General features: G+C 35.4%; 1 protein-coding gene and 3 long non-coding RNA genes across 4 annotated transcripts; 1 reads left to right on the top strand and 3 right to left on the bottom strand.

The window, feature by feature from the left end:
- Positions 1-21318: 21318 nt before the first annotated feature.
- LOC127864451 (uncharacterized) lies at positions 21319-23322 on the top strand. The gene is made up of 2 exons (XM_052404073.1): positions 21319-21411; positions 22408-23322. Exons 1-2 carry the CDS (start codon positions 21327-21329, stop codon positions 22959-22961), a joined length of 639 nt encoding a protein of 212 aa, XP_052260033.1. The 5' UTR covers positions 21319-21326; the 3' UTR covers positions 22962-23322.
- Positions 23323-34595: 11273 nt separating this feature from the next.
- On the bottom strand, positions 34596-46215 carry LOC127864445 (uncharacterized). Its single transcript, XR_008041991.1, has 9 exons — positions 46060-46215; positions 44315-44461; positions 43198-43307; positions 40408-40553; positions 36808-37017; positions 36676-36763; positions 36544-36631; positions 36412-36499; positions 34596-36367 (listed from the first exon to the last, which is right to left on the bottom strand). It is a non-coding gene; the product is annotated as an uncharacterized LOC127864445 (long non-coding RNA).
- Position 46216: 1 nt separating this feature from the next.
- Positions 46217-53790, bottom strand: LOC127864448 (uncharacterized). The gene is made up of 4 exons (XR_008041994.1): positions 53585-53790; positions 52867-52939; positions 47947-48112; positions 46217-46288 (listed from the first exon to the last, which is right to left on the bottom strand). It is a non-coding gene; the product is annotated as an uncharacterized LOC127864448 (long non-coding RNA).
- A 2891-nt stretch (positions 53791-56681) lies between these two features.
- On the bottom strand, positions 56682-68185 carry LOC127864446 (uncharacterized). Its single transcript, XR_008041992.1, has 4 exons — positions 68170-68185; positions 67492-67557; positions 58325-58471; positions 56682-57304 (listed from the first exon to the last, which is right to left on the bottom strand). It is a non-coding gene; the product is annotated as an uncharacterized LOC127864446 (long non-coding RNA).
- Between the last annotated feature and the right edge of the window lie 3904 nt (positions 68186-72089).

Below are 72089 nucleotides of genomic sequence, written 5' to 3'. Positions count from 1 at the left end.
GTTTTACCTGAGATACCACCTCTGCATGTATTTTTCTCAAAGGGTTATAAAAGCCAGTTTCATTTAACACACTGTTTTGCCAACAATCCCAGCTTTATACCTATAACGTTTTCATAAATACTTAATACTATAGGTGGGATATAGCCTAGACAAAACATCAGCATGATAATGAACTCAATCAATTACTGTGGAATTATGAAAGCAAGGGTTATGGTTCTTATGCCAGTCTTTCCGAAATACCGGCTGTCCTCGGATTTTTCCGATAATAATTTGGAAAATCAGGAAATGATTCTTATATTGCGGGACCTTGTGTCCGGTTATAAAATTATGGCGAATTTTGGAGTTCCAGTACCGAGTTATTTATGAATACTCCAATCATGTAGAACATTTTTCCATTGGTTTCATTTCTTGTATGACGTAAGTGCATATACGGTATCCGAAGATTATTGCTATGTTGCCAATGCAAATTACACACTACGTCATCACTATACGAGTACATTCGCAAAGGGAGACAATCGATACCATTTAAATTTGGTTCTCGCAGGTATGTGTATTAGTGTTAATACACATAATGCAGGGTTGTCATTATTAACCGATTGCCGATCGAATTCATCGGTTAAAATCGCCAGAAAATCGGTTGTTTTTCCCGAATATTTAAAATTGCGATCGGAAGTTTTGATCATGCAAACCGACAATAATTGATGAGGAATAACTGTACTATAGTAGACGACGCCCGGTCATTCAGTCAGTCCATTAACTCCTCCTAAGAGCTACTGTTTTCAATGAATTTCTCAGCGAGTGGCCAATATTGATTTTTCCAGCTGTCAATCAAATTCTTCTTGGTAAGCACGTCAACCAATCAGCGCTTGGGCAGCCGAATACACGCCGACCCCACATGAAATTGTATCAAATAGCTGTATATTTCACAGATTATTACTGACCGTATCTCAACGAATGTAGCACTGTAGAGCGTAATTAACTAGTTTTTTTAGTTAGAGAAAAAGTTTCCACATATTAAAAAATGCTCTTCGATTTTCTACCAAAATAAAAGATATTAGCGACCTCTGCGCTACGAAGTTGTTATTCAGCATCTAAATATTAAAGTCTGCGCTTTCCCCGAGGTAGAGTGACGTGATGTTATACATGAAGTCTAATTTTGGCATGATTTTTATCTGCACATGAAAATCACGAGATATATGTGTCTCTGTTGCTAGAATTTTCTTAATTTTCCGTGAATAATGAAATCTGAAAATGATTTCGGATAACACATTTAATTATACGCATTTGAAAATACTTCAATTAAATAATTCATTTTGTTATACAAATGGTCATAACACATAATGTAATAAGTAGGTAAATAACGTGTTTTGGGATTGCTAAACTATGCATACATATAGGTTTACATGTATGAATGACCTGACAAGTTATATCACGATCCGGAATGAAAAGTAGATCTACTCTGTAAAATTTAAAGAAAGATGCGTTTTTATTCTCAGATATACACTTACACTTTCGCAAACTTTTCTGAAAGGAGGTACATGTAACAGTTTAGATCGAGTCGTTGATTTGTCGTAATGACTAAATATAAACGGTTCTCAATACTCTCAAATCCACAGGCAGCAGTATCATAAATTTTATATATACACATGGTATCAAACGCACTATATGCCTATTGCTGAAAGATTGTGGAACACTGGACGTGACCTTTTTCCTCGAAAACACACATGTTCCCATGCAGCTGCCGACAACATGCAACTGCAGTCGTTAAAAGACAGTAAATGCAACGTGATTACACAACTAACCGTTCTCCTGGTTGGCTCCTGGGGGGGGGGGGGGGCAAATTTATCATACTACTGCCTGTGCTCAAATCGCGTCATGTGATTTACACATGTTCAATGGGAATTCCCCAATCCAACAATTCAATTCGTATATGCACTTGCGTTAAATGGCAGACGACATTCATCGTCATTATTGGCCGTAATTTGGTTTTGAAAAAAAAGAAATCTTAATAATACTGGATTATCGGGTAATGGATAGAATCGGAACATGCAAAGATCTATCAATATAATATGTTTTTACATACATTGTACAGTATACTAAAAATGTGAAAATCTTAAAATTTTCTATTCTTTTTAGACCTCATTTGAACTTTTTATGCTCTGAGAATAGCAGTAGTTTGTCCCTAAGATGTCTAGAATTCGTTTTCAGTCGGGGCGGGGGGGGGGGGGGGGGGGGGGGGGGGGGGGGGGCGGCGGGGGACAGGAGGGGGGGGGGGGCTTTGCACCCCTCCCCTGAACCCCGTACCAGGGCTTTTACCTGGACCTACAAGGAGGCCTATGCGGCCCCCATGACTCCCGGCCGAATCGGTTGCTATTCCAAAATGATCCTTTGTTTACAATCATAATGACAACCCTGAGTCATACCTGGTTCTTGTTATGTCCGATTAATTCGTAAGCAAGCCGGATATTAACACAGGTAATTGTGATCTTCCCGCGATCTGTCAACAGCTACACCAGAGTTTGAAGCGATCTGTCAATATCTATAATGGGGTTCGAAGGAAAACAGAGTATCCAGATATATAACTGGTGATTTCGTTTTCATTTTATTTTTTAATGGCTTTAAATGTTTCCATTAAAATTTGGTGAAGGAGCCAAACCAAACTCTCTCATGATGATCAAACTCAGCACTGCAGATGTTACAGCTTATGACCATTCAGCAGCTGTAGACAAGTGGCTGGTTAGATTTGATGGTTTTATGTAAAATTAAATATTGAATGAGGTTGTTAAGTAACAAACTCAAACCCACATACAGGACCAACAAAGTTTAATCCCTTAATTTAAAAAAATCATCCGATATTTTCAGTCTCAAAAGCATTGGGATTGACTTTAAGACTGGTATAATATTATAAGGTATGCTAGCCTACAACAGCTTAGCAAAATGAATTGTATTTTAGGCTCATGATACGGAGTGATTGTCTTCATTGACTAAATAATTATCAGCGTCCACCCAAGTCTATGTCTGATGGTTATCCTACGAAAGAAGATGAGTCAGAGGATGTGTCTTCAGACAAGGATTCAGACATTCAGGATGAAGAGACACATGCTAAAGAAGTCTTGGCAATGCATAATTAAAACATGCATTATTTGCATATTAATATGATAATATTAAAATATTGTTAAAAATCTCATCTTTGTTTTTCGTCGTCATTTTTCCTTTTTGGACCTAAAATGATTCAGTCCGAGCCAGAATGGCTGCATGATTAAAGGACCTCATGTAGCTTAAATTGGATATGCTGGTTTCACAATATGGTCACCTACCAGTGAAACTCCACCATTTCCAGTATATTTTGTTTAATTTGTTGCCATCGCAACCATAATTTTAGACGTAGGGACAAAACGAATTGACGTACATAATCTCCATATTGCCATCTGTCCATGTTTCAAGTTTCATGAAAAAATATGAAGAACTTTTAAAATTATCGCAGGATCCAGAAAAGTGTGACGGACTGACAGACAGGCTTACGCACAGAGCAAAAAACATAGGTCCCCTCCGGTTTCACTCAGGTAGGGGACAACAAAGGAAATTACTCTCAAAATATGGAGGATAGAGTTATAACTTTTGTGAACTTCACATCTGTGTTGAGGTCTACCACCTATTAAGTTTCAAGTTGTTACCTCGTTTAGTTTTCAAGATATTCTCTGTGCAAAATTGAAATAGACAAACAAACACAGGGCAATAACTTTTTAAAATAGTGGAGGAAGAGTAATGGATCAAGTGCACTGCATATTCACCATATATAAACCTATCTTTCAAGTTAAAACCTTTTAATTTTTAAGACATGCTCCGCACAAAATTTAAGTACCTACAGTTTAAATTTGATCCCTCTCAAAACATTTTGAGACAAGAAATCCTATATTGTTTGCTTTGTTTAGCTTTTTTCTTGAAATAATTTTATTTAACACCAAACTTAGTTTACACAGTACAAAACAAATAGTATCGGAGTACTTGTTATACATACAGTGTTCCCTAACATTTATTTATAAATTATTTCTTAAGCAATTAACAAACTTAAACAAACTTTAATTATCACAATATTTACAATGTAACTTAACACTAATAAAATAGTTCTTGTATTCAATAATCAATAGGTATGAGTGAATGTTCCACACATGCAAACCAAACAAAGGGCAATTACTCTGTAAATACAGAAGACTCTGCCAATACCGGACTCTCTGAATACCGGAACTCTCCCGATTCCGGATGGTCGGGCCAGTCCCGTATTTTCTCCTTCTATTTCTTTATTAAAATATGTTGAATAAACCGAACTCTCTGAAAACCGGAAACCGGACGGGTATCTCTGTAAATTTGGTCATTTTCAACGTAAAATACATTGAGTATACCGGACGGTCTAAAGTCTCAAGATGCCCGAGGCGTGAAAATAACAATACCTAGTCAGCACAGCTAGTGCGGTGTCACACATTTTGCTCGCGCAATTATCGATAATCGGATTAAACATCCCATAAAGGTGTCAAGTCGTTACCGCGCTATGGGAGTCCGATTAAGTAATGTAAAACAAAATGTGAATGTCTATAATAGACGTGCGGTAACACCAAAAAGTGATTGACTCGATCGTTTTAATAATTATTTATTATCGCCTATGATAAGCAATTTAATTAAAAAATTAATGCATGCCGTTGCGACGATCACTTTCTTGTGATCTTCTCGGGTATTTTAAAAGATCTTATAACCATGTTTTGAACGCTGAAATGGTTGTTTGTTTGTTTGTCAGATAAACTGTTAGAAATATGACTGTTAGTTAGTTTAAACCTATTTATTTTAGCTCGATTGCGTCGAAAGCCTTAGGCTTATATAAACGCTCTCGAGTCCGTTTCCTGGGCCAAGAACAAGTACTTGGTGTCTTTGGGGGAGATCTAAAGAACGCTCCCACGGTGGGGATCGAACCCGTGACCTCCCGGTCGCAAGGCGAACACCATATCCATTACACCACGGCGACCTTGAATATGACTGTTAAATATCCATCCATCTGTATGCAAATTCATTCATTGCCGTTTACTAATTTCGAAGGCATCTAAAATGTCGCAGCCTCAAGCTAAAAGCATACGCGTAGAGCTTACGTTAGAGACCCTCCTTAACACTGCAGAAAATAAAATTGTAAAGGAGAAATGTGCTTTCAAGCAGAGAGTGATCTTAAACTTTTTCGTGAAATCGTAAATTTCAAGAATTAGTAGGTTTTGAGATTATGAATATCTTAAAAAATAATTATGACGCTGTTTTTTGCTTGTGTGTATGTTTTATGAAATGTGGTACATGTATGTATTGAATAATAAATTGTGTATCTACAACAATCTTATTTGTGTCGTCACTCGCCTAAATGACAAATTCCACGTACGTACATGTATAAGGCACCACCCTAACTTTGGGAGTAATCAAAACAAGTCGGTATGGAATTTTTTTTGCTTTTAATCGATTAAAAACACATTTTTTAAGAATGCAATTAACATCATCAGTACCTGCATACAGTTATCACATGGTACATGTAAATGTATATGGTTTGTTTTATTTTTATGTGATTCTGTACACAATGCATACCATGTATATTTCGGCAATATGCATACTCTTGGTAAACCGGAACTCTCTGAAAACCGGACGATCAGGCCGGTTCCGAGACCGTCCGGTTTACAGAGTCTACTGTACTTATGAAATAGTTATGTTCCTCGTTCTCTACATTTTTTATAAAAACAATCGTTCATTATATGAAGTTTTATTTGAATGCCTTCAAAACTTAAGCAGATTTGTTCTCCACACAAGAAACAAACCATACAAACAAGGACAATGGAAATTACTCCAACAATACTGCCGTTTTTTAGGCTGTACCACGTCATATATCTAATGACAAAAAGTTTATATTTTTCCCAAGTTCAGTCCAAATTTTCTCAAATAAAGGTTAAAATAGACATAAACATTTAACTGATATGTTAATGTTTGGAACTTACAGCTTTATATAAGTTAAATCATCAACAGTTGTAAAATGTTTACGACAAGCAATTAGAAAAATATACAAATTATTAGTAAATTGACACTAACATTCCCAATATGTGAGGTATATATCACCTTAATGATGAGACAACTCCATGAACTGACAACAGAGTTCTGCTTATTGTACTTTGCACTTCATTTCAATGTACAATTATAGGTTTATTTAAATACCTTCATACTGATTGAGTTATGCCAGGCACAAGCAAACTGAGTTAATTTCTCTCACTGCACATATAAACTTGATAGCAGCTTACTGGCTGAACAGATTTAATTTGTTACTTTATTTGTGCAAAAAATTATGGTCAGGGTGATTCAATATTCAGACAAGTGACTTAAAACAGCTACACAAACACACACACAGACCCAAGAAACAAAGTTGCCCAAAAAGTAAGTACTTTAAATTTAAAACATTCATTACAAGTAGAATTTAGCAAATAATTATTTGTTTCCAGATAAATGACTATTAATTAAAAAAATGTAACATTAGAGCAATTTACAATTGTTTTTTCTGATTGTCAGTTCTAAATATTAAAATAACAAGAGCACACTCGGCTGCGGGTGCAGTTTTGAATAAATGAAAGTGTCAGAATTTATTTTTTTTGAGGTCACAGTGACCTTGACCTTTGACCTAGTGACCCAAAAGTGGGTTGTAGAACTCATCAAGGTGTAGCTACATATGAAGTTTCAAAGGTGTAGGTTGAAGCACTTTGATTCGAGAGCCAATTTTCAAAACTTTAACAAAATGTTTAGGTTTTAGCATGACGCGGACGGGGGACAACAAGCTGGCTATGACAATACCACAGGTTTTCTACCGAAACAGCCGAGCTAAAAATTGATATGCAATATACCCCACAATAAGCTCCTTCCACATGTTTTTTTAAGTGTAGTTGTTCGTATGGAACTGTCCTCATCGATGCCTGAACAAAATATGATTTGGCACGGGGTTCACTTCCAGAAATTGATAACAGCGGTGCTTCATTTAGATTTTGATTGTTTTTTAGTTGGTTATACTGGGTTTAAATATATGTATTGAATCTTTTAAGCACGATTGTCGCTTCATATGCTATTGCCGCTTCATATTACCAGGACAATATGCTAAATAGATTGTACATGCGAACGACAAAGGCTTTATGAAAATAGTGATTAAATATGGGGATCAAAATTACAAAAATACAAGCATTTTTTATATTGTACAAGCAATATTGTCTATTTTTGCCATTAAATTAGTTTTTAGCATAATAAAAATAATCTTATTTAGCAATTGCACCAAAGTATTGGATAAATTGTGTATAGCAAAGTAAGATATAAACTGTAATCATGCTTTTTAACAAATCTATTATTCCCTTTTGTTTTTAAATTCCGCAAAGGATGGGCCCCACACCTTTCTCCAAAAGGTAAAACAAGAAATTTAATAGATTTAAAAAGATATATGGCATTGATTGTGGTTGGTGTTGATGAACAATTAAACGATATATCTATCAAAACAAAGATAGTGAATGCTTTTTTTTCTGCACAGTTCTTAGCTGCATGATCAACGCAAATCAATCACGGAGTTTTTCGCCAGATTTGGTGGCTTATTTTGCTTTATTAGATATAGATATCTATAGTTACAGAATAGAACAACACAGAAGAATGGAAATAAATGAAAACATATAGGCCAGCCGGCAACGCACAAATCATCCATACATATTTGAAATATTTATAGGCGTCAGAAAGACCTGTTTTTGTAGTTTGTTGGACATTGTTATTTGATTCCACTATTAATAGTAACTATAGTGAATCATTGCACTCATGCTTAATTAATGGGTCTATATGGTTGAATATTTCTAATTAAATTAATCAAAACTGATACTTATGAGGCAATTGTTGAAAACATATTAAGAATCTATGATTGACATAGCATGATAATATCACCAAATATCTTTATTTAATATTTTTCTGATCAAAATAAACTTCAAGTGCACATACTTAAAGCAATAGAGTTTATATAGCAATTTCTGTAACTGACTGCAAACTGACCTTGATCCCTTGTGGGTTGGAATGCAATGCATTAAAGTGAGGTAACGATTCCACTGCTGGAACGACGGCTGGATTAAAGCTTTATACATGTACATTTACATGTTTAACAGTCAATTTCGATTTTTTTTAAATATATTATTGTAAAAAAGCGTCTATTAACTTATATGATCTAACATTTATTAGTGCACAGCATGCAATATTGTAGTTATTACCAAATAAAAGAACACAGCCTTTAAGTATTAACGCTCTGGCGCTGACAATCTTCTAAATATATAGGGGCACACTCAAACTGTTTTGCTGTTGAGAGTTGAGTGTGAAACTGCTCTATCTCTCAAGCCTTATCATTCGGGATCAAATTGTTTCATGCTGAATACGCAGTTAACATCGTTGCTAAACAAGCTGTAGTATCCCTTTTCATAACCAATAATTGAGTGATATTTTTACCTGCGAGTCCTGCGTCCAGGACGCTCAAAAACCTATGGGGATGCAAAGTTTCCAATTATATGAGTTCCAAAACTGCATTGAACTTTCTTAAAAAATAATATTGTTTAATATTTGGACTCATTCTTTAAATTCGGGGACTCATAGATTTGCAAGTTATCGAGTTCCAGGACTCAGATGAGAAAATTTGAAAAAATAGAACTGATAATTACCAAAATTAAAAAGTTTGTTTAGAGGTCACAGTGACCTTGACCTTTGACCTAGTGACCCAAACTCATCCGTGTATAACTAATCAAGGTGCATGTATATATATGAAGTTTCAAAGTTGTAGGTGGAAGCACTTTGATTTTAGAGCCTATGTTAAAGTTTCATATTAGAGGTGACCTTGAGCTTTGACCTAGTTTGACCTAAACATGAGTGTGGCGTGTAGAACTCATCAAGGTGCATCTACATATGAAGTTTCAAAGTTGTAGGTGGAAGCACTATATTGATTTTAGAGCCAATGTTAAGGTTTTAGCATGGCGAACAGCGGACGACGAGCTGGCTATGACAATACCTTGGATTTTCTCCAAAAACAGCCGAGCAAAAATCAGAGAATTGATTTATTGAACATCGAATTGAAGCAAAAAGGTGCAATATTGTTTCTACTCTAAAATCTTGTATCAATCGAATTTAATAATTGTTGTTCAAGTTGGATCAAGTTTGGATTTGACTAAGACTGATTCCACAAAAATATGGTGTGGGTTATTTTGTTATTATAACAAAATGCCACCAGTGTTGATCTTTTGAATGCCACTTATTAGTGTAACTATTATAAGATTTGATACAATAACTGTCCAGAGCGGTGGTATTCCTACTGAACACGCGCATATCAATGTATGTGCACTGCTTAGGCTAGAATCCATGATGATTTCATGCAACATTTTAAAATCCAGATAAAGTAAAAGTATTTTTAAAGTGTTCTTTTACCACTACAGAAGTGCAGTTGACAGCTTCACTTAGAAATTATGTGGACATTTTAATTGAGAGGACTAATAAAGGCATGGAATATGGATACATTCGGGTTATTCTAGTCCATACAGGAATTTGAGTTGAAACCTATGTAACTATTTTTTATACCACAAAATGGGTATATTAAGTATGCTAGTCTGATCAGGATATACAACTGTAGATTAATCCATCTCATGGCATATTTGCATTTTTCAGGGATTGGTTAACAAAATGGAAGTGACATATACATGTGTACGAGTAATGCCAGTCCAAGGGAGACCACTCAAAATTAAAATGTACCAAACTTCTCTATTTGTCCAGGAATTATAAGTTACATTGTAAATTGAGATTTACCATTCACTTCATGAAATTTAAGAAGTTCTTAATGTTTTTATAAAACTAAATACAAACTGCATATAATTTTAGACATGAACTAAAGAAATGAACATGTCTTAAACATGCTTTATTGTTGGTGGTAAATTTATGGATTTAGTGAAATACTCATTCAAAATAATTTAACCCAGTTAATACAGGTGATAAATAACAGGCTTGATAAGGACCAACTTGCAACTAACAACATTGCAATGAATAATTTTCTATAATTACAATGTTCAACCCAAATTAACAACACACAGTATCCAATATGGATCCATTCTCAATTGGGGTAAAACTGTTAACACATGTCCAGTTTTTAAAACGTTTTTTTTGTGTTACCAAAACATGACAGGCAACACACATTTGACAGCAGACAATGACTGATCACAATAGCACACATCTAAGAACTTCACCTCAGTTGAGCATGCAATCTGTGATTGGGCTGCATGTCACTGAGGCTGCAGCTGTTATTGATAAGAATGTAATCTTACCTGACACGACATGGCTTTTAATTCTTGAGGTTAGTGTGGGGTCAAGAGTTTGGTTTCCGTTACATTTCTGCTGCTTACTGTACTACTGTTCCAACAACAAACACATCCACCTAGGCAGGATAGAGGTCATTTCAGGTCCAGTGTTTGCTTGGATTCCGTTTCTGCCGCTCACTAAAAAGCTATCCCAACCACTGTCACTTCCACCTAAATAGGAGGGGGCCGTTATAGTGTAAAGTGTTTGGCTTGAGTAACATTTCTGCTGGTCACTATACATGTATAACTGTTCTAACAACAGCCACTTCCACCTAGACAGTAGGGAGGTCCATAAATGTTCAGCATCTGGCTCAGGTTCTATTTCTCTTGCCTTCAATGCTTGCGCCCCTTGCTTGCCAAAGTGTCCTCTGTACATCAACTGAGTATTAGAAACAGAAAAAATAATTAGCTCTGAATGAATTATTTCCCAAAAGGTAAACACAACTCTGTGAATACATATACTATGAATGCGTTAATACCTGTTCAGCCATAAAACACCTTATCAGGTGCTCAAAGTATGTCTACAAAAATCATCTAATTGAAATCAACTAACCAACATTGCTAACTGATTTTGTTCGGGAGGGTGCGAGGAGTGCTTTTATCATAAAATAGTGAAAAAATATTTTATTTCCATTGATATAAAAGTAAAAAACATAATAAGAAATGATTATTAAAAGAAACAAATAATTGAAAAGAAGAGTCTAGAGTAGACCCTCAATTGGAAAACATTTTTGTTGTCAAAATCAAGAACTTCTCTGAGCATTCATAATTCATTAGAATTGAAAAAAAGTTCAATCAACCAGAAAAATCCAATTGACCAACTTTGACTAATTTGCAAAATTTTGAGATATTGGCCTACAAATTGCATGAATAGGTATAAAATATTGGGTATTAATAGCTTAAGACATTATTGGCAACATGTCTGTTTAATTTATATTATCAATATTGTTTAATTAGGCATGGAATATTTATCAAAATTGGGGGTAAAGTTCAATCGACCAGTATTGACCAGTAATGACCACTTTGGGAGTAATGACCGGGGCAGTTTTAACCGGTAAAAACTGCCGGTTAAAACCGGGGGCGGTCGCTTGGTGCCAACCCTGATTGAATATAACTGATTTAAAATGAACGTTTTCAAACTATTATTAAACCTTTATCCCAGAATATGCTGTCCTATTTATAGCTGAGCTCAGAGCTCCAGATAAGAAGCGTATCTGCGTATTTACGCATTGAAAAAATAAACAAACGCATTCAAAATCGGCTCAGTACGTAACAAAACACTTTACAAATCTTGGTACATATTTTAAATCGATTAAAGTGCGTAACCGGTTTAACCAATAATCCAATTAAGTTTTTAATGTCAGTTTACCTTTGAATCAAAGGTAAGTCAATCAAAATAAGCTTATAATAAAAATGGCTGCCTATCATGTTTGTGGATCAAAAAGGGACGTTTTAAGCAACTTGCAGGAATATCTTTTAAAGAAAGTTTGTTCATGTCGTCATGTTCTGTTTGAATTTAATACTACAAATAACAAATGATAATACTATTTCTAGATTAAACACGCCTTTTACTTTTTCCGTTTTCTATGGAAATGTTAAATACCCCCAAATATTCCTTACCCTTTATGGCTGAAACAAAGGAGTAAAATACGCATTGACAATTATATCAGGGGTTGAAATACCCTTTAGAGTAAATCTTATCTGGAGCTCTGGTTGAGCTTCCTATACCTTTATCAATGATAATCAGCGAGGTATGCCGATTAGAACAATCGAGCTATCTCAATCGGACTGGCTCGGTCTTTTACATAGGTCGCCATTGCGAAGAATTTGTTCATTGTATGATAACTTAGACGATGCTTCTCAGCATCGTCAAAAACAGTTAACATAATCTCTGAACTAATCCACACATATCAACATTAAACGATTAACCTTCAAGGAGCTATTTAATTGCCATAAAATATATGTCAAATTTCTTAAATTGCACACTGTTTTGCCATGCAAGAGCTTCTAGTGCATGTAAACAGAAGTAGCATAAACAATTTGCATGGGCAACATAGGGTTAGGGTTATCACAACAAAGGGAGATGATTCCATTGCCATTGGCAATACAATTGCTGTGTTTACACTAAAGTGCAGTTTTCTGCTTTGCTTTGCAATTTTTGTGGGAATTTGTTCAAGGGACCATTTCATAGCCGCTTCATGCAAAATGGGTCTTATGGCATTTTGGCCGCCCTAGCAAAGTATCGGTCAACACAGCCATCTTTATGACTACTTAATTCATGAGTAAAAAGTATTGCTCGCGGATTTATTTTTCATTTATTTTCATCAATAATCTTTTTGTATAATTTGAAATAGTTTATGGTATCAAAAAGATAACAGTTTTCTAAAGGGAGTATCTATCATGAAATTCTTAGTGTTATTGGTGTCATCAATATTCCAACAATTTTCATATAATAACCTTCTTTCCTATCTATTCTTCCAACCCTATAATTTTGGCCACCCCCTTATTTTGGTAATTATGACATATTTCTGATAAAACTTTTGTTAGTTATGCTTATTTAAAAATATTTATAACATAGACATTGTATTTTGGTTAAAAACATGTGAATTTTATATTTTTTAAGGGAAAAATTAAATTTAGGTAAAAATTAAGTAAACATGGCTACACATGCTGCGTAAACACCAATAATTCTGAAAATATTCATTTTGAAACAGTATTTTTGTGTTTTTTAGTCTTTAAGCATATTTATTTAATGATTAATATCCAAAATACTTTAAAAGTGTTATGTTTTCCTACAAAAATGATGACTAAACAGATAGATAGGAAAGATACCAACAAATCAGGGTGCCAGGGTGCCCACCTAGAATCGGCCTGTTACTAAGGAAATATGTGCGATGTAAATTATTTTGCCATACTTTTGTGAAGAAGATATTAAATGTTTAATTGAATGTCTCACTTGTGCTGAAAATCTTTTCTTTCAGTAGAAAAAGTCAATTTCACTCTTAAGTGGCCGAATATACAGGAAAAGAGGCTATAATGGTGATTGCAAATTTTCTTTGATTATAACCTAATTCTAATTATATACAGTTTTTATAATATTTTCTATGCTTTCAGAACGTTTAAAATCGACATTTTGTTTTATTTTGTGTTTAAGTTATCTCTATAACTTAATTAGGGTGATTAACAGTGCACATACATCTTGACCATTCATAAAGACACACTTGTTCTAAATGTGAATGGGTTGTGTTTATTTCAATCTTGCATTTAAAAAAGCAATAACCTAATTTTGAAAAATGGGTTGCGTCTAAGATAATGCAATGGCAAACAACTTCGTTGCCTTCATCGCATTGCACATGATTAATGTAAACAAAATCATCGATATAAGGCACATTTCTGCACTTGGTCACATAACGATATTAGTGTTTTTCCCAGGCCATTTTAGCGTGGCGAAAAGCCACGCCGCCCTCCCGGATCGCCACGCTGCCCTTTTCAAAGGCAAATTTCGCCACGCGCCCTTTTTTCAAAGGCAAATTTCGCCAAGCACCCTTATCGATAACATCTTTATTGCTTCCTTGATTGTCTGTGACGCTCCGACTGTGCTTGATTTATCGAGAGACGTCACGTCTAATCGACTATATTAATTGAGCAGATTTAATCTCTAACAGTGCTCGATTTATAGGTAGGTCTTACTGACTGCTCCAAAGCTGTGAATTAGTCATGCATGAATAACCCCGTGTCAGTATCAATCGATAATGCTGGAGGCTATGTTATACCAAGCGCACTTTTCGCTCGGCAATGTGTACTACTTTACGATAAAATCATTACTTCGGAGACTTTTGATGAAAAACTCGATGTTATTCTCGTGGCAATTGTGAATTGCATGCATTATTCAGTTATATCAAAACTTATTTTTTTACGCATTATTACATTTAAAATCACAAACAAATTTATTCTTTATTGTTTTCATCTTTAAGATAAATAGATCTAATTATTGAAATAATTACTGAGACTTATACTTATTAACAAAATGCGAATCGCGTATACGATTTTACGTTGCTATGCGCACCTGTCGCTTACATCATTTGACATTTTATCAACATGGCGGACTATACAGAATTAAATTGTGACTTGGCAAAAATGGCAAATAACGTCGTAAACGATCGAATTAACGATGGAGATTATACATTAAGAAGGAATACATAAAATGTCTGTGATAATCAACGATACATAAAAAGTTTTAGATAGCAACAATAATATTTATTTATTTGTCATCTACTCGCTGGATGTATGTCACAGAAACGAGTGTTTGCATACTGTTAGCGATCAATTTACTCGCAATGTTATTTAAACATATGTCGAGATTATTGTTAGAAAATGGGATAAGACAAACATGGTTTCATTTATATGTTAGTGGATCTGTGTATAATCAGATTCATATGCATATATATTGCTTTGTTATGTTTGTCGTGCTGTACAGTTTATTGAAACAGCATGGAACTTAAATGTACATTGCAAGGTAAATATATTAATATAAATCATAGTAAGTGAAATACATCTATTACCATTAAATGTGCTTGTTTATATGTTATTTTTTCCACAACTGCTTCTGATGCGATTACATGTTTCCCCGTAATTCAGGTATTCAGGGAACGTTTTTGCCCTTGTTTGCCTAAACTGCGCGCTACAATGCCCTTTTTGAAAGTAATGCGCCATGCCCCTTTGCCCTCCTGGGAAAAACACTAGATATTTAAAGAAAAGGGGAGCAACTCATTCATCTTTCTTGAAAAAATGTACAGTTTACTATTCATTTGTTTGAGAAATTGACATTGTAGGAATAAGACCATCGTAAATTTATAGTAATTGAATATAAATACATGTAAGAAACACATATTTACCTTTTTCATTGCATTATAGAAGTTATATTCGTTACTAAAATGCATGTTTCATGTGCGTTCACAAAATGCGTTGTCAAACGCCGCCATCTTAGGTTGCATTCAACTAAAACATCGAGTATCCCTCTGTAGTGCGTAATTTCTAAAGAGTTCTTTTACTCTTCTTGCATAACAGCCATTTAACAATATGAGACTTGTATTATGCGGCTATTTCTTACATCCTATATGTGTATTGAGTATTTTGATGACGTCAATTGCATTCTAAGTTAGAAAAAAATGAACAAGAAATGTTTTAATTTGCGTTTTCTGTTGTATGGGGCTTTTGTCGAAAAATGCTTTGTCGAAATATGGCTGCCAAAACGATGTTTGTACTGGGGTCTGCATTCGTATGACGTGCCCTTTTATTGAAATTAATGAAAACAACATATCGATCTTTAGAATTATACCAGGCTTGCAATAGGAGAAAGAAAGGCTTGAAAATTGCTATAAAAGTTTGCAGTATTATAATGCGATCCTTTCGGAATTGGATTAAGTGTAATTTTAATGGTAAAAGCACATATACTGGAATGTTAATGTTGCAGAAATGCATCTAAAAAAATAATGTTCAATGATTGTTCGACAATTGGAGTGCTAGACAATATGAGAGATGTGAATATTAGGTCCAAAATGAGTGGGCATGTAAGGTATGGGAAGTGCATTCGGCTGGGAAGGATAAGTGTTAAATTTCCGAATTACCTTACTAGCAAATACGATGATCTTCATATATTTAAATTTCAGATGGAGAACAAGATTACAAAAATACACAATGACACGCATGTATTCCATTCACGCCATTGTCTCTTGTTTCGTAGGCTTGATCTTTTATCCATTAAGCCACATATTTAAGCCGCATATTGCGTTACAATCAGTGGCAGTCTTGCTATATGCTGGAAGGATGTTAGCACACCGTTCAGAACTTGATTTGTTCAAATATCTCAAGTTATTGAAATATGGAATTCAGAATTTGTAAATATAGATTAAAAAAAGGTATATACACTGGTGTTCAATTTAACTAGGGATACATATATTAGATGATTGCAGTGTAGAATTATCCACAGAATCTTGGGAACAAAATCTATTAGATTCAAGATGAACATTGTTGCCAATAATCTATGTACATTCTGTAATAATTAAATAAAAAAACATAACACACTTGTTCTGGTACTGCCCCTTTACCCAAGAAATTGTTAAATTTGCTGTTGAAATCATCAAGAGAAGTAGACCTAGCTTACTTACTCAGCTGAAATGTCAGGATCTAATACTTGGGATTACAAATTCCAAACTGACTGATATTAACATTGTATGCCTAATTGATATTAAACGGTACATTTTCGATTGTCAAAAGAAAAATAGAAACCCCTCAAAATTTGGATTTGTAAATAGCATGTAACAAACATTCGAAATATACAAAACTACAATAAAAACAGAAGAAAAACCGAATAACTGGTCATTAGTCAAAACTTTTTCAGACATCCCCTGCAACTACCTTATTAATCATAACACCATATATATGTATAGTTCATCACATCTGCAGTTTGTTAAATCTGCACCTTAAATTTAATACACATAATGCAACTCAGCAATTCATCTTCCTTATGTGCATATTACTTTATAAATAGAAAAAAAATATACACACATACATGTGTTACTCTACTTTTATGTTACTTTACTTTTGTAAGTTAACCAATGTTGTTACTTTTACTTTTATAAGTAACCAAAATTGTTGTTTTTTCTTTGTTTTTTTTTGTTGCTTAAAAAATGAAAGACAAATATATGTTTATAGTTAAACAGGAATGGGATATGATCGAAACTATGTTAATATCCATTAATGTGAATCTTCAATCTATGAAGTATATACATAATTTTTCTTTTCTTTCATTTTCCCGAATTTGAATTTGAAACATGTGATGTATGTAAATTTTGGATTACTACTCCCATGGCTATACACACCCTACATGTACGTGTTTATTATTTGCTATGTATGTTGCACGATTTTACATGAATTGTATATGAATGTATGTATTACTATATGGCAAAAATAAAATGTATGCACAAAAAAAAGAAAAAAAAGAAATATATGCGAAAAAATCTTTAGTGCATAAAAGACAAATGTTATTGCAGTCATTGCAGTTTGTGCCGATGCATCCTTTAATACGTCTGAACACGGAGCGTATATTGAGTCATCTAGAGTCCGTGGTCTGAAATCGGTGACAAAATTTCACGTTGCGTTAAGCATATCAGTGCATAACCGTGCAGTACACAATGCATTTTTAAACAAAAACACATACTTTTTAAATAAAGTAATAATGATTTATTTCACACTGCAATAAGCAGTATTTAAATCTGTTTTTATGAATTCGTTGAAATTCTTTAGAAAAATTGATTTATAAAGGTTATTTTTTAAAATGCACCGATTACCGGCGTGTTTACATCCATAAACGTTTAATTGGGAACCCAACAAAGCCTCGTGATCCTGCATCCTTGTATTGATGAAACACTCAATGTTGCAAGTACTTCACTAGTGCATGTCGGTAGTTATTGTTTGCTTTTGTTTTCGTAAATTTTCAGGAAAGTTCCAATAAGTTCAACAATTCGTTAATCTGTGAATATTTCATTCGAATGAATGTATAAACTGTAAATGAGTTTTAAGAATGGTCAGGGCATCGTTAACAAAATAAATAACATAACATTTGTACACTTGTGTTTGTGTTGTTGTGGGTGGTGGTCCGGTGTCGGTTGTGGTGGTGATGGTTAAGGTGGTTCTAATTGTATTGCCAAATTGATAAACTTTATTATAGTTTTTATATAATTGCATGTACATGTATACATAAAAGTTACAACATGTATTGACATGTTCTTGTAATTCAAATGCAGACGAAGGTCTTCATTCTGTGCCGTTTCATAGAATTGCTAGGGGGGCATCTTAATCGTACGATGCCACGTATTGTATTTAAACATTTTTATTATGTTTCTCCATTGCATCAATAGCCTATTGCTTATTGAGACATTCTAGAGTTCGTTTCTTATGTAGAGCCAGTTATTGGTGTGTTTAGACGTCTTTCAAACTATTCAAGGTACACTACAGACTTTCAAGCATCCGCTTATATGTCAAGCAGTGAAAACTAAGTTTGACGGAGACAGCGCGAAATTAAAGCAAATATTAATACATACGAAAACTGTCCGTTAAAAAGATCCACAAAATACCAAACTTCTATCAGTGGTTACATCCATATTGGCGAAAGAGACGAAGAGAAACATATTTTTACAATCTTCACGAAGAGTGGTCGTTCCTTGCTCTCACATACAATCTCTGCCATCACAAGAACATCCTACCAGATTTGGAAGGATTATTTGTATGATTCTATATGAAAAGTAGTATAATTTTATTTTGTATTTAAAAAATAGTTTATAATTAGTTAAGGTTCATAAAAAATACCTAAATAAAAAAACACGTACAAATTACAACGGGTAAACTATTGTGCCACGTCGCTCGGCTATATCAAGTGGTTATTTATGGAGGCAGGACTTCGATCCAGCTATGCTGATTCCAGTAAAATCTCTGCGCGGAGGTTGTAGTTTTTGTTGTTGCAAATGTCGTTGAATGATTTTATCGAAAAAACTGTCATGTGGGTAGTACTCTGCAATAATTATAATGTCAAGTATAATAGCTTTCCGTAGGATTCAAACCCGGGAACTCTGCGAGTCAAATATAACGCGCTTCCTCTGTGTCTGTCCAGCTTTGATACTCTTCAGCCTATTTAAAACGCCTTGTAAGAAATAGACGTACGCTCCAAATTAGATTATTCCAATCCAGATTCTTTGCAGACGCATAACTATATTTATATATGTATGTCCTTTACTGCCCAACCGATTTCTTCAACACAGTATATGTTCCAGATCTGAACGGTTACTGTCATACATGATTGAATTAATACCTTTATAATATGGGTAGTAAATATTTCAGTTTTTTTCAGTTATTCATTTTACATCTCCAGATTAATCCGGAAGTTACAGTAGGTCCAGCTGTTGAATCGTCATACTAGTATTCAACAACTGACCTGTAAGTGTGATTAAGATTTTTTAGTTATGCATACATGCCTTGCACTTGACAACACCGTCTCCGAATAGTAATCATTTCGGGCTTTTTAGTTAAAATGTGCATCGATGATGAAGTTACAATATGGACAAGATCTGACAGACGCAATTAACTGAATCGCCATTGTGACGGTTGTTTTATCGAAAATTATGTTATTAACGGTATATGGTTATTAAAATGTATTTATCAAATTACAACATTCTTGTTCGGTGTAATAATAACGAAATCAAAGAGAAAATAATGCCCCTCTCTCGGAAGAGTAGTTCCATTGCTTCGTTTATCATCGGTTATCATCGGTTACCTTTGGTTATCATCGGTTTCCTTCAGTTATCATCGGTTAACTTCAGTTATCCTCGGTTATCATCAGTTACCATCAGTTATAATCACTCTCATCGCATCATCATTAAATATACCACTTTACATAATTCTTTAGTAATATAATAACGATTATTTAATAAAATATACATCGGTAATTCACATTTATATTCAACAATGTTTAATAAATACAAACATCAGGCATTAAGCGAACACAAAACGCACTGAATGTTTGTTCATGACAATTGATGAATCTTTGGGCAAATATGAACCTCCTGGGAAAACATGACTTAATGCACGTGCGAAAAGTGTCGTTCCAGATTAGCCTGTGCCGGACAAGCGTACATACGCAGTTTGCTGTTTTATATGGAGTTGTACGACGCAAATTTCTTCCTACACGGACTAATGATGAATAGCGTTCCACTCTACACTTGCTTAAGGTGATACGCTTTCACACGTTTTAAGGTGATACGCTTTCTAAAGACTGTTTTTATCTTGTCGCACTTGTGTGTTCATTTTCATTGTCAAATCTTAGTTCATATTATTTTATGGCAGCTTTTACAACCTTTTGAGTGGTTGTAGTGGTAGCAGTAGCAGTAGTTACTGTAGCAGTAGTTGTTGTAGTGCGGTTGTTGTAACAGCAGCAGCGGTACTAGCAATAATTGATGTTATTTATGTAGTGTGGTTTAAGTTAAAGGGACTTGTTCACAGATTTTTGCATGTTTTGAAGTTTGTCATTTGATGCTTCAAATTGATAGTCAACAATCCTCGTAATGTCACAAAATATAACAACAGAACTTTCCAAATAATTCAATCGTTTTGCGTTTGTAACGCTTTATAATTTCAAGTTTTGTTTTAAGTCATAAGATGCATATATTGGATATTTAAAGCAGGGTTAAAGTGATATTATGCGCATGTTTCATTGTTGACTTGAGCTGTAAAGAATTAACAGGTCAAACGAGTTAGTTAAAATGTGGTAACTGACTAATTTAATATCTACAACTCATCTTGCTACCAGTTGTTTATAAAAAGTATATATTAATTTCGATATTTTATATGACTCTCCCAGACTTCTAAGCCGAAATGATTCGTAAAACAAAATTGTGTCTTTGTGTCGTATGAACGAATCTGCACTAAAACTAAATTTAGATTCACATCGTACATCGAATCATTTCTGTCGTCAGTTGTCAAAACGAAAGTACGGTTGATATTCAAATGCATTATTGTTCTCTTTCCGGGATATTGTTTTAGTATGTTGATGTTGCATAAACAAGAATAAATGATAACACTAAAAATAAACAACGGTTGCGATAGACATCTAAAAACATAGCATATATTGTTAGATGCGCTTGATATCCCTTTCACGTTCAGTATTACTGTTTCCTTGCAAAAAACATAACTACATAAAAAAATGCAAATGTGAAACTTTTTTTTCAATTGTGTCAATGTATCAAAGCATTATTCGTGTTTAGGCTTGTCTGAAAATAGATGGGACTTATGGGACTTAAATGTGGACTAGTATCAAAAGCATTTTATGACGTGTTTGTTTGTTTTGTTTATTTATATTACAAACCAAATATGGAGGCCAAGTTAGTCACAGCTTGTATTTTTCTGCCATGGGTAATGCTGACAGATGGGCGACCTTGTACCTCCAACCAGAGAGGTGAATACTTTAAAGAGCCTCGCTGTGGGAAAACGGAACTTTATGCATGCGCGTAAAGTGTCGCACACAGTCCCCACAGGCTTATCAGGAAGTCTCTTCTTAGTTTAAAACCAGCTTAGGGCTTAAGAACAGAACATGTGGTGTATTATGACTTACACAATGTACATCCTCAGTATAACAAAACAAACGAATCATGATTAAGATTCATGTCACTTTAATCATATAATATATAATTTCAGTACATACGGTGAACAATTAAGTTTATACGGTATACCTGGTCTTTATTATAAAACATATTACATTTGATTATTTAGTACATATACATTGGGTAAGTTCAGAATTTTTAAGTATGTGTCTTTATTTAAGAGGATCAATTTACATTTAACAATGTGTTTATCTTATTTAATGCGTATTTAATAAAAAGAGAAATTTTAATTTATTTGGTCTTGTTATCAATGCCCAACATTTCCAAAAGTTTAAACATTTATGGGCGTTGGTAATAGTACTTTGTAACATAATTTTTGCGTATCTCCTCTATAAATGGACATACAAGCTACTGGACTGCGAATGCACAGGATAATCTGGAACTATACTTAACGCCCATGCATTACACTCGGTTTTCTCAGTTCATTAATTAAATTAACAGCTTATGATATAAGATAAACACGTAAATGATAACCGGACCGAATGCATGCGTAAATTGTCGTCCATAACTAGCCTCGGCACTCAGTACAGGCTATTCTGGGACACTTTCCACTTTCATGGTATTTTTTCGTTCAAGGAAGTCTTATCTTAGCGAAAATCCAGTTTGAGCGTCACGTGTCGTCCCTGATTAGGCTGTGCGGACTGCATATGAATTAAGCACGGTTTTCTCAGAGCGAGGGTAGTTTCTATTTCGACCACGAAACATACAGCGATTTGTACGTCAGACTTGATGTGAATACAATCTCTATGCGCGTGACATAATAATAATCTCTTTAAATGTATATCTTTCAGAGTACGTATACGTCCGGTATGGTCAATACCAGGAGCTGCAGTGTTGTGAACGCGACCATGCAGAACTTTTGGATACCCTCTGGTACAAATATGACGAAGAATCTCAGTCATGGGAACCTCTAGCGCCGGATACATCAGACATTCTATTTTTGGAACGGAATGCCACTCTTGCCATCAAGCACGCGCAGTTTTCCGACACCGGACGATACAAATTCACGCGCCCGTCCGGAAAGTCAATCCAATCAGGCAAGTCAGGGAATGAGTTCGATCTAAAAGTCGTCGCCTGTGACCAGCTAGCGCGTGGTCCGTTCCCACTAGCGCCATTGCCCTGTGGTGTGACGTCATTAAAAGTGGGTGATCACGTGACTATCCCGCGCACAGGATATTTCGGTTGCGATCAAGTTGACGTCATAATGGTGACATGGTTCATGAAAGCCAATGCTAGCGATTATAGCTCGTGGGCAGAAGTTCCTGCAGCAGACGACATAATCACGAAAACAGATCGACACGTTATTTTTTCCCTTATAGTAAAGGCCTTATTCTTTCAGTGTTGAGAGTCCTATGATATTATGAATCTAACAAACAGAGCAGTCAAAACATAAATTACGGGTAAAAAAGAAAGCACTTTTCCTTTGCAACTTATTCTTGTAAAGACTGGTACAATTTAAATCATATAAATGAAGACGTTTTTTGACTTAGTCAATAAAATATTGAGCAATATAAGTTAAGTCACATTCATTTTTATACTCGACTTGGATTTTTGTATGCATTTAAACGCGTATAGCCCCTTGATTAAATTAGGGTCGCACAACGAATATTTCGACGCTGTCGGTCGCATTCATTAAATATTGCGGTTTCATTGAATCACGGGTTGCATTGCACAATGAACTATGAAAGTTTCATTTTCGAAAATAATGTGGGTGCTTCTACCTGGTAAAACCTGTAAATAATCAAATATCATAGTGTACGTTATTAATAGTTTTACCGAGTAAGACATCCCCTTGATTTAACCAGGAAATGGCTGGGTTTAATATGTAATAATATAAGTGTTTATCACATGGTTTGCATCACTGATCAATCTCATCTCACTATGTTGGTGTCAAAATGATATCCAGGACGAATTGATTTCGCGTACATAACGAATTTTAAGATTTAAAAACTATTTTTTGGATAACATTGGATGATTGTTTCTTCCGAACAAAAGCATGTGACGCTCTTTATTTAATGCAATATTTACTTAAATTCGTCCAGAACAAAACTTAGTAAGTAGACGGGGCGGCTGGATTAGTTGGAAGAGATCATTGGACATACCTTCGTTATTACACTTGCTTAGTTGATAGGAAGTAGAAGGGACGGTTTGCTTAGTTGGCAAAAGTAGACAGGACGGCTTGCGTACTAGTTTTTGGAAGTAAGTAAACGCAACCACTGGCTTACGTGGTAGTAAGTAGATATGACGGCTTGCTTAGTTAGAAGTAATAAGACGGGACGGTTGACTTAGTTGGTAGTAAGTAGACGGGACGGCTGTCTTATTTGGTAGTTATTAGACTGGACGGTTGGCCTAGATGGAATTAAGTAGAAGAGACGCCAGGTATACTTGGTATTAAGTAGACAGGACGGCTGGCTAAATTGATAGTAAGTAGACGGGACGGCTGGCTAAATTGGTATAAAGAAGACGGGACGGCTGGCTAAATTGGTAGTGAGTAGACGGGACGGCTGGCTAAATTGGTATTAAGTAGACGGGACGGCTGGCTAAATTGGTATTAAGCAGACGGGACGGCTGGCTAAATTGGTATTAAATAGACGGGACTGCTGGTCTAGTTGGTAGGGCAACGCTAACTGGAATCACAGCCAGAAAGATATCGGTAAGCCGTTTAGGATTCGGCGGTATGATGATTGTGACGGCCATCCGTCCTCTTCCTCTGATTCAATTTAGGCAGTTTAACAAAAGTTGTAATTGAAATTGTTAATAAAATTTATTTAGCAACGAACACTTGATTTTAAGTGACTTTAACGCTGTCACTAAAAATTTATTAAAATGGAATTGATTCAAAATGAATTATAACGGCCAATATCGTTGTCAATTTGCTTGTTTAGCATATTGAAAGATTACGGGCATATTAACCATCCCTCTAATAGCACTCAGTATAAAAGATCAAATGCACAATATTCTCAAAATTGTATGAAAAATATTTACGAAGAACTTTAGTTTGTACTGACATCTTTTGTAGCCATGACGGCGTCTTGGCGTCAAATCTTACCGTCTTCAACGTCGAAGATCGGGACGCAGAGCTTGAGTTTATGTGCATAATCTTCTCTGACCAGTATTTTTAGTGTCAGAAAAAGTGTTCACATCACTCTACATCGTGTATGGTAAGTGTATGTGCATTTTCTACTCCACATACTACTTCGAAGGCCAGACAAAAGTGTTTACATCACTACGTCGTTAATGGTAAGTTTACTAGTATCAACTTCTCTACACACTACTTCTAGGGTCAAACAAAAATGATCACATTACTACGTCGTGAATGGTAATTCCATATGCATCCTCTACTATACAGTACTTCTAGGTTAAAACAAACATTTTCTCATCACTCTCCTATGAAATTGTACGTTTATAATTGTATATACATCCTGTACTCTGTACAGTACTTTGAGATACAGATACAACATCTTCACATCGCTCGATGCTGTGAATAGTAAGTTTATGTGCATACTTTTACACAGTGCCTCAATGGTCAGATGAGATCTGCAGAACGCAATTACGTACTACCGGTGATTTTGTTATATTACTTACATATAGTCCAGTGCAAAAAGTTGTTATGTCGTCAGATTATCAAAACGTTGTTTACGGTAATCGTATGCTGTGGTCGGCTGAAAACATGCACTCACGAGTAAGTATGTTTTTTAAAAATGTTTTGTTCCCAATAGTTGGTTCTTACTTGTTACTGAGTCTCTGTATGAACACGCTTTATAATTTACATAATATGTTATCACGTAATGAGAAACATTGCTTCTGTTTTTAATTGTTAGCGCCAATTAATTATGACGAAACGTTATTGCATTCTACGCATTTTACTGGAGTGAACTGATGTCACTAAACTTATAGAGAACTACAGGTTACTGTAATATAATCGCTATGACGCTACATTTTAAGATTGATTAAATATGATGTTTAAAGTTTGACGTGTTAATAATTACTTCATACGCACTTGCGATTATTAATTTTTAAAGCGTGTTTTTAGTTGTCGTGTTGCTTTTTGTGTCTTAAATATATTACATCTCGGTATCCAAGTATTTGTTTAGTTGAATCTAATTATTTTTTTACCAAAAATGATGAATTTATAGTTGATTCCGAGTGATACGACCTACCTTCAAACATGACGTGATATTAAATAAATTTATAAGGCAGCGTTATATCAGGCATATATCAATGTAGTGGTATAATACAAAAATGGCTTGACCGGTATTATCAATTTCAGACAAGGAGACATGAGCGGACGCATCGATGTTGCTTCCGGTGAAAATCATTCCTGCAGCAGCAGCGTCCGCTGTCTTGGTTACGTTACTAGCAAAAATGTGTTTATGTCACATAAAAGCGAGGCGGAACTTAAAATCTGCTTCAGACGGAAACGTTAATGACGTCACGCGGTTTATTCACAGACATATCGTTACCACCGACGCAGTTAAGCCGACTCTTGTTTGAGCTGAGACCTTCTTTGTATCAAAGATCTCGTAGGAAATTTTAAGTAACGACGTAATTTTGCAGTTTAGACGATAATTGCTTTAATGTGATCTGTATGTATCCGATATAAAAGGGCTTGTGGACATTACAAAAAAAATCTTTATACAATGTTAGCATTAGATTTGCAATATCGGCACTTTGGACGCGTACTGTTTCGAAAATAAAGATATCGCGCTGTGTATATTCCATACGATGGTTAATAATATTTTTTGCACTTTATTTCATGGCTATGAGGATACGAGTACTGCAATATACAATATGTAGACTTTATAACACAGCGCTGTACCGGTAACTTTTAAATTACGTATTTGACATGCTGCCCATGCCAACCTTTCTCTTGATTAGTGCGCATTTATTTAACGGAATGTTTTTAACTTATTTGACATTTGTTATACGAATCTCACTCTAGGAAAATCGGGACTGGTGCATGTGCTTAAAGTGTCGTCCAGATAACCGTATTCTGTACGGTCTGCACAGACTAGTCAGGGATGGGACTTTACGCTGTTATGGAATTGTTTTGTCATGTAACAGCTTTTAACATATCGTTTAATCTTATGAGTTTATTCTTATGATGGAAATTAATAAGGCTAATATGTATATTTCAATAATATGTATATGCAATGTTAAGATGAAGTTTGAGAATTAAATAGTACATCTTGGGAAGTATTTGTACAAACTAAGACCTGATTTAAGATTTATTTCAAGTAAGAACACAAATACGTTTACACACAGGGTGGGGTATAATTGGAATCAATAAAATGGAAAGTCAGACCTGATTTAAGATAAAATCCAAATAAGAACACAATGAGTCCAGAGTCAGCATATAGATACGAGATTATAAGTAACACGCATGGTCAACAAACAGCACAGATGAAAGGGTCACCTATTGTCTGGGGTACAAAAGTTATGGCACTGACAAATACTCTATACCAATATAAATTGATTAGATTTTAGTGCATTTGGCAAGCAAGTAAATACATGAATAGATTGTTCCTTCTAGAAAATTCTTTTAAGTCAACCAATCCGTAATAAGCCCGGACCTTGGTGACCAATGGAAATTACAAGTAGATTTTATGTAAATTAACCTGGGGATAAAATGCAGTGTTTTAGTTAGTAGTAAAAGGATCTGCGGTTAGATTTGAAAAGAACTTGGAGAGTTGTCACGTCTTCTTGACGTGGCGGCCATGTTGGCTGCCGCGCTGTAAAATTGTATTTCATGAACATAAGCAAGCGTTGTGTTAGAAAATATTCAACAGAAATAAATATCGATGAAAACAGAAATGCACTTTGGTGGTTACTGTGTGTTATTAACGAACAACGTGTAATTACGTGACAGTTTGTTTGAATGAAGTTTCTTCTTAATACAAATCCAGTTTATTTGGAAAGTTTCGTCCCTGATTAGTTTATGCAGACTGCACAGGCTAATATGGGACGACACTTAACGTACATGCATTAAGCCATGTTTTCACAGAACGTTGCTTATATAATGATGTATTGTTATACATGTATACATTTTTCATGGTGTGTTTAATTGTTTCTACAATTGATTGCTCAAATTGTTAATTTATGTTAAAATACATTTTAACTATGTTGATGTATTTACATGTATATGTTAATATATTACAGTACTTGTCAAATAGTTTTCGTCCATGTAACGTCAAATATTTATTTGAAAATATGTTTACATGTTCATGCATTTTATGGTGATTATTTAACACAATAAAAGATAACGCAAGCATTAATAGAATTATGAATTTGTTAAATTGTATTATGCATAAGCCACAGTGTTTTAGACGTCCTGTCAGATATTTTGATGCTATTCATCCTCTTTCTTTACTTCAGCCGTTCATTGACAGCTGAACGAAGCAAATAGGCGCGTGATTTATATTAATAATAGCAGCTTTGAACTGTTTCTCTTCGGAGTGCGGACCACAAACAGCAGGATGAAAACAAAATATTTATTGAAATTTTTTATTTTCCGGCAATACCATTATGTATACAATATAGTTAAAAAAAATAAATAAATAAGTTTTATGAATGCAATGTATAATTGCGCGTATTTTTCAAATTACAATCACATCATTTCAAAATGGAATTTCAACAAAATACAATAAATAATAGTTTTACTAATGCAAGCAATGAACACGTAAATAAGAAAGCCTCGTTTTGGGAAAACTGGTTCTAATTTCATGAGCGTAAAGTCTCGTCCCAGATAAGACATGCCTTAACTGGATTTTCGCTAAGAAGATACTTCTTTTAAACGAAAATTACCGTCACAGCGGAAAGTGTCATCTTGATTATCCAGGGCGGACTGCACGTGCTAATCTGGGACGACACTTAACGCATATGCATTTAGCCCATTTTTCCCAGAACGAGGCGCAATGTAATATAAACACTACCATTTTTTATTTTATCAAAATACTTCTGAGCTCTCCATAATTGGGAGATATATCTCCATTAAACGTCAACGACTTTACGTGATTTAAGTGCGAAAGCGAAGTCTCGGTCACGTTAAAAACTGTCTGGTTCACACCTAAGGCACGTATAACATCCAAGAGAAATACTTTATCATTCGAGATCGAACATAGCACCTTTCCCGTTGGAAATGTGCAATGCGGCGACTTCCGGTGAAGAACGAGGCTCGTACGACTTGATTCGAGATCGTTCGAAACTAATTGTTTAAGTCCCGCAACCGTGAGATCACATGGGAAAGATTTCAATTGAAGTAACTGTAACTTCCGGGTGAATTCTTCTGCTCGTTGTTCTATGAAGAAGGCAAGCAAGTAATGCATATTTACACAACTCTCTTCGGCGTATGGAATTTAGACATGTCTAGTAATAGACAATTAACAAGAACCCTAACCATATGAGTCGCGTTCTGAGAAAAGCGGGCATAAAACATGTGCGTTAAGTGTCGTCCCAGATTAGCCTGTGCAGTCCGCACAGCTAATCAGTGACGACACTTTCCGCTTTTATGTAATATTTCGTTTAAATGAAGTCTTTTATTAGCAAAAATCCAATTTAGGCGGAAAGTGTCGTCCCTTATTAGCCTGTGCGGACTGCACAGGCTAATTTGGAACGACACTTAACGCACATGCATTATGCCCAGTTTTGTCAGAACGCGGCTCTTATATGCGTCGTGTAGGACATTCGTCACTTGTCTAAAATAAAAGAAAAGCGGATGGTTACAATAATTTCTGTCACGAGTAAGCATCTGCATATAGAGTGATAATTCCTATACTCAGGACTTCCTATACTCCATCGTTGCGCGTGTCAATAAAATATCGAAATAATACTAAATAAAATGCATTGAATCAAACATTGTCCATATCCAGTTCAATTCCCGTTCTTGGCAGCATGTGAGTTTGGTTGGTTGTCACCATACCGCACAAGTGGGGTTTCCTACTGCCCCCCCCCCCCCCCTAAAAAAACAAAGAAACAACAACAAAAAAAACACAAAACCACACCAGAAATTAAAAAATAATAATCCTGACTTAGAAATAAAGGTCGAAAATAGACGTTCTATGTTTTTAAAGTTAAAATAAAAGTTTAAGTACTGATTTATTATTTTACTTCGCGAGGACACATCATGTTTCCTCACATGGTTTATTATGTATTTCTTCGTGATCAAAACATATGGTTTGTTGATTAAAGCCACACACTTTGCCTCTGACCATAAATGAAATACTTGTAAATCAATACATATAGATGCAATTTGAAAATGTGCACAATTGTCATTAAATCTAAAGCCTAGTTAGCAAGTTATTACATATGTAATAATTTTTCAAACGGTAGGGCTTTTAAAACCGAAAGTAGGATTTCTAGACATATACGTCCATTTCGACAAACGCGATTATTTTTAAGTTTTAAAACGCAAAAAAAAGACGGATTTCTACCTTGTAAACACAAGATGTATTGTAATTGGCATAGATAAAATTAAATATATAGCCTATTTAGCAAGTAATTTATTATTTTTCAAACGGTTCCGCTTTTAAAACAAACCGAAAGTAGGACTTCTAGACGTATACGTCCATTTCAACAAACGTGATTATTTTTAAGTTTTAAAACGCAACAAAATATGGATTTATACCTTGTAATCATCGGATATGTTCTAATTGACATAGATAAAATTAAATATATAGCCTAGTTAGTAAGTAATTTATTACTTTTAAACCTGTAAGTAGGATTTCAAGACGTATACGTCCATTTCGACAAACGCGATTATTTTTAAGTTTCAAAGCGCAAAAAAAACCGATTTCTACCTTGTAACCACCAGATATATTCTAATTGGCATAGATAAAATATGTTTCTTATTTATACTTACATATAATATGCCAAATAAGTTGTTAGGCTTTGAGACGCAGTTTTTTCCCCATATTCAAATAAAACTATATCATCCGCGTCATGCGAAAATCGGTCTTATGGCATATGCGGCCAGAGTAGCTCAAGCCAAGCCTGCGCACTTTCCCATCAATGGCTACGCTTTCCGCTTTAAAAAAGGCACGCAAGGTTTGGTAATAACGCCAGAGTAGTTTATTCAGTATTCATATTCTGACAATACTGTGCGATTGCGCAGGCCTGGCTGAAGTTACATTGGGATCATATTGCATAAGATCAATTTTTGCATGACCCGTGTACAAATCTCATTGCGTCTTATAAATAGAACATCTAAGCACGATACTTTCCGATAGAAAAGTGAATTCACCTTGTGTTGTTTATAGCAAACTGGCAAATGTCCGTAGACTATTTTGACTTGCATACGTCACACATGTGTGGTTAGATAATTAAACGATTTTCCTTCTACATGTATCATGGGCACTCTACTATTAGGTAGTTCTGTCTAACAATAAAAGACAAATGGCATTTACCAATAGGTTTTCCTAAATGTCTTTCCATAAAATGTGTGTTATTTGATATATTGAAAACAATACTGTGTCATCAACAGAGAGAATTGTCTGCATTTGCAAATTTTGCTTTGACCAATAGCATACAGCTATTCTGGCGACATGACTTCGTCAGCATCAAATTGCATCACAGAAGTTATCAAATTTTAGGATTTACCAGCATGATTTAAAAATTATTATGTATGACGACGTCTCAATAACGTCTCTGTCACCATGATGAAAAGTGTGCAAACGTCTTAGTGGTGTCTTTCCTTAAAGCGATTTCCTTAACGTTACGTCAAGTTTATACTGAATGCAAAGACGATGGTGTGCTCAAGTCTTAATCCAGTCATTGTTACCATTTTCACATTAGAGACCCCTGTGACATTGACACTTTACCTGAGAAATCCAAAATCTCCGCGAACGCCAATCACAATGTGAAATTTGAAAGCTCTTAACGGAATAGTTCTTAAGATATTGACTGTAAACCAATGTCGACCAAAGTATGACGGCCAAATAATGGACGGATAGGCCAAAATCAATATGTGTCCCCTAGTTTCAATAGGGGAGCCAATATAGTACTAATACAACGGTTCATAGTATTTTTTATTTGAACTCGCAACACTTTTCCACAGTACAATACTATTCCCATTTAAATGAGATAACTTGTGGTTATCTACTTTAAATAGTGTGCAAGAACATACTTGGATCAGCGAAAACACATCACTAACATAAACATGTATATCTCTTTAAGTCACATAAACTATATTATTTCCATAACAAATTCAATGTTTAAGCAATAACTTGTACACCAAATAAATGCAACATTTTGCACATAAAGACCCTCATAACCATACCATTTCTAAAAGATAATTCCGATCCAAATTAAAATTAAACAAGGGCTGTTTGTAAAACATGCATACCCATATGGGCTCTCCGTTGTAGTGACAGCCATTGTTTGAATATGTTTTTTTTTCACTGTGACCTTGACCTTTGACCTAGTGACCTGAAAATCAATAGGGGTCATCTGCCAGTCATGATCAATGTACCTATGAAGTTTCATGATCCTAGCCATGAGCGTTCTTGAGTTATCATCCGGAAACCATTTTACTATTTCGGGTCACCGTGAATTAGACCTTTGACCTAGTGACCTGAAAATACATAGGGGTCATCTACGAGTCATGATCAATCTACCTATCAAGTTTCATGATCCTAGGAAAAAGCGTTCTTCAGTTATCATCCGGAAACCATTTTACTATTCCGGGTCACTGTGAACTTGACCTAGTGACCTCAAAATCAATAGGGGTCATCTGCGAGTCATGATCAATGTACCTATGAAGTTTCATGATCCTAGGCATAAGTGATCTTGAGTTATCATCCCGAAACCATTTTACTATTTCGGGTCACCATGACCTTGACCTTTGACCTAGTGACCTGAAACAAAATAGGGGTCATCTGCGAGTCATGATCAATCTACCTATCAAGTTTCATGATCCTAGGCCAAAGCGTTCTTGAGTTATCATCCGGAAACCATTTTACTATTTCGGGTCACCGTAACCTTGACCTTTGACCTAGTGACCTGAAAATCAATATGGGTCATCTGCGAGTCATTATCAATGTACCTATGAAGTTTCATGATCCTAGGCATAAGCGTTCTTGAGTTATCATCCGGAAACCATTTTACTATTTCAGGTCACCGTGACCTTGACCTTTGACCTAGTGACCTGAAAATCAATAGGGGTCATCTGCCAGCCATTATTAATCTACCTACGAAGTTTCATGATCCTAGGCATACGCGTTCTTGAGTTATCATCCGGAATCCATTATACTATTTCGGGTCACTGTGACCTTTACCTTTGACCTAGTGACCTGTAAATCAAAAGGGGTCATCTGCGAGTCATGATCAATCTACCTATCAAGTGTCATGATCCTAGGCATAAGAGTTCTTTAGTTATCATCCGGAAACCATTTTACTATTTCGGGTCACTGTGACCTTGACCTTTGACCTACATGTAGTGACCTGAAAATCAATAGAGGTCAACTGCAAGTCATGATCAATCTACCTATCAAGTTTCATGATCCTAGGCCAAAGCGTTCTTGAGTTATCATCCGGAAACCATTTAACTATTTCGGGTCACCGTGACCTTGATCTTTGACCTAGTGACTGCAAAATCAATAGGGGTCATCTGTGAGTCATGATCAATGTACCTATGAAGTTTCATGATCCTAGCCCCAAGCGTTCTTGAGTTATCATCCGGAAACCATCTGGTGGACAGACCAACCGACAGACTGACCGACCGACATGTGCAAAGCAATATACCCCCTCTTCTTCGAAGGGGGTCATAAAAAGATAGTTCATGCATATCGAATGCATGACATATCTTGCGTGGAGTTCTGTCTTACATTGTTTAACATACATCTTTTCACAGCTACTCTGCAGTTAAATGTTTTCTGCCATCTTTCAAGATGTCAACATTAAGTTTCTAAACCTTCAAGCAAACAATGTTTTTCCTACCGCACATTCAAAGAAATATTCACAAATAAAGTCATGGGAATTTAAGTGCCCACATAGAAAATCAATAAATGGTGTTGATTTATTTAGAGAGCATAGCATTGCACAACCGAAATATTTAGTATACTTTAACCTCTACAGACTAAACACTGGTTAGTAATGATAGATATAACAACTTGAGTTGTGTATTGTGCTTTGTCTAAACCATACACTGCATGTAGGCGAGAATATAAACTCTTCAATTTAATTAGCTAGACAATGCAAATGTATGAAACTTAATTTAACAGATAACCTGGTCATAGTTTAGATAAACATTTTTACATTATTAAAATACTATTTACAGTTATTTAACTCTAAGGACTATGAAGACATAAGTCAGACATATGCACACACAACAATGCAATAAATAAGAGAGTCTTTAATCAATATGAGGTACACAATCAATTAATATAAAGCATTTAATAAGTTTCTTTAAAGTATATATAAACCGTATATTTACGAATGCAAAATGTTCATTTGGAATTGATGAAAATATTTACACATTATTGATAAATTGCATCTCAAAGTATCAATTAAGTTCAATACAAATATGCTTGTATGGAAACAATTGTTTGATATGCATTCAAATTAACGCAAAATGTAATTTTATGTTCTATGTATCAATATGATTTATTTGAAACAATTCACACAATAAACAAACATCAAGCTATTTTCAGCTGTTAAGCAACAGAACAACAATGTTTCATGCATTCAATTACAGTTCATTATAAACAATCACATGCTTAAGGAAATATGGTCTGATGATCGAGTGAAACAAACTGTTACACAACTAGTAAACTGCCGCTATCATCAGCCATAAGTCAATTATTATCATGTATAATATAAATACAAGTACAATATGATTGCTACAATATACACATGTCTTTAACAGACATTTTGAGCAGAACATTTCCTTTATCGCAATTGCAAAACTGTAAGCATTGTATGGAAAACTAAATTTTATGATTTCAAATAAATGCCATTATATTTTTATTGCACATGTTTTTTAACAATGAGTATCATATTTTACCATAACTATTAATTAATTGCACAGACGTATATTAGTTTAGTAAGTATTCCACAAAACCCCAATACAAACTGATGGCTGAGTATTAAGTGTGTCATATTTTTAATAGCTGTATGAATGCACTTGTTATGTTGAGAGATGAACAAAATCATTATCTAACAAGGGATAAAACTTTTTTCAAGCAAAAACATCCCTCTATCTTGCGTACAAATATTCATCACTCTTGCTTGATTTGCAATTGACTGATTTCCAAGTTGAATATATTAATTTTTCTTAAGATAATGCAAAATAAAGTTAAACCAATCTTTCTATAGTTGCTTGACTTTATTTAGTGAAAGGCATTACATATACTAGTAACAAGATGTTCCTATTGTCTAAAGCATATTTGCCTCTTCAGAATGTGTTGTTCTGTATCATTAAGAAAGTTTTAAATGAGCATCTCCACAAGCAATGTTTTTTTTATTATCTGGCACCTAAAAGATGTACGTGATGAAAATTGTTAGAACAAATAAATGTTAACAGCGAAAATCAAAATGGCAACAATAAACGCATGATTAACATTGCAAATACAATAATTTCGCAATCGCTCTATATACAAGTGACAAATGTACTGACCGATATATAGTGATCACGAATTATTGGTAAAGTTAATCTGGTCGTCTAAATGCCTATACACAAACATATAAAGCATAATAAACTTTACAAAAACAAAAAAATAATTATCATAACTTTGGCCATTATTTCTACACCTCATATTTTCGTTTTTAAATATTAAGTTTCAAAACAAATAAAGCATTTTAAGCGACACAAAAGTCATTCTTAAATCATATTCATGCAAATTAATAAATAACTGGTCGTAAATACAGAATAGACAATTTAAGGAAGATTAAATGATTTTGTCTAAAATTAATCAATATTTTTAAGAAATAGTAAGACAATAAAAAATATTCTTGATAAAAACCTGACACCAATGGGCACACTTAAGAGTATCAAAGCCATAGCATCAACATTCTCCATCTGGCTAAACAATTCTTGTAACTACCACCACTATATAACAGGTTAAGCCACAAAAAACTGAAGCATGTCTCATTACATGAAAATAATACATTTCTTTAAATTTTGTCAAAGTTACCAGCATCATTTAAACAGCTTTGACAAATGTTAAAATCAACATTCATAGACATATATTTACTTACATTATATTTTCCTTAACATTTCCAAAATAAAATGTCATAATACAGACACAGTAATTGGATAGACTTGTAAATTTTGCGCTTAAAATACTATTTTACATTATTTCTTTGATCAAGTAATCTTAATCTTATTATATTTAAATATAGTTATTTAAAGCCTTCAACATAAAATGACTGACAGCATCATAGTTCCAATAAAACATAAACTATTGTTTTTCTTTGAACACAACTTGGATGGTCACATAAAAACATTGCTGGCCACAAGACTTTCTGGCTTTCCATTTTTTGTTGTGATTTGTCATTATGCGATTTCTGTCTGAATCAAGTCACTAATTTTCCAATTTCAAAGATGAGACATGTTCACACCAGACATGGGGTATGTAGAGACCTTCAATTGTACATGTTCACACCAGACATGGGGTATGTAGAGACCTTCAATTGTACATGTTCACACCAGACATGGGGTATGTAGAGACCTTCAATTGTACATGTTCACACCAGACATGGGGTATGTAGAGACCTTCAATTGTACGTGTTTACATCAGACATGGGGTATGTAGAGACCTTCAATTGTACGTGTTTACATCAGACATGGGGTATGTAGATACCTTCAATTGTACGTGTTTACATCAGACATGGGGTATGTAGAGACCTTCAATTGTACATGTTCACACCAGACATGGGGTATGTAGAGACCTTTAATTGTACGTGTTTACATCAGACATTGGGTATGTAGAGACCTTCAATTGTACGTGTTTACATCAGACATGGGGTATGTAGAGACCTTCAATTGTACGTGTTTACATCAGACATGGGGTATGTAGAGACCTTCAATTGTACGTGTTTACATCAGACATTGGGTATGTAGAGACTTTCAATTGTACATGTTCACACCAGACATGGAGTATGCAGAGACTTTCAATTGTACATGTTCACATCAGACATGGGGTATGTAGAGACCTTCAATTGTACATGTTCACATCATACATTGGGTATGTAGAGACTTTCATTTGAACATGTTCACATCAGACATGGGGTATGTAGAGACTTTCATTTGTACATGTTCACACCAGACATGGAGTATGCAGAAACTAGCACATCTTAAACAGCATTTATATCTCTGAGCTTCTTCGGTATGACTGGGGTTAATATGATAACAACTGTAGCAACAGGCTGTCCTTCTGATTTGCCGGTTTGATTTCGTCAATGGACGTCTGAAATAAAGAAAGATTCATAACAGTAAATGTCAGTTTTTCATTTTATGTGTGTAACCCATGATAAACAAGAACAATAATAGCACTTTTATACATTGAGTTACATTAAAAATTAATTATAACCACTTTACTATCAACTAACTTTAAGTTTCTCCATCAATCAGGAAATATGGGATGATATTCCATAAACATACATTTTTCCTTTGGAAAAATATTTCCTTATCATTGACAACAATTTAGAAAGGGCCAACTAGCCAATAGAAAATAAAACATGTTGAAAAAGAGTTTTTCTGAGATGTCTGCTGTGAAGTAGGCAAAAAGTCACCGATGCAACCACATTTTACTTTTGACTGAAAACTTTACTACTATGAAAGAACAAGAGCGTGGCATCACGGGTGCCACGCTCGGCTGCGAAAGCTTGTCAGAAAATATTATTTTTTGTTTAGAGATCACAGTGACCTTGACCTTTGACCTAGTGACCCAACAAGAGATGTGTTCGTCAGAAACAATGCCCTCTACTGCGCCGCATTGAAATTAAATTTCTATTTATCATTTGGCAGGAATAGAAATCATCTCCCTTTAAAGCTTATTACTTCCCTTGGATTTTGTCCAATCCAACCGGGGGGGGGGGGGGGGGTCTGTAGACAGTCAAAAATGACCAAGTCAGACAACACTGACAACCTAGGCCTGTGGTTTATCAAAGAAATCATAGCCAGAGTTCATCATGTATCTATGGACATAAGTCCATGGTATTTAATGAAAACTAGCATTTAAAAATTAGAACAGGTAAGAAATGATAATTATATCATTTAAAATGAGAGAAGTGTTCGTCAGAAACACAATGCCCCCTATTGCGCCGCTTTGAAATAATAAAATTGCTATTTATCATTTGGCAGGTATAGAAATCATCTCCCTTTCAAGCTTATTACTTCCCTTGAATTTTGTCCAATCCAACCGGGGGGGGGGGGGTGTCACAGTCAATTATGACCATGTCAGACATCACTGACAACCAAGGCCTGTGGTTTAAAAGAGATCATAGCCAGATTTGATTATGTATCTATGGACATAAGTCCACAGATATGTAATAAACATGAAAGAAATGATTATTATATAATTTAAAAAAACTTTGACAAATCAATCATTTGAGTTATAAATAATCAAAATAATAAATCTGTCCAGTAACTGTGAAAAGAACTTCAATTCTTGGTAAGGAAATATATAATATGACATTTATAATTAAATAAATTTCTTCCCTTGAAAATAATTGTCTCAAACAAATCTCTATTTTTAGTAGCAAATAATTAAAAGCCACTACCGTGACTGTAGATTCACTACTCAAAATGTGCAGATCCATGAGATACACATGCATGCCAAATATATCAAGTTGCTATGTTCAATATTGATTAGGTATCGCCCTTTAAAGCTTATTACTTCCCTTGGATTTGTATTTTTTACCGTAGACCGTAAAGGATGACCTTGACCTTTTACCACAATGTGTTTGTCAGAAACACAATACCGCCTACTGCGCCACTTTAATTTATTTAACAAAAATATATACGTTGGCAGGTCAGATAACTATGTCCATATAAAGCTTATAACTTCCCTTGGATTTGTTTTTTCGACCCTAGACCTTGAAGGATGATGTTCACCTTGAAATTTTACCACTCAAATGTGCAGCTTCATGACATACACATGCATGCCAAATATCAAGTTTATATCTTCAATATTTAAAAAGTTAAGGCCAATGTTAAGGTTTTAGCACGACGCTTACGCCGGACGACGAGCTGTCTATGAAAATAGCTAGGGTTTTCTCAGAAAACAGCCGAGCTAAAAATTAACCAAAACTAGAGCTTCGTCACAGACGTGACTAATACTCTACCTGCTGCATTGACACTGAATATTTTGCATGTTGCCTTCACAAAAAAACAGCGGACACCATCCTTAATGTTTAAAACGCACTAAGTGACCCCGTGACCTAGTTTTTGACCCGGCAAGGCACATGTTCAAACTTTACCTACACATCATCTAGATACAAATTCTAACCAAGTTTGGTGAAGCTCTGATGAAAACTTCTTGAATAAGAGAGCGGACACAATACTTAATGTTTAAAACGCACTTAGTGATCCAGTGACCTAGTTTTTGACCCGGCATGATCCATATTCGAACTTGATCTAGAAAATCGGATGAAAACAATTTGAATTAGAGAGTGGACACTTAATACAAACCGACCGACTGACAAGCTCACTCCTATATACACCCCTAAACTTTGTTTGTAGGGTATAATAAACAAGAAGGAAAGTTCACATGATTGTAAATATGTCTGATTTTATCAAACAAGAAGCAATACTTTTCTAGGTCACACATGACAAAACAAGATGTGTTTGTGAAACACAATGTCCCCCTATATGATGTTTGACCTTGAAGGATGACCTTGACCCCTATATGATGTTTGACCTTGAAGGATGACCTTGACCCTTCACCACTCAAAATGTGCAGCTCCATGAGATACACATGCATTTCAAATATAAAATTGCTAGCTTCAATATTGCAGAAGTGACATTTCATGAGCAATTTTGACCCATATATTTGACCTTAAAGGATGACCTTGACCTTGACCTTTCACCACTTAAAATGTGCAGCTCCATGAGATACACATGCATGCCAAATATCAAGTTGCTATCTTCAAAATTGCAAAAGTATTCATAAAATAAGCGATTTGGGCCACATATATTTGACCTCTGACCTTGAAGGATGACCTTGACCTTTCACCACTCAAAATGTGCAGCTTCATGAGATACACATGCATGCCAAATATCAAGTTGCTATCTTCAATATTGCAAAAGTACTCATAAAATGAGCGATTTTTTCCACATATATTTGACATCTGACCTTGAAGGATGACCTTGACATTGACCTTGACCTTTCACCACTCAAAATGTGCAGCTCCATGAGATACACATGCATGCCAAATATCAAGTTGCTATCTTGAATATTGAAATACTGCAAAAGTGTACATTAAATGAGCGATTTTGACCCATATATTTGACCTTTGACCTTGAAGGATGACCTTGACCTTTTACCACTCAAAAGTTGCAGCTCCATGAGATACATATGCATGCCAAATATAAAGTTGCTATCTTCAATATTGCAAAAGTTATTGCAAATGTTAAAGTTGGCGCAAACCAACCAACCAACCAACCAACCAACAGACCAACAGACCAACCAACAGACAGGGCAAAAACAATATGTCCCCCATAACTATAGTGGGGGACATAAAAAAAACACAGCTGGATTGAAAGATGTATGGACACAAAAGGGTAAATCTACATGCACACACCAATCTCTGAAAGTGAGGCCACGAAAAAGCATGCATATGACACGAAAACTCACCCAAGGTTTGCTATGCATGATGTTCATAGACTGAGGGTTGTGAAGCATGGGGATCTCAGAATCTGGAGACGATGACTGCCGCTGGTTCACTTGCTGTGACTGCAAATGCTCCTGAGATATACTCATTGCTCTGCTACCCAGGTTTTCTGGAATAAAAGTAAATCGTGCGTCAAACAAATTAAAGACAATACTAGGGTTTTCAAGGACAAACAAAACTAATTTAAACCCAACAAAACACTTGTCAGTGTTTCGACCTTTCATATCGACAATGCAATGTCAAAAGATTTAACTAGAGCCTACATTGTGCCCACGATGTTCTAGAGTTGTAAAGCGACTTGAAAATGTAAACGCATTCAATGCAATGAAGCTAAAATAATTAGAGAGGAAACATAAGTTCATTTTGATTTATCACCAAACTTTTTTTTAAAGAATGTTTCAATAAAAACAAGAGCTCCGCAGTTCGAGACAGATGCCTCCCAAAACAGAGCTTTGACTCCCATCACTCAATCCTTTCATGACATATCGAATGAATACCAATTTAACACCTAATGTCTCAGTGACCTTGACCTTTGAACTAGTGACCCAAATTTCAATAGACATCCTCTACTGTCCAAGACCGATGCACATATTCATTATCAAGCCAATTGGTCAATTTTTTGACAAGTTATTAATCGGACACGATTTTCCCACTTATAATTGCGACAGTGACCTTGACCATTAACCTAGTGACCCCAATTTCAATAGGGGTCATCTACCGTCCATGGCCAATGCACATGTGAAGTATCAAGCCAATAGGTCAATTTGTTGACGAGTTATTGATCAGAAAGGATTTTCACACGTATTGTGACTGTGACCTTTGACCTAGCGACCCCATTTTCAATAGAGGCCATCTACTGTCCAAGGCAAATGCATATATGAAGTAACAAGCCAATCGGTCAATTTGTTGACAAGTTATTGATCTGACATGATTTTCATAATTATTGTGACAGTGACCTTTACCTTTGAAGTAGTGACCCCAATTTCAATAGAGGTCATCTACTGTCCAAGACCAATGCACATGTGAAGTATGAAGCCAATAGATCAATTTGTTGATGAGTTAGTTATAGGAAATCAACTGGTCTACCAACACACCCAACGACAGACTGGCAAACATCCTGCAAAATAATATACCCCCTTTTCTTTGAAGTGGGGCATAAAATACACAAGGCGGGTTAACAAGAAAGGGTTTAAATATACTTGTTCTAGAAAAAGTGTTATTCATAAATGAAGATTTAACAAATGCAACACTTTTTTATGTTCAGTACAAAAACAGAAACTAACGTGAGGACAGTTTAAAAGTCATTTGCATGTGTTTTATTTTGAAATCACTTGAATTTACAGGGTTTACATTTACACACTGTTATTTTTTAAGGTAAAAAATAACATTAAATACATTGATATAGCGACTCATCTGAGAATAAGCCAAAGACAAGTGCAATTATGACAGCTTGTTTATTGCAATAGACATGTGCACTGTGTGTTAGGTCGGTACTGGATTAGTCTCTTTATAGGCAGGGCTCTGCTTCTAATAGCGGTCTGATGCAAAGTCGGATACACACTCTTTTTAATTGCATCCTTACAAACTGACAAAAAGTATGCAGTCTTCGAATTAGCTTTGAAAAGTTACATGCCAGTCGGGCCAGTTACTTAAGAATTTGTACATGCCCAACATATTTTTTACATGCCCAAACTTTTTTAACCAAAATTATAACAAATCACAACATTTTAACACTAACATGCTACACATAGTAAAGCAGTACATTTGTTTCAATAGTAGTGAATACAATTACATCTAATCAGTCACTAGAATTAAGACGGTCGATCGTTACACCAGTGCTCTTGAAAAGAGCGTTCTCTGGTGTCCTCGTACCATTTCTTGACTTCTTTTTTCTCTAAATCATTGTCAATTTTCTATTTTGGAAGTGCTTTATTGGGCTTAGCCCCATCAACATACCTAAGATACTGCATAGCCTCTATGTCGACAATGACATTTGTTTACATTGACAAAAACGGAAGCGTATTACTTGATTGAAATGATCGATTCAAAAAGCATCTTCTAGATCACTCTGGATCAGCAGACGATTTATTTCATAAATATCTTACGGAGGAATCCGAGATAGCCGATGTATCACGATTGCTTCTCGATTAATGTCTAGAGAAACCGTCAATAAGAACCAAATGTGACCGAACTGCATCGGTCAAAAACAATAACGATGACGTGTGCAAGCAGGTGCATGTTGTTAAACCAATCAAATTTCATTGTTTTACAACTTACGGCAAGGTGTTTGTTCGCAAAATTGAAAAATAGATCTGCAAATATCAAGAACCGCTTACAATTTTTTTTATAAACTGTCAATTGGCTTCAATAATTTACATGCCCGGCGGGCCACAAACGTGAATTTTTGTATGTGCCCGGCAGTAATTTTACTCGCCACGGGCGATCCGGCGTGTGCTAATTTCGATGACTGAGTATGGTGGAAAAAAAGTGTCAGATTGTGTGCACTGTTGTAGATTAATTTAATATTTTAAATTGATTTATGACAAACGTAATGTCCTATTGATATTCGACACACATTTGCATTTTTTAGAAACAAACAATTTACTGGCTGGCTGATGTTGAACAAAAAAATTGTAATAATTGTTTCATATTTTTACTTCAGTGAATAATATCAAATCTATATTTAAACTATATAAATATATATAATTACCTAACTAAATCATATAATAATTAGGTTTAAAATAAACCCATACAAGCAGGTAAGTCGCTGGAAATTCTCGTATTGTGTCTTGGCTTCCTCTGCTGGCGTGAGTCATTTCGTCCCTGCAGTCTTGGATGTCACGTTGTGAAGTCATCTTCTTTACTGAAAATTATATAAAATATTTTAAGGGAAATGTTTAAAGATATATTCCTGTTCTGTAGTCAATTTGATTACAGTAAAACAATGGAGCAATATTTTAAAGTATTTTTCTTTCTGTAGAATTTCCGTTTACTGTCAGTGATTGAGCAATATTTAAATGAACATGTTTCTGTTGATGCCCTTTTTTAGTCATTTTGACAAATGTGTATGTGTATTTCTTTTGACCTTGAAGTCAAGGATAACCCATGAAAGTGCAAACATTTATTTCCAATGGGGTCCTTTGTTTTTGCTGAATAGACAGCAAGCAGAAGAGACAGTATTGAGATACAAGGAATCCGGGTGCGATACCCTAGCTCTTTGCGAATAGATCCCTTGGTTCTTTTACGTGCTCAGTGCATAGAACCGATACACGCAAGAATCACCTGGGTTTCATACCAGTACATCTCTAGTGGGAAACACTTGAAGCACTTCTGAAATTTCCAGTGCCCCGGCCAGGAATTGAAACGGGGACCTCTGGATTGGTAGACCAGTGTGTTACCACTTGACTACCGCACCACCCGTATAAAAATACAAAATTGTAAAAAAATACAAATTTTAAGGTAAATGTTAATACATTAACGTAGTGATGCCCTGTTCTGCAGTCATTTTGTTTACAAATACAGATGGAACAATATAATATAACTTGGTCATCGAGTTATCCATATCATTTTTCAAACATTATTAAACCACAACAACATAGTTTATGGAATAACCTAAAGTAATAAATATACAAAATTAAGAAAGAAAATTATAAAAACTGCCTTCTTTTGGGTTTTTAACTGAGATTATTACTATTATTTTGTATTAAAAGCAGTAAAAGCAATTCGCAATACCATACTGCAAATATTGGTATTCTTTGTAGTTATATGTTTGTATGTTTTTTTTATATATGTATATGTAGCCACTTTAAATGTGCTTTAGTTATGTCAGTCTGGTCAATCAAACTACTCATGAAATCTGTGAGCAAGTACCTTTAAAACCATACACTTTTTTACTGCAGTGACTATCTAAGCCCATGTGACCTTGAACCTGACCATTAGGTGAGTCCAAGGGCAAGGTCACAGTCCCGTTGGAGGTTTTCATCGCAAGGCACTGGATGGTTTTGGGAGACCCTCAACCTGGTAAGTAAAAGAGAGGGAAAGTGATTAAATCAAACAATAAATCAAAGCATAGTCAATTTATCAATATGTTACAAGGGCTGTTTGTAAAACATGCATGCCCCCCATATGGGCTGTCCGTTGTAGTGGCAGCCATTGTGTGAATACGATTTTTGTCACTGTGACCTTGACCTTTGACCTAGTGACCTGAAAATCAATAGGGGTCATCTGCGGGTCACGATCAATGTACCTATGAAGTGTCATGATCCTAGGCAAAAGCGTTCTTGAGTTATCATCCGAAATCATTTTACTATTTCGGGTCACCGTGACCTTGACCTTTGACCTTGTGACCTCAAAATCAATAGGGGTTAATCTGCAAGTCATGATCAATCTACCTATGAAGTTTCATGATCCTAGGCGAAAGCGTTCTTGAGTTATCATCCGAAAACCATTTTACTATTTCGGGTCACCGTGACCTTGACCTTCAACCTATTGACCTCAAAATCAATAGGGGTCATCTGCGAATCATGATCAATCTACCCATGAAGTTTCATGATGCTAGGCATATGTGTTCTTGAGTTATCATCCGGAAACCATTTTACTATTTCTGGTCACCGTGACCTTGACCTTTGACCTAGTGACCTCAAAATCAATAGGGGTCATCTGCGAGTCATGATCAATGTACCTATGAAGTTTCATGATCCTAGGCCCAAGCGTTCTTGAGTTATCGTCTGACAACCACCTGGTGGACGGACCGACCGACAGACATGAGCAAAGCAATATACCCCCTCTTCTTCGAAGGGGGGCATAAAAATATGTTTGGAAACAAATTTTTGATAATGAATGAACATTTTAAAGAAAATGATCCTTTAATTTGTGCATGAATACTTGTATAAGCTACCGTTCATATGCGTGAGTGTTGTTGATGAATTGTGTCATATACAATTATGATCATAAAAAGGAATCAGCAAATATCTTCTACAACTCCATTTGTTTTATTAAAACAATCCATGTTGAGTGGACAACACACCGTGGCAAAAAGGTAGCTCAAACGTGGAAGACAAATCGCTGCTTTGCGGACGTGGCTTGGTTGATAGAATACTGCTAGACACTGACCAAAATCCGTCAAAAGACAAATATATTCTGGAATATTTGTCATATTGCAAAATGATTGAAGGAATGTTCCTTCATCAAACATTATTGATTACAAGTGATGCAAATGCTTTATGCTTTCTATTTTATTAACAAAAATATTCACACAACTGTGGGCACAATGCCAGTTAATAACCTTGAAAAGAATATAAGTTACACAGCCTCTGAATTCCCATGTGTGGTGAGCTACAAAGATATTAATTTGAACTTGTGCAAAAGTTACTTGGCCAATGATAAGTAAGGGCTTTGTCACAAGATGACCATCTACCAATCAAACCCAGACTTCATGGGGTTTACACAACTGAAGTATCATTTCCCTTGAGAAATGTAGATGTGGTTTGATAAAATTGTTTTACATAATATGCAGACAAAACGCCCATCTGACTAACCAACTAACAGAAAATTGACTTAAATACATCCTTTCTAAGACTTGGTTTGTGGGTTTTAATAAAATTATCATGCATTACCATCCCCAACTTGAAGGTCATGTTATCCACTGTTGCTGTGAGATTATGATGTTCATAGAGCATTGAGAGCATAGGTGCATCATGAACCTGACCCCCACGGCTGAGGCTGCTGCTGGAGCCCAGACGGTTTGACATTCGGCCTGGAATCCTGTTTCTCTGATGCATTCACAATGTGTATTAGCTTGGCCAGATTTTCAGGGAAGGGTGCTTTGTAAATTGACAGTTTTTCCTGTAAAATAAAATAGAAACAACGTGAAACAGTTGCATCAGCACGAGATTATCCTATTCATCTCAACAAGGTCATTTTAAGTAGGCAAGTCACCATTTGACATGAAGTTAGACACAGGGCATAAACTCTACATAGCATTGCACAGTTTTGCAATGTGAGCAGTACACCGAAAGATATGTAAATTGTCAAGAAAATTACGCCAAGTGCATAAATTATTATGGTATTTATGCTTAGACAGGGCTCATTTTTTCACTCAGTTCATAATCCAAATAAATGAACAACGAGATTGCCAACAACATACGCCTGTTTAGAAAACTGTGTTACAGTGATTGTGAGTGCAATGGCAGACAAGTTTAATTTGGTCAATTGTGTTCATTAAACAAAAACATATGTTGAAAGTGCTAAAGTTGATCTGGCTGCTAACAAAACTTGGACGAGAGATTATGATAAAAAATATTATCAACAATTATCATGATGATCCAATGTTTTGAAATATAGAGCAGATAGAATGTTAAAGGCAAACCACTAAAAGACGCCACATTTTTACCCATAGTAAATAATTTTAAATTACTATTAAACCCTTATAATTACAACACAAAGACTTTTAGTTAGACTTTTAAATATCAAAATTGTCTAACTCGCTATTATATCTGATTTCATTTTTGTTTAAAGGCATCATTTAATGTGTCATTTTGCCATAGACAAATGAAAAGAAACAGTCATTATGGAAGTTAAAAAGTCAACCACCCGCCTCCCAAACATAACCTACGCTGCTCAGGTTCCGGTAAATGCCAACGGTAACGTTATATTTACTGTGTAAAGGTTGGCACAAAATAATGATGTAATTTTGCAACAAGGGAATGGAACAATAAAATGGTAATACAAATAAATGAGTTTATAATTTGTAGATGCATTTGGTTCATCGAGCTATGACAATGTCACATGGACAGAATCATAATGCCACATGTATATGAATATTCACAAAATTGAGCCTCACTCCGTGAAAATGGGGTTAAATGTAAAGAGGATATTTGTTGGATTCGATGGAATATCGATTTTATTTCACGAGTGATCATATAAAATAATATTTTCACAAGTGGTGCAGCCAGGCTGCGGGAGTGAAAATATGCATTTTTTATGATCACGAGTGAATTAAAATATATATTCCATCAAATCCAACACATTTTCTTTTTATTTAATGCTTTTTTCACCGCTTATTAATATTGTAAAAGAGATAAACTTGATAATTTCGCTGAACTTATGACGTCATTTAGTCGAAAAAATGACGTCATTTCACTGTAAAACTATCATTATTTTTCACTGTTTAAAACAGTGAAATACCAGTTTTATTTCACTGATATTTCTCTTTAAACCACCGGAAAGCATAAATTAAATGTATGTAGAGTATTGTCTCAAGTTAGCCTGTGCAGTTCTCACAGGCTAATCACTGACGACAATCCGCCTTAGCTAGATTTTTGCCAAAAAGACTTCCTTTATACAAACAAATACCATTACAGCTACAAGTGTTAACCCAGATTAGCCTGCGTGGACGACACTTTAAGCACATGTTCAAGCCTCAATTGTTATTATCCGCTCAAATATTAAAAAAAACATTCACCAAAGGTGAATCTCCAATTTAATTTTCTCAAGTCTCATACATTTGAAAGCCTTCGTCAATCGAACTGTTGATTGCTGAATTTTAAGTGTTGTTGTTGCTAGTGCTCCTGATGTTCCAATTAAGGCTGAAGCAGCAATTTCATGTCAACTCTTTCTCTCTTTCACACTTCAACTTCAGCTTTTGTTGTTGCACAAGAGACTGAGGACCTTTGAACATAGAATGAGTAGAAAACATACATTTTGTTTTTAAATAAAACACCATAAGTATTTTAAGTACACTGAGCAACACAACACACAGCATATTTCTTTAATGCAAAAATTATCTTTAAAAACATCAATAAGTTCCTTAATTGAAAGCAATCCAATATATCCTTCTTGCTTATTGAAACAAGAGGGTCAGGATGACCCTGAAGACTTACGTTAGTTCAACTTAAACTTTGGTAGAAGACTTGAAGTTTCGAAAATGGCCTTGATATTGTAAAGATAAACATTCTGACCCAGTTTGAACATGATTGAGTCAATACATATGGCTTCTAGAGTGGTTTATGATTTAACTTTTTTACCTTGTTAATGGAAAGATGTGACTAGATTTCAAACTTGGTCTAGACAAAATACAAAAATCATTCAAATGAAGTTTTATGAAGATTGCGTGTCAATAAAGTTATCTAGAGTGGTAACAAGATATTAAGAACATTTGAACTAGTGACCTAGTTTTTGAATGCACATGATGTGAATCCAATGTCAAGCATTCAAGATTATCATTATGACCACGTTTCACCAAGAATGAGTTATTAATGTGAGTTCTAAAGTGAAAAGAAGGTTTTTATATATTGTACCTGGTGACCTAGTTTTTGGATGAATGTTACATTGAAAGAAACTTAGCCTAAAAAATTAAAAGATAAACATTTTGACCAAGTTTCATTAAATGTAGTCTTAAATGTGGCATCTGGAGTGGAGTTCTACAATTTGACTTAGCACATAACCTGAACTCCAAATTGGCATACATATTGTCAATATAAGCATACCCACTAAGTTGTATCAAGATAAAGTCATATATGTTGCCCCTGTGGTGGCATCAATATATACTTCTTGCCAAGTTTCATCAAGATTGGATTAACAAATTAGGCCTCTAGAGTGGTAACGAGCCAAAAGTTGACCACGCAGTACAGCACAATACTTAACCTAGGGTTATCACAATAAATGCTTTATAGAGTAAGTTTAAAACAGATCTAACAAGAGCACCGCCTTGCGGGTGCAGACCGCTCATCTATTTTCTTTTTAAAGGTGAAGGGACTCTCATTTTCAATCACAAAGGAGGGAGGGGTGGAGTGAAGAGGGGTGTATATTGCGGGGTTGTGGACAATTATTACATTATCTTCCAAAAAAGCGAAAAAATAAATAAATAAATAAATAAATCGGGGGGGGGGGGGGGGGGGGGGGGCTGGATTTTTTGGGTGCGATGGTTGGACGGTATTTCAAACATAACCATTTAATAAAAAAAATTGGGGGTGGGGTTATAGTGTGAGGGTGTGGTGGTAATTTGTGAGATGATGTTTAAAAAAAAAAAAAAAAAAAAAAAAAAAAAAAATTTGGGGGGGGGGGGGGGAGGGGGGGAGGGCACAGGGGATGGTTTGGGTGGAGTCTATTGTGGTATGTCAGGTAAGAGTAGTTTCGTCAAAGTATCAATCAAATGTAATCATAAATAAAGAAGTTATGGCAATTTTAGAAAAATTTAATAATTTGACCTTGAGAGTCAAGGTCATTCAAAGGTCAAGGTAAAATTCAACTTGCCAGGTACAGTAACCTCATGATAGCATGAAAGTATTTGAAGTTTGAAAGCAATAGCCTTGATACTTAAGAAGTAAAGTGGATCAAAACACAAAATTTAACCATATATTCAAAGTTACTAAGTCAAAAAAGGGCCATAATTCCGTAACAATGACAACCAGAGTTATGCAACTTGTCCTTTTACTGTACCCTTATGATAGTTTGTGAGTGTTTCAAGTATGAAAGCAATATCTATGATACTTTAGGGGTAAAATGAACCAAAACATAAATCTTAACCAAATTTTCAATTTTGTAAGTATAAAGGGCCCATAATTCCATCCAAATGCCAGTCAGAGTTACATAACTTTGCCTGCACGGTCTCCTTATGATAGTTAATAATTGTTGCAAGTATGCAAGCAATAGCTTTGATACTGTGGGAATAAAGTGGACCTAAACACAAAACTTAATCAAATTTTCAATTTTCTAAGTATAAAAAGGGCACATAATTCTGTCAAAATGCCAGTCAGAGTTACATTACTTTGCCTGCACAGTCCCCTTATGATAGTTAGTAAGTGTTGCAAGTATGAAAGCAATAGCTTTGATACTTAAGGAATAAAATGGACCTAAACACAAAACTTAACCAAAATTTTCAATTTTCTAAGTATAAAAAGGGCACATAATTCTGTCAAAATGCACGCCAGAGTTATCTAACTTTGCCTGCCCAGTCCCCGCATGATAGTTAGTAAGTGTACCAAGTTTGAATGCAATAGCATTGATACTTACTGAGAAAAGTGGACCTAAACGCAAAACTTAACCAAAATTTTCAATTTTCTAAGTATAAAAGGGCACATAATTCTGTCAAAATGCAAGCCAGAGTTATCTAACTTTGCCTGCCCAGTCCCCGCATGATAGTTAGTAAGTGTACCAAGTTTGTATGCAATAGCATTGATAGTTTCTGAGAAAAGTGGACCTAAATGCAAAACTTAACCGGACGCCGACGCCAACGCCGACGCCAAGGTGATGACAATAGCTCATAATTTTTTTTCAAAAAATAGATGAGCTGAAAATGTGTTCATATGTATCACATATCACTAACAAGTTTTCTGGGGTCTATAGCAATTGGGGAAATCAATTCCTGATGTAGTCGATACAAAGCTTCTTATACTACTACTATCACTTGCATATAATAACAATTTCAATCACATTATTGGCTATTAAAGTTGCTATTCAGATCCCCAAAAGTATAAAACCCATTGTACAAAAAACATTGACCCCTTTTTATAGAAATGACTGTTTCATTATGATCATTACATTTGATATGGAACATGATTTTGCAAAGAGTTAAAGAGTAAGTTTTGATTGGTACCTACAAATAATTTGCATATTATTGCCATTTTTTAAATAAAGCTTTTGTTGGTCAATATAAACCATAATTTGAGTGTTAAGTGTGAAACTCTTGTATTGTATTGAAGATGCCTTAGTTTCACGTTTAACCCTCAAATTGAAATAAGATAGTCTGGTCAATTAATTGAAGTGCAGAAAACCCAGTTAGCATTTGGGTTTTACCAATTTGTTAAACTTGATTGCAACAAAAGTCTTAAGTTTATAAAAGCCGCATTTAGGGAAAATTTGGCTTAATGCATGTGCAGTCGGCGCAGGCTAATCAGGGACAAATTTTTTAACAAGACAGGATTTTCATAAAGAAGAGACTACCTGAAACAAAAAAAGCAAAAAAGTGTAAAAAGTGGATAATGTCGTCCCGTATTAGCCTGTGCGGAATGCACAGGCTAATCTAGGGTGAGGCTTAAAGCAGCACATGCATTAAGAAAAGTTTTCCATGAACGAGGCATTTTAAGACGGGAACTCGTGCTAGGTGATCAGCAGTGATTCCTTTTCCAATGATAAGGGGACTTACCTCAGTTTTTAATTTTGATGTTGTTCGGCCACATTCCAAATGTAACAAAGTATACATTTTTCTAAAATGACTGAATAAAATTAACAAGTGAAGGTTTCTAAAGCAAGGAAAAAATATATGCCATTTCCAATTTATTTTCCTATTCAGCTCTACAAGTTGTTCCATAGAAAATGTAATATTTAACACACATTTATCTTCAATATTAAAGTATTTGTTACCAAAAACTACCACAACACCAATTTCTCAATTTTTATTTAAGCCAAGTAAATTTGTTGAATTGATATCCCCTGCCAAATAAATTTTGTTTATGAATGGGTGTAGAACTAAAATAACAGGTAAAAGTGAAGGGTTGTGCCTTTTGTTAATTTTTTTTAACTCATTTGTACCTGTGATGGGTTTGCAGACAATAAAATGCAGATAGTATATTTTTCATGAATCAATTAACTATGGACAGTTATTACAGAATACATTAATGCATAGTAAAAGAATGACTAAATAATGAATAATTCATTAAATTTGTGACCTTTAACCTTGACCTTGACCCCTAGGATTATGGGTGTTGAATGTGAAGCACCCTCAGATGATTGATAACAAATATGGCAAAATGCATGGCTCTGGCTCATGTGTTAATGGAGATAAAGCTCTATGCTTATATTAAAAAGCATTTTTTTCAAGATACAAAGGGCCATGACCTTAGCCCCTAGGATTATGGGTGTTGAATATGAATCACCCTCAGATGATTGATAACAAACATGGCAAAATGCATGGCTCTGGCTCATGTGTTAATGGAGATAAAGCTCTAAGCTTATATTAAAAAGATTTTTTTTCAAGGTACACAGGAACTTATCTCCGTTATTAACAGATGGTGTACAATGCCATTTGACGTGCATCGTCCTCTTATCCATATATATACTCATACCAAATTTCAACGAATCAAATCCGCCAAAGCATTTCCAAGATATGGCCCCGGACACAAAAGTGCCGGATGGATGGAAAGACGGACGGACAACGCCAAAACAATATCCCTCCTCCTATGGCGGGGAATAATAAAAAGACAGTTTTTTTTCGAATACAAAAGGCCCAGCCCCATTCCAAAAGAGATGAAACAAACTATTACTGGGACTTACCTGTTGAGATGTAGTGCCTGTGTATTAATGGGACTTACCTGTTGAGAGGTAGTGCCTGTGTATAACTGGGACTTACATGTTGAAAGGTAGTGCCTATGTATTATTGGGACTTACCTGTTGAGAGGTAGTGCCTGTGTATTACTGGGACTTACCTGTTGAGATGCAGTGGCTGTGGTGCAGTTGAGGAACATCATTTGCTGGGCCAAACTTGTGATGATAAGGACCCTATGAACAGATAGAAATATCTTAACAAATCCCAGAAATGTATTCAATGCATTCAGAAATGGCATCAGTTACATGGACCAAATATAAACCCACGTGACTTTGCTGTTTAACACAACGTTTTTATGACGGTTTTACCAGGATCAGTCAATGACCACTAGGACCAAGTTTATTAATAAAATAAACTATGTAGGGGACCTTTTGATGATGTTCCATACCAAATATGAAACATCTGGGCTTTGAAGTTTCAAACAAAGATTTTGGCTGTTCCTATATATGTATATGTAAAACTGGGAAATCCCAGAGCTTAGCCAGTATTGACCTTTGAGACATAATTTGGTAACAATTTTAGCAAACTAAATATTAAACCTCTTGGCTATGCAGTTTCAAAAAAGAAGAAAAAAATGAACACCCAAGGAACATTTCTGGGAGATTTCATTTAATTCTCTCCAGTACTTTAGGAGGCAATGTCCCTTGACAAAAAGTTGACAGACGTACACATACACATCGCAAAAGAATGGACAACATATACCATGGTATCAAAATGCATCCAAAGTTTCAGGCCTCAAGTAGCAGAAAAAAAGACAAAATCCGTACTTTACCAAAAATTATTTGAATGACTGTGAAACTCTTTGTATTACAATCTACCTCGTAGATGAGGTTATATCTGCCCCTGAGAAGGGAAGTTTGGAGCCCCATGGTTAGGCTGGATGTACCCTTGGGGTGGGACTCGTTCAGCTTTGCCCCAAATTCCTGGCCCAAGAGCTCACGGCCTATACCAAGGATTTGTCCCCGGGCGTCCAGGCCCAGCTGACCAGAGAGCCTCTTGTTGTTCCGCTGTCTGATTGCATGGGGTCCTGTAGGAATCGCAAAAATGAGAAAATCCAGGAATTTTATCAATTTTTATATACTTCTTCACAAATAAAAATGCATTTTAGTCGTAGAAGTGTGGTCATTAAGTTATCGTTTTCCTGGATTAACTAAGTGCATATACTTATGCCATTAACTGACAACTGACATACTAGAATCATTAAGAGAATAGGAAATGGAAAACAACATCTTCTAATCTGTATAAAAATACTCACTCAGCTAAAAAAGTGTCATCGCTGTCTAGTCAAACAAGAATTTGTAATAATTGTGATGCAGATTATACCCCAATGACACAAGTCATAATATGTAGCATGATGGTATAGAATGTCTCAGTTTTGTAATGTTTAGTGCAGAATGATACAATGTACATTCACAACCTCATATGAGAAGGAACAATACCTGAAAGTGTGAATGCTGAACATTGAATTGTTAAGTGAACGCCCACAGACAGATGGAAAGACAGACACATAGACATCCGTCCAAGGTTATTCCAATATAACCCAATTAACACAGGATATAATAAATAAATATCTTCAGGACATATTCTCACTCCAGGGGCATATGTGTATATTGAAAACCTAGAAAGGTTGTTAATTTCAATTTATGTAAAAAAAAAATTATTTAATTTAAATAGATATTCTTATTGAAAATAAATGCAGATAATTATTTTTAGAATGTTGACTGCATTTCAATTATTGCTTAATTTAAATTAAACAGCATTTAATATGCATTTTGTTTAATTTATGCAAGGGTAATATTGTTAATAAACAAGTGAAAACAACAACAAAATTTGGTTTAGAGGCTGAATTTTGGCACAAAAATGTATGAATATGCCCTGTCCCTTAATGAGTAAAACTGATATCAAATCAACTCTTATATGTTTTTATTTACTCAGTTTCACCAATTAAAAAGACAAAAATCCTGATTGATAATCAGAACTTTTCTCCAAAAAGGTCAGAAAAAAGCTGATGTAACATGAATTAAATGTGCAATTCTAAACTCTTTAAAAACTGAGCTAAATGCATAAGTGTAAAGAGTTGTTCCAGATTTGCCTGTACAGTCTGCACAAACTAATCAGCCACGACACTTTAAGCTTTTATGGAATTCTTTGTTTTAAGGTATATTTCGGAAAGTGTGGTCACAAATAAGCTTGGGCAGACTTTACACACTTTTTTGGGACAACACTTTAAACACATGCATTAAGCCCTGTTTTCCCAGAGTGCAGCTGAAATACTTCCTGTTTTTGTTGCTGCTGCTGCTGCGACAGGGCCATAGCCAGAGATTGTGTGAGTCTTGACGCCAAAGTCACCACCCAGAACAGGGAATGTAGGACTATACTGCTCCTCAGGCGTCAGGTTCACATTATTAGAGAGCAATATATGGAGGTCAGTCACGTTAACAGACGAGTCACCCAGCGTCTGCTCTATCTGTGGATCAGATTGTTTGACCTTGAGTGACTCATCGGGATGAAAGTTGAACTCACCAAGGCTCAACTGTTGGAAGTGTAGATTTACTGATAAGAGCGGGCAGACTTAACACCTTTATCTGGGACAATACTATAGGCACATGCATTAAGCCCTGTTTTCCCAGAGTGCAGCTGAAATACTTCCTGTTTTTGTTGCTGCTGCTGCTGCGATAGGGCCATAGCCAGAGATTGTGTGAGTCTTGACGCCAAAGTCACTGCCCTGAACCGGGAATGTAGGACAACACTGCCCCTCAGGGGTCAGGTTCACATTATTAGAGAGCAACATATGGAGGTCAGTCACGTTAACAGACGAGTCACTCAGCGTCTGCTCTATCTGTGGATCAGATTGTTTCACCTTGAGCGACTCATCGGGACAGGAGTGGAACTCACCAAGGCTCAGCTGTTGGAATCGTTGATGTAGCCGCCTTGCGAGAAGATGTTCATAAGTGACGTGCTGAATTTCTTGAGCGAGTTTTAGTATATGTGCGAAATGATTCAAGGATGTTCGTCTTGTTGTCTTATAATTTCATCTGAAAAGGAAATGGAACGTTAACCATAAAAAGTGTTTTTAATGACAAATAAATAAGCCTTGAATATGAATACTGCTACACCTTTCTTAACATCTGCTTGTTTAATGGCAAAAATTGCGTCTATAATTGATATTTATGATAGCGTAATGTGTTTTTTCCGCAAATTAGCACTCACAATAGCATTTTAATAATGAATAACATGCACACACTTGTTAAATTGAAATGTTTGGGGCTTTAAACAGCAACGAATACATGGAAAAGTACAGTATGTAGCAAGGTGATAATTATATATATATTTTTTTGAAACCGGCATTACTTCAGAAATTTAAATGTGAGACTATACCACTTTAAATGTCACTGTGACACAATACAACTGTTTCTTAACAAATCCTTAAAAATTTATAATTAGTGCTATAAATATTAATTTCACTTATGTTAAACTTAAACGTGTTGGAACCTATTAAATATAAATAATTTTTTCAGGCAAATCTTCAATTGGGAACTTAAGACAGTAATTATGAGAAAAATATGGAATAGACTTTTTGAGATTAGGAATGGTGCTGAATTTGGGCCCCAACTTTTACAAAGTAAATAACACTGTAAGGTCTCACCTGAAGCTCAAGAAGCAGAGATGACCTTCGAGCCTCGCTGAAAACGCTAAATGCTGAGTTTGCGTTCTAACTAACGTTGGGTTGAGAGTCGAAGAGCGAACTGGATGACACATCAAAACTGCTGTCATTTTTCAACGCCTTCTTTATCGTCGAATCAATGTCAGGCTGTTTTGTCTTGAAGTGGTAAGTAACACACCCTGATGGGTTCACCTTTAGCACCTTGTTGCAGATGGAATTCCCGCCTGAGGCATGCCCCAAGGAAGTACCATGCTTGACTGTTCACAACAAAGTCGGTACTGCCTTTCTTTGTAAGCAACTGCGTCAAAAATAAATACATTCTCTTTGGACAGTTTGGACACCTGAGAGGACAAACCTGGACTGTCCCTTAAATCAAGACCATCCAGGAGTATCCCGGGTGGAAAGCTAACGCTTCTGACTTAAACTCTTCAAACATTCCGTGATTTTCTCCTGTTCCTTGCTGCAGTTCTGTTTGTCACAAAAAGAATGGAATGAGTTATCCAGATTTGTATTTTTCGTAATATTCATTGTAATGTCCAACAGCGAGAGCGGACTGTTAGTGTTACCATAACTGCTGCAATAACTTCTTATGTCTGTAACACTTCTACCACCTCCGGCACTTGAGTCTATCAAACCAATCAGGGCCCAAGTGCAGACTCAACACGGACATTGCGCTTGTTGAGAAAAATGTGCAAACACTCTATGTGCTCAGAAATTGCTATGGGATGGAATTGTTAAACAATGCTGACTCTTTGATGCCGGAGGTCAAATGGGAGGAGCTAGGGGTCAGGGGAGGGGTCGTGCTGGACTGGGGCTCCAGCGGGCCCGACTTGTGTCGTTGCCGTACCAACTCTATATCAAGGCTGGTGCTCTTCTGAAAACATGGGTAAAATGAACTAGTAAAACAGGTTTATATTACAATCTATAACAAACTATGCCTCTTGATAGGATGTGAAGGATTTCAGCGGCAAAACTTCAGACTCATGAGTTTTGAATCTGACATTTCACTGGTTCTTTGTCCGAAATAGCATGACATTTTATTAAGTCAAACCATTTTGTACTCAAACATCTAAATTGTTGGTCAATACTATATTAACCTATCAATTCATAATTAATATTTTTAACTTGCAGATTGCAGATGTAATTTTAAAAACCAATATGCATCTCATTAATATTATAAAGTGTTTTCCCAGATTAGCAAGTCCACATAATCAGGGAGGACAACGTCCGACTAGACTGGATTTTCAAAAAGAGGAGACTTCCTTTCAAAGAAAGATAACTTTAAAGAGGAAAGTTTTGTCCCTGATTATCCTGAGTGGACTGCACAGGCTAATCTGGGACAACAATTTAAGCACATGTGTTTAGCCATATTTTCTCAGAGCACCACTTATTTAGCTTTTTGGCCACTTCTTTCCTGCATAACAATAAAAATATCAGGGAACATCAACTTGTTAAAACTCTAATATCTTTAAATGGTACTCATTCTAGTAAGAACTTTTCTTTTATAATGCCCTCACTGATGTTTTACTGTACATTTATGTTTCAATAAATTGGAGGCAAAAGTTAACATTAATGTCTTCCCAAAATAAAAATAAAAAATAAAAAAAATTTACCATGCCAGATCCTTGATTGTTAAAATCTGATTAAATTCACAAAAGAAAAACATTCAAAAGTAAATTAATATGTAACGAAAGTTAAAGACAAAATTAGACCGCAACTAAAGAGAAACAACTCACTGCTGATGCAAATCTTCAGTTACTTCCTTTGTTATTGTAGGCTAAATAAATAAAAAGCAACTTAAGGAAACAACTCACTGCTGGTGCAAATCTTCAGTTTTCTTCCTTTTTATTGTCCGTTAAATTAATTAAACAGCAATTAAAAGGGAACAACTCACTGCAGGTGCAGATCTTCAGTTCTCTCCCTTGTTAGTGTCGGCAAAAATGCAATCCCTAGACATGGAACGGCCGCGTACCCCGACATCACTGGACTTTGATACGGTCGAGCCTTTCACCAGACAGTTGTATTCTTTGCTGAGCAGTAGCTGTATCATTGAGCAAACCAATATGGAATATGGAAGCCAATTTAGTCTTTTGAACTAGAACGTTAGTAATACACCAGCAATATTTTTTCCCAATTGCTAAAAGTACATGAACCACACCAATTGGGAATAATAAGCGTGATAATACCTGACAATTGGACAATTTGCAGTGTGAAATAATCTTCAAATTGGAAATAATGGGTCTTTTTAATTTCATGGAACTTAATTTTACAAATCCATCAACATATTCTTTTACATGTGTTTTTAGTGAAATGTTCAATTTCAGTGCTCATTTTATTAGTCCAATAGCATATAAGAAGGTGCCTTTTACGTGTAATTTAAAAAGAAAAAAACACATGACTGTTCACATACACCTGGGAGTAAAATTCTAAGTAAAAGGCCACTTAACATGAACAACTACCAGCTAACACAACTAGTTTGCCCGTACTGTGAAGATGCCCAAAACTCCACATTTTCACAGTAACTAATACCATGGCACCGGTTTTTCCAAGTAATTTGCAAACATTAATTTGGTTTCATATGTTCAGTTGAGGAAAAATAAATGTTTCAGTTTAAAAATAACCAAAATCCCACAAACACAAATCAAATCACAGGGCTTGTTTTGTGTCATCCTTGTGAAGGGGCTGTGGCCCCCTCAGTATGTGAAAAAATGAGTCGCAAACTTTTCAAAATTGTGAACAAATGAGTCACAAACTGTTCAAAATTGTCAAAAAATGAGTCGCAAACTTTTCAAAATTATGAACAAATGAGTCATGAATTGTTCAAAATTGTCAAAAAATGAGTCGCAAACTTTTTACAATTGTGAAAATTTGAGTCACAAACTTTTTTAAATTGTGAACATTTGAGTCGTCAAATTATCAAATTTGTGGTAAAAAACAGCCATTACGTAAGAAAGAAAAAAAGCTCTAAATGTTCATGTCCCTTCCAGACAAAAAAACGTGCTGACTGACACAAAAAATTGGGTCCCCATCAATCAGATATATGTTGACATAACATTTTGGAGTTTTCAAAAAATTACTTTTTTCTGGACACGTAAATTCATGGATTTCTGATTTTGGTGTTATGTGTTTGAATTGAATTAATGCATCAGTAAACCCACAAATTCAACGACAATTAATGTCCCACAAATAATAACGATTTTACAGTTTGTAAAGTGTTTGCAATGCTTTATTTAATTTTATTTCTACTATACATCAATAGCTTTTCTACATACGTTTTTATTGTATTCTTGCATTTTTTCTTCTTTCTTTATTTAAATAAATTAAGATTTCACAATCTAATAAGACTATGTTTACTAGCTTGACTACCCATTTACAGTAAGTAATAAAAATGTCATACATTCCTAAGATAAGTATCGTTCAACAATTGTTTTTAATTTGCATGTACATGTACATCATTGTCTCATATTTGTTCTTATCAGAATTTATAAATACCCCTCTACAACAGATTTGAAGCAGACTTAACTTAAGCCCTGTTCTGGCAAAACTGGGCTTAATGCATGTGTATAGTGTTGTCCCAAATTAGCCCGTGCAGTCCTCACAGGCTTACCTGAGACGACGCTTTCCATCAAGACTTGATTTTTGTTTAGAAGAAATCCCTTTAAACGAAAATTTCCTAAAAGCGTAAACTATCATACTTGATTAGTCTGTGTGCACACTGCTTAGGCTTACCAGTGGATTGCACTAACAATGCATTAAGCCCCGTTTTCCAAAAACAATGCTCACATTATATCACCTTGTACAACTCTGTAACAGATTGTAGACTGTCTTGCTGTGAGAAAACAGGGCTTAATAAATGTTGCCCTAAGTGTCTCCCTAGATTAGCATGTGCAGCCACACAGGCTTATCATGGAATTTCTGCATATATTGAATTTTGATTAAGAAAAAACTTCCAGTGCCTTCCCCAGGAATTTTTTCAGGCGCCCCGGGGCCGATCGGGGGTGGGTTCGGGGTGTCCCCTCCCGACGTTTTTTTTTTATTTAATGTGTCAATTCACATTCTGTGGTGCGTTATAACTCAAAGAAAAACAGCGTCAAAAGACGTCATTTGGTGCGCTATGACTCTTCAAAAAAATCTCCCAGTCATTTAAAAATATATTTTTCTATATTGTTTAATTGTTTTAAAACTTTTCCGCACAGATAGTAAAATCCCGACTCGAACGATTCCCCAATACATCCGTTTCAACCCGACTCTATTACTGTATACTTACTATTTTTCAAGTTTCTATTTATTACCCGATAATCCCGTTAATTCCGTTTTTATCAATCTCTTTCTGGTAAATATTTACGATAAAAGCTTTCAGTTATTTCTTTAACACAAACCTTGCCATTTTTTAAGTGACTATTTATAGATGATTTGATGAAATATTGCCTCTGAATATGCGTCAATCCCCTGACCTGTTGTGGGCTTGTTAAAACGCTCAATACACGCCATTTGTATGCAATAGACGCTACGTTGTACATGCTGCATAATTTTCGCGCTCTTTTTAATTGAGAAAAAGATTCGACACAAAATAAATTTGCACTGCTAATTTGAAGCAAAAATATTTAACCTTGCTGTAACATTTACATTCGGAAGTGTGTTTCGGATTAAAAACGCGTTAACATCGACTTACGGGAATGGGTTTCGGATTACAAATTTAATCAGTCCCATTTGAGATTTCAACAAATATTAACCGTTGCGTTATAAATTCAACGATAATTTGTTTAAACACTTTACGAGTCGAATAAATGTTTTGACGGAATTATGCATGAAATTCAAGTTGTCCACGAGGATAACGGCGGGTTGCCATCATCAGTCTTCTAACTATCGATTATCGGACGAAACATTTGCAAGTGTGCGTAATTAATTCAACGAAAATTTGTTAAAGCGCATTACGTGTCGAATAAATGTCAGAAAAACGAGGTGAATCAGTTCTATAAATGGACATGTTGAAATATACATGTACTGGAATTAAATAAATTGTTATCACATAATTGTAACCGGGAGTCATTTGCACAACTTACTCGCTATAATAATTAATTGTTTACCACTTGCAATTAATTTCTCGTATTAATTATGAGTCATAGGTAACACTTGTTTACAGTAAAAAGGTGTGATGATGATGCCCGAAACCGTCTTTAATGTTCTGTACTGTACTAAATACCGGTTTTATATTACTTAAATGGTACAACTTCTTGCTAATCAAGCTGCGATAAACTCTTACTTCATGCCCGACGTCAATCAAAAATAATGGTCGATAGTTAACCCCGCCCTCATAAGCATTCGCGTAACCGATTGGACGATGAACTTCACAGTTTGACGACTGGAAAACTACCAGATACATCATTGTCAGCATTTAAATGACCGTGTAGTGTGGCTAAAATAATCGATACGCGCGTCATGCTATTCTCTTATCAGTGGATTATCCATTACCACATGTGGTGTTTATGGCGATTACTTGTGAAAGTAGGTACCGAGTGCTCTTTTAAAACAGGGAATATTGATACACTGATAGGGAAACCTTGATTTTTTTGGACAATCTACACTTTCTTTTACTGAAGAATATACTGATCGGAAAATTTCAGGCGCCCCGGGGACTCTGATTTCGAAATTCAAGTGCCCCGGTAAGGGGCGCTTAAATGGCCTGGGGAAGACCCTGACTTCATTTAAATTAAAAACTCCATAAAAGGGGAATGTGTTGTCTGTGCGAACTGCACAGGCTTATCTGGGACAACACTTTACACACATGCATTAAGTCCTGTTTTCCCATAACATGCATCCTTACCTTGTTGCCATTGCATGCATGGAAACTAACTCTAAAGCTTTTCTTACACTGTTCTGGGAATGAGGCCGGGGTCCTTCTTATTGAGAACAAATACATTCCATGGAATCATATTTATAAGCTTTATTAAATATCTCACAACTTTATAAAAACTCAAGGCCTTATGAGGATGACAGAAATTCTCGGGGTGTTGTGTAACTGAGGTTCCTGTATGATAAGTTGGAAAGCATCGAGCTGAAGAAGAGTTTTTGATCCTCAAGTAAAACAAGTCCTGCTATAACATGATATACACACTAAAAGACGCCATTTTATGTTTTGTTAAATCATATCATTCTTGTCAATTTCATCTTTAACATTCTTAATACACAGGTTACACTGTAAACCATTATTATTTGAGGGACATTATTTTTGTTGATTTTAAGGGTTGACTGATCCACAAATTTATCACACACAGAAAAATAACCGACACAAATTCATCATTTATTTTTCTGAACTGAGAAATCCACAAAATAAACTAATGTGTCCGTAAAAGTCTTTTTGACCACGAAATTTCGGATGAATATATATATATGAGTTTACACTATACAAACAAGTAAAGAGGATATTTTATCTTAAGTAAATTCATACTTTTCTTTTCCACCTCATCTTTTTTGCATTCTTAATACATAGGGAATACATAAGCAGGTCTTTTCCTGGCATATTTATGGGTGTGTGAAACGGACCCATACACAAAGCGTTTTTCTTTCTTTAACAAGGGCTGTTTGTAAAACATGCATGCCCCCAATATGGGCTGTCAGTTGTAGTGGCAGCCATGGTGTTAATACGTTTTTTGTCACTGTGAGCTTGACCTTTGACCTAGTGACCTGAAAGTCAATAGGGGTCATCTGTGAGTCATGATCAATGTACCTATGAAGTTTCATGATCCTAGGCATAAGCGTTCTTGAGTTATCATTTGGAAACCATTTTACTGTTTCGGGTCACCGTGACCTTGACCTTTGACCTAGTGACCTAAAATAAATAGGGGTCATCTGCAAGTCATGATCTATGTACCTATGAAGTTTCCTGATCCTAGGCGTAAGTGATCTTGAGTTATCATCCAGAAACCATATTACTGTTTAGGGTCACTGTGACCTTGACCTTTGACCTAGTGACCTGAAAATCAATAGGGGTAATCTGAGAGTCATGAACAATGTACCTATACAGTTTCATGATCCTAGGTCAAAGCGTTCTTGACAGTGCTCCAGCTAGCAATAAATAGAGGGGCGCTGCGCCCCTCTAAAATTTGCACACTTAAAAAGCGCCCCTCTATTTTTTTGTCAAATACCCTTTTGATCTCTAAATGAATACACAGATAACACCCTTACATGACTGCCTGTGGTGTAATAAGTCAATACATTGTGAACAAACAAGCCCCAAGGGCATGGTTTGTTATCAGATCACTAATTTGCCTTTTGTTGCAGACAATAGTAACATGCTGTGAAAGATCATCTCTGAGGTCACGCTTTTGGTTAGGCACAATCACACTGAATGAAATCAAACTCAGCACTATCGATTTTTTTAAACTTCTGAATTCTTTGGCTATAATTTGGCTATAATTTTTTGTTTGCAAAATAGTGATTTTTAATTCAAAATACCTATTAACATTTGAAAATATACATCTTTTTTTAATGCAAATACGCGATTATTTTTAAGTCCGAAATTACGGAATGGAAACATATTTGTGTTTGGATTTTATTTGGATTTTATTTCTGAACTTTAAAACACTGTCTGTCCTCAATCATGATGAATTTTAACATGAATAGGGGCAGACAATTGTTACTTCAACAAATAAAGAACTTGTTTGGAAGGAGGATTTATCACTCTGCAAGTAAAATGTAATGTTGATATTGTCATATATTTTCGCGACCAAACAAAACTGTCAACGTTGTTAACATTAGTTAAAATAACGTGTTGTGAAATAAATATATCCTATTATAGTTCTGGCTACCATAACTTTAAATGTCGCTTGTTATGATTTTTGACTGGCGCGACTTTATAGTTATGGACCAACCCCATTAGGAAAGTCAACCAGAAATTCCCGAAAAGTTGACAGTTAACAAAGACCGGTCCAAAACAGCTTTTAAATGCAGTTGTTGGCCCAAATCAACCACTTGATTGGAAAGATTGACATTTTTCACATTTAACTGATATATTCTTTCACAAAATACTATCTTAAACATTTAAAATGTATCTATTCTGCTCTTACATATTGAGAAAAACAGCGATGTGACTGACTTTCTTGAAATGCGAATCTCCCGAGATTTCACGGTCATATTACGTTATTTCTTATTTTAGTAACAAACCATGTGCTCAAGTGTTTTCAAATTCAGAATGACATTTCCCGGTATTTTAATTATTCTGGCTTATTTTGTAAACGAATTGTAGTGTCAATACAAAGTCAAAGTAAATATTATATAAAACTACCTGATTCACAATGAAATCAGTCTTATAATCCACCAGACGTAAGTTGTTAATCACAAATAATAGATTTCAGAAAACGAAAGTAATGTTTACAATTTCAGCTAGAAATGTCAAGGTCGATCCGAAAGTATCCAAATAAAAACTCGTCACGTGACAAAGCGACAATGGCGTCAAAATTGTGAATTTCAGACTGATGAGAGTTATTTTCATCTATTGTAAGATGCATTTGAAACATTTGAACCTTAAAATATTCCTCGATGCAGTAATTTATATTCATTCACCAATATATGTAGAAATGTATCCAAGAAAATGAGCTTTCTTTGATTTATAGCGTGACATAAATATGTTACGACTCTGGTTGACTTTCGATACGGGGTTAGCTTCAGCGTACAGGTCTGTCAATACTATATAAACTGTACGCTGAAGTTTCTTTAGCTAATCCTATTATTAACAATAACAATGTTTCATTTTAATCTCCAGACTGGATGCTACTTCATGGTGACATTGATCATTGTTTAGACTTTAAATTTGTCAATATAGATTTTTGTTTTAATTAATATTATTATTGTGGATAAACATTGGCTCAAAGTTATTTAAAGCAACGAATTTAAGAAGTGACAGTCACAACGTTTTTTTGACCCAGTGAAACCCTTGAATTTATTTCATGTTTTTTACATTTCATTTTCTTTTAAAAGGCCACTGATGCTGAAACTGGAACCTGAAAGATTAACATGCAGTTCAATGATGTAGTTCTTCTTGAATGCTCTGAGCTTTTATTAGTACATACTCACAACTCAGAGCCAGGACCCTGAGGGTCAATAGCTGGGAGTTGGATTATTGCAACTATTAAATGATGACACATGATGAAAAAACATCAAAATTCCCCCCCCCCCCCACAAACACACACACACCGGAAAGAAATATGATATCTACATATCTCTAATGCGTGTAGTCGGATGCTAGCCCAAGTCGGTTTGGAAATTGGCTACTAAGTTGTTTTCCTTCGCCCCAATGTAGATAGTAATATATTTATTGTAATTTCATTACACAAAATGAGGAACAGCATACAATTGGTGTTCAGTAATCCAATGCACCAGTGTTTACAATTAATAAGTATATAGTATAAACAAAGCATATACTTAAGTATATTTTTAACCAAATGCCCTATTTTCCAAAATTACTCGTGAAATGTGCCCTTTTTGGGGAAGCTCCCCTCTATTTAGAAAAGCTGGCTGGAGCACTGTCTTGAGTAATCATCTGGAAACCATTTTACTATTTCAATGTACCTATGAAGTTTCATGATCCTAGGTCTAAGCATTCTTGAGTTATCATCCGGAAACCATCTGGTGGACAGACATACAGACATACGGACGGACGGACCGACATGAGCAAACCAATATACCCCCTCTTCTTAGAATGGGGGCATAAAAAGAGAATTAGGCATTCGATCTCCAAGTGTGGATTAAAAGCGTTCATAATGGTGACACCACATGTCTGCACATGTGTAAATACAGTTATTAAGACAAGGGCTGTTTGTAAAACATGCATGCCCCCCATATGGGCTGTCAGTTGTAGTGGCAGCCATTGTGTGAATATGTTTTTTGTCACTGTGACCTTGACCTTTGACCTAGTGACCTGAAAATCTGTAGTGGTCATCTGCCAGTCATGATCAATATACCTCTAAAGTTTCATGATCCTAGGCTTTATTATGCTTGAGATAACATCAGGAAACCATTTTACTGTTTCAAGTCACTGTGACCATGACCTTTGACCTAGTGACCTGAAAATTTATAGGAGTCATCTGCCTGTCATGATCAATGTACCTATGAAATTTCATGATCCTGGGCGTAAGCATTCTTAAGTTATCATCCGGAAACAATTTTACTATTTCGAGTCACTGTGACCTTGACCTTTGACCTAGTGACCTGAAAATCAATAGGGGTTATCTGCCAGTCATGATCAATATCCCTTGAAGTTTCATGATCCTAGGCCTAATTGTTCTTGAGTTAACATCAGGAAACCATTTTACTGTTTTCGAGTCACTGTGACCTTGACCTTTCACCTAGTGACCTGAAATTTAAAGGAGTCATCTGCCAGTCATGATCAATGTACCTATGAAGTTTCATAATCTTAGGCGTAAGCATGCTTGAGTGATCATCCGGAAACCATTTTACTATTTTGAGTAACTGTGACCTTGACCTTTGACCTAGTGACCTGAAAGTCAATAGGGGTCATCTGCCAGTCATAATCATTGTTCCTATGAAGTTTCATGATCTTAGGCGTAAGCATTCTTGAGTTATCATCCGGAAATCATTTTACCATTTTGAGTCACTGTGACCTTGACCTTTGACCTAGTATCCTGAAAATCAATAGGGGGTCATCTGCCAGTCATGATCAATATACCTATGAAGTTTCATGATCCTAGACTTTATCGTTCTTTAGTTATCATCAGGACACTATCTGGTGGACGGACAGAAGGACCGACAGACTGACAGGCCGACATGTGCAAAACAATATACCCTCTCTTCTTCAAAAGGGGGCATAATAAGTACCTTATGATTAATATGTCTCAATTATATTTCAATAAGATCTAAAAAAAAAGTATATTACTAGCATAATATGATTTTATTCTTTTAATTTTAAGTATTAGAAATAGTTATATTAAATTTGTTTTTCTGAAATCAATGGACTTTTCGCACGAAAAAAAATAAAAATCCCAAAATTGCATTTTTTCCCAAATTGGCCATGAAAAGGCCTGATAATTAAAACGTCTTTGTTACCTTCTGTGTATTCAGGTCATCCTTGTCCACCACATCCTTGGCATCCTTGTCCTCACTCAGCAGCGACTGGAGCAGCAAAATAGCTTGATGTTTTTCTTGTATGTATATTTAGGATTCACACACATTTATATAAATGTAATAAAAATCAATAACAAATGTTCAACAGCATAAAATATGGCAAATTATTAAATCTCACATCAAGTGTTACCTTTCTGTAAACATTGCGTAAAATATCAATATATGCTCCTCCAAAGATTACTTAAACAATATTTTATTTAAAAAAAATTCATCCATATACATTTCTTACATGGCATCATGGTGTTTATAGAAATGAAAGTCTAAAAATAGCCTCAGTTGCTATGTACATGTGCATCTATGTACAAAGATGAAATTTTCAGTTAAAATGCTTTGTTTTTTCATGCACAGTTTACAAGAACTAAATGTTAGGACCATAATGACACAAATGATATGACAACATAACATAATATGCATTACATCTTATGTTCCAACAAAAACCCTCACATTGTGTAATCAGATAACAATATGTGCACATAAATTATTTGTATCTTTAACTACACAAACAATGTTGTATTGTAACATCACACACTACTATGTTGGTATGCTAAACAACACATTTCATTAAAATACTAATCACTAATTACAACAACTCATACATACATGTACACACTATTCCACTCTGAACACCAGGATTGTGTCTCTCCCCCCCTGTCCCACAATGATGGATGATGTTGTGCTGCTGTAGCAGACTGACCGTGGGTTCCACACTCCATCCTTCTGAGTAGCAAGATTAGCCAGCTTACTCTGCCCCTCCCAGCCCACCTGTAGTACAGTGTCGGGCCAGCGTCCACAGACCAGCACCTGGCCTGTAGGGGTCACATGTAGACCACGTGCATACTCTAGTGCTGGGTCTGTGTATGTAGCCAGGAGTGTGCCATCCCTGGCCAGGGTGAGAAGCTTGTTCTGCAGCCCGTAGCTGATGATGTACAGCCTGTCTCCTGTGGGACTCACAGCACACTTGTCTACTGCAAAACAGAGTAACATCAAGATATTGAATTACTGTCAATGTTAAATAATCTTATTAAACATACTGCAGTGATATTGTATTACGCATATGTTGCTATAAAGAGGCCTTTACACATCTAAAATATATGCATACATTTCAATGATTCAATAGTTAAGCGTGACAATAAACTTCAGTAGCAGAGCTATTGTGATAACCTTTGAAATGTTGAAATGCGACTGGTGAGTTAGATATGAATTGAAGCAAAACAATTGCACAGATGGAAACAATTACACAAACTGAAACAATTGCACAGTTCTATCAACAGGTAAACATATTGTACATGTACAATCCTTTAACAACCACAAAATTAAGACAGGGTCAGAAAGTGTCTCTTTCCCAGGAACTCAGTTTCTATTTATAGACATGCCATGTAGTGACAGTCAAAATACTTCATTACTCATATTTATAAATCAATATTTCTGAATCTTGTTTTGGCTACAATGTACTGTAGCATTCAAAGGGCACATATGAATTATAGAACAATTTTTTTATAATACATCAGCAGGTTTTCTGCTATTACATCTGAATTTTATTTTATTATCATCTCACAAAGTATGTAACTATAATTTATATTATTATTTTTTCAAAATAACAAGATAAAGGCCTAATGGGTCAATATCTGTTGATTAAAAAAATAAATCCCAACTCGGTTCATTTAGTCAATAAAAATTCCCAAATTTGTCATTGTATGGATTTAAAATAACACAATTTGACTAGACTCCTTTGTCCACAATGGCTAGACAAATCCCTGTACATAATACACATGTTATCAGGATGGATTCACCATGATTCTTACCTGTCCAAATAGCTGATCTATCTTGGTAGAGTCTGCAGATCAGTTTGCCATTCAGTGAGTATTTGTACAGTTCTTGACCAGAGGTGACAAAAAGGTCTCCTTGGTGATGGCCAATACCTCTACATTCATGTTGTAACTGAAACTTCCTGCCAGAAACAAGCTTTCCCTGGTTGACAGTAATAAACTGGACCTCATGTATGTTACTAGTATTCACAGCCACTGCAACCTCACTGGGTGTGATCAAACAAATGTCCAATGGCCGAGCATTCACATCCCAGTGACTCACCACCTGGTATTGCTGGTTCAGCAGCTTGACATTCTGATTATTCCAGTCTACAACCAGTACCTGCCCATCGGGAAGAACACATATGCCATTGATATAACATACATCTTTATCACTTGGTATACTCACATTATGCTTAGTAATACTCTGGACATTAAACACCTTGCCTGACTTTCCTAGCAGAGTTAATGCCTGCTGTATTATATGCTTACATTTTATGCTGGCTATAAGGCAGAGCTCCTTATTATCTCCAATTTTCTGAACAAGTTCATGGAATTGTGACAAGTCATTGTGAAGAGTGGTGCATTTATGAATAGAACTTGTAACTGACTCTTTAATACGTATAACTTCATCTTTCATCTCGTTAAGTTCCTTCGTAGTAATATTATCGAATTCATTCACGATAGAGAGAACACTCCTACACATCTCTTCTTTTAAATATTGCTCATTTCCGCCTGATGTACCCACAGAATTATTATCACATTCATCTATATAAGTATTTAAATTGCCACGCATTTGCTCTATCATAACTGCACTATGTTCCTTGTATGTTCTCTGCAATGACTGAATGCTGGCCTTCTGACTGATTTGCAGGGTTTTAATTTCCCCCAGGACAGTTTCCAGCTCCACTGACAGCCCCTCTAAGCCTGTGGGCTGCGAGTTGGTCAGCTCCGAAATCTGGGTCACTTTACTGCACTGGCTGAAATAAACAATTAATACATTTACATACTAAGGAATAGTAAGTGATATTATGTAATGCTTCAAACAAGAATAAAGTGTTAAATAAAAACATACATGGACAATAAATAAACGCTTCTTGGGCTTAATATGGGGGTATATAGATTTGCACTTTTCCATCCATCTGTGTGACTTTTTTGTCGTATATAACTCAACATGTATTCCTGCAACTTTACAAGAACAGTAACCAGGCATGTGAGCTAATGCTCACCTCTATATTTTGTTTCTGTTGTTTTCATCATAATTGTAGTAGTGTCTCCTATTTAGACAAAAATGACATTTTAAAATATGTGTAGAGTGTAAAATAAACAAGGGCTGTTTGTAAAACATGCATGTCCCCCATATGGGCTGTCAGTTGTAGTGGCAGCCATTGAGTGAATACGTTTTCTGTCACTGTGACCTTGACCTTTGACCTAGTGACCTAAAAATCAAAAGGGTCATCTGCGAGTCATGATCAATGTACCTATGAAGTTTCATGATCCTAGGCGTAAGCGTTCTTGAGTTAACATCCGGAAACCATTTTTCTAAGTTGAGTCACCGTGACCTTGACCTTTGACCTAGTGACCTGAAAATCAATAAGGGTCATCTGCAAGTCATGATCAATGTGCCTATGAAGTTTCATCATAATAGGCATAAGTGTTCTTGAGTTATCATCCAGAAACCATTTTATTATTTCGGGTCGTGACCTTGACCTTTGACCTAGTGATCTGAAAATCAATAGGGGTCATCTGCCAGTCATGGCCAATGTACCTATGAAGTTTCATGATACTAGGCTTAAGCGTTCTTGATTTATCATTTGGAAACCATTTTACTATTTTGGGTAACCGTGACCTCGACCTTTGACCTTGTGACCTCAAATCAAGTCATCTGCGAGTCAGGATCAATGTACCTATGAAGTTCCATGATCCTAGGCCTAAGCGATCTTGAGTTATCATCCGGAAACCATCTGGTGGACGGACAGACGGACATATGGACAGACCGACATGTGCAAAACAATATACTCCCTCTTCTTCGAAGGGGGGCATAATAGTATTGCTACTAGAGGACTAACACTTTACATAAATATTTATCATTGTGTAATTTAACCCACATGCATAGTTTGGTATGTCTTTTTTCAACATACCCAGAGTTATGGCCCCTGTTTAGCAAAGAAATCACATTTAAAATTGTGTTGTGAGTAACTCAAAGAAAACAGCTGAAAAAGGGATTAACTATTCTTAAAGTATTACCCACCATGTGAAATTATGCACCTTGATATTTTTTTTAAGTTTTTTTTTTACATAAGAAGAGTTATGTGACAGTCCCTTTAACCAAATGATATTTTTTCAATTGTGAGAATCGTTACTCAAATAGAGGGATACTTCTACAGTAACATATTAATCATCAGGTTAACTTGTGCAACTCCATATATTTGTTCATAATTTTAAGACATTTGTGCAGTTGTGGGACAAATTGGATTGTAGAGGTCTCCATGTACTCAAAACAATGTTCTAGTTGTTTATACTGTTTTCAATTTTAATATTGTAAACCTTGACCACACAATCAATAATAACAAATGCAAGAAAAGAGGCATGACTTTTAGTTTATGTATACTGTGAAACCATTATTATTCGTCCGACATCAATTTTCACCTTTTTCGTCCTTCGACCGATGGACGAATTCAAGATCCTCACGAACAATCATGTCCCATATTTGAA

The sequence above is a fragment of the Dreissena polymorpha genome, chromosome 1, assembly GCF_020536995.1.
Source record: "Dreissena polymorpha isolate Duluth1 chromosome 1, UMN_Dpol_1.0, whole genome shotgun sequence".
Classification (NCBI taxonomy): domain Eukaryota; kingdom Metazoa; phylum Mollusca; class Bivalvia; order Myida; family Dreissenidae; genus Dreissena; species Dreissena polymorpha.
Note: the sequence above shows the minus strand (reverse complement) of the source record. Positions and strands in the feature narration are given on the sequence as shown.

Bases quoted from the DNA above. Each gene is read 5' to 3' on its own strand.
- LOC127864451 (XM_052404073.1), top strand. From the start codon at position 21,327: ATGGAGGCCAAGTTAGTCACAGCTTGTATTTTTCTGCCATGGGTAATG. The intron at 21,412-22,407 runs GTGAATACTTTA...TATATCTTTCAG, and splicing joins TTGTACCTCCAACCAGAGAG to AGTACGTATACGTCCGGTAT.